This window comes from Trichoplax adhaerens, genomic scaffold (genome assembly GCF_000150275.1).
Source record: "Trichoplax adhaerens TRIADscaffold_17 genomic scaffold, whole genome shotgun sequence".
Lineage (NCBI taxonomy): Eukaryota > Metazoa > Placozoa > Uniplacotomia > Trichoplacea > Trichoplacidae > Trichoplax > Trichoplax adhaerens.
Window position 1 is genome coordinate 727081 of NW_002060959.1, and position 72089 is coordinate 799169.

General features: G+C 32.1%; 8 protein-coding genes across 8 annotated transcripts; 2 read left to right on the forward strand and 6 right to left on the reverse strand.

Annotated features, from left to right (window-relative positions):
* Positions 1-1976: 1976 nt before the first annotated feature.
* TRIADDRAFT_64296 (expressed hypothetical protein) lies at positions 1977-4858 on the reverse strand (the record flags this gene model as incomplete). The annotated part of the gene is made up of 5 exons (XM_002116733.1): positions 1977-2335; positions 2467-2598; positions 2975-3162; positions 3255-3306; positions 4715-4858. The coding sequence occupies 5 exons, from the start codon at positions 4856-4858 to the stop codon at positions 2111-2113; spliced, it is 741 nt and encodes a 246-aa protein (XP_002116769.1). The 3' UTR covers positions 1977-2110.
* A 1130-nt stretch (positions 4859-5988) lies between these two features.
* Positions 5989-8519, reverse strand: TRIADDRAFT_31297 (uncharacterized protein; the record flags this gene model as incomplete). Its single annotated transcript, XM_002116734.1, has 5 exons — positions 5989-6213; positions 6343-6474; positions 6606-6793; positions 6905-6956; positions 8376-8519. 5 exons carry the CDS (start codon positions 8517-8519, stop codon positions 5989-5991), a joined length of 741 nt encoding a protein of 246 aa, XP_002116770.1.
* A 2176-nt stretch (positions 8520-10695) lies between these two features.
* Positions 10696-19446, reverse strand: TRIADDRAFT_50927 (uncharacterized protein; the record flags this gene model as incomplete). Its single annotated transcript, XM_002116735.1, has 5 exons — positions 10696-10920; positions 10988-11155; positions 17959-18146; positions 18287-18338; positions 19303-19446. 5 exons carry the CDS (start codon positions 19444-19446, stop codon positions 10696-10698), a joined length of 777 nt encoding a protein of 258 aa, XP_002116771.1.
* A 704-nt stretch (positions 19447-20150) lies between these two features.
* Positions 20151-22222, forward strand: TRIADDRAFT_60745 (uncharacterized protein; the record flags this gene model as incomplete). Its single annotated transcript, XM_002116667.1, has 6 exons — positions 20151-20327; positions 20620-20671; positions 20804-20991; positions 21384-21440; positions 21723-21866; positions 22001-22222. The coding sequence occupies 6 exons, from the start codon at positions 20151-20153 to the stop codon at positions 22220-22222; spliced, it is 840 nt and encodes a 279-aa protein (XP_002116703.1).
* A 1327-nt stretch (positions 22223-23549) lies between these two features.
* TRIADDRAFT_60746 (uncharacterized protein) lies at positions 23550-26869 on the reverse strand (the record flags this gene model as incomplete). Its single annotated transcript, XM_002116736.1, has 6 exons — positions 23550-23784; positions 24169-24258; positions 24465-24533; positions 24815-24883; positions 25088-25480; positions 26844-26869. The coding sequence occupies 6 exons, from the start codon at positions 26867-26869 to the stop codon at positions 23550-23552; spliced, it is 882 nt and encodes a 293-aa protein (XP_002116772.1).
* Positions 26870-29166: 2297 nt separating this feature from the next.
* TRIADDRAFT_60747 (uncharacterized protein) lies at positions 29167-30345 on the forward strand (the record flags this gene model as incomplete). Its single annotated transcript, XM_002116668.1, has 2 exons — positions 29167-29257; positions 30080-30345. 2 exons carry the CDS (start codon positions 29167-29169, stop codon positions 30343-30345), a joined length of 357 nt encoding a protein of 118 aa, XP_002116704.1.
* A 1791-nt stretch (positions 30346-32136) lies between these two features.
* On the reverse strand, positions 32137-32325 carry TRIADDRAFT_31334 (uncharacterized protein; the record flags this gene model as incomplete). Its single annotated transcript, XM_002116737.1, has 1 exon — positions 32137-32325. A coding segment is annotated over one exon (189 nt), but the record flags the coding sequence as incomplete, so codon positions are not given.
* A 9765-nt stretch (positions 32326-42090) lies between these two features.
* TRIADDRAFT_60748 (uncharacterized protein) lies at positions 42091-44546 on the reverse strand (the record flags this gene model as incomplete). The annotated part of the gene is made up of 3 exons (XM_002116738.1): positions 42091-42275; positions 42852-43040; positions 44543-44546. The coding sequence occupies 3 exons, from the start codon at positions 44544-44546 to the stop codon at positions 42091-42093; spliced, it is 378 nt and encodes a 125-aa protein (XP_002116774.1).
* Positions 44547-72089: the final 27543 nt, after the last annotated feature.

The window sequence follows — 72089 nt, forward strand, 5'->3', positions numbered from 1 at the left end:
GAGATTACAGTTAAAGTAACCACTAGTCTATGAAATAGACTCATCCTGTTCATTTCTATAGTAGTTTCCAAAGCATTGATTTAGCTGTTGTAGACTTGTTAAGCTCGAGTACAATTAAAATGGCCACTGATCAGTAAAACAGACTCATCCTGTTTATTTCTAGTTTCCAGAGTGTTGCTTTGGCTATAATATGCTCGTGTAAGCTAGAAAACGATTAAAATGACCGCTGATCAGCAAAACAGACCTATCCCGTTCTTTTCTAGTTTCAAAAATCATAGTTGAGAAGTAATGTCCCTAAGTTCGTGTAAGGTTGCAGAGTACAATTGAAATGATAAATGATCAGTAATATAGACTCATCCTGTTCATTTCTAGTTTTTAAAGTATTGCCTTAGCTGGAGTATATTCGTTTAAGGTAAAGTATAAATAAAAATGACCAGCTGTAATAAAATTCAAACCCAAAGAAGACGTCAGTGGATAGTAATAGCTGTATTACAATTTATTGAGGGTCTAATGTTAACTGAGGATAAGAGCTAACCATTTACAGGAAGAACTTGCTTTATATACAACAGGCAAACATCATCTGCCATCTTACAAGTTACTATAGCTTCTTAATTAATATAGTAGGAGCTTCTACTAACACCATGGTTTCTTATGTTATCACCTATCTTTCCAAATACCACATAGTTAATCACTGATTATATTATTCATACATTTTTAGTCAACAACACTCTTATAATCATCATACCAGATAAGATATCTCAGCTAATATAGGATCTCCTATATTAACGTCAACAGCTATTTAAGTTAGTTAATCTTGCTAATGTTACATCAACAAAACAGAGTCAGACTATTTATTTCTACAGTAGTTTCTAAACTACTGCTTTCTTGAATACGCGTGTATGGGGTATTATTAGCGTGAGCTACATGAACTTCTATTCTTATATATTGCACTCGTCCGCAATTCTTAAGCGCTGTCTACTTCTAGAAGATAGCCCTATCCATGTAATATATAGAAATAATTAATCAGTATAATTTATATGGTATTCTATCATTATAGGTTTGCTGGTGAACAATCTAAGACTCAATACTACACGTGTTGAAGGTGTATATTGACTTGCCTATACAGTCGTGAAAGCCCTAATGCCTGCATACTTTATACATTTCAAATGCATTCGTAGGGGCGATTATAAAATTTGGACTACCACTATTCGACATGGTTGACATCATATGCTCAGATTACAGCGTATAGAGTATAGCTAAAATCCCACTATTTCCGCTAGTAATGTTACTAATGACCGACTCATAAGATTATAATGTTCAATACAGTTTCATACTTTTAATCTATCTAACATCAGATAATACCTTATCCTTATTCATGGGCTACTAGAAAATGATCGACTATAGTAGCCCGTGCTTTATGATATAATGTTCATTCCTGGTAGTCATTTATAAACTTCAGTGTTTCATCAAATACTTAGCGATAGCTTTCGCTAAATGATCCGCTGAATAAAATATCTTGAATTCTACTCTATGCATTTTATAATTACCGTATAACTGTTAATACTAGTTATAAAAACATTTCTGGTATTATAAATAGAAATAAATCGTTAGTTTAAGTGGCACAGTTTTAATTCTAGGTTTAAGTACTACCTACTTCGATCTATCATTGCATCGTAATATTTCAGTGCGTGAGTAATTTATTTAAAACCTGTAGGTATATGCAACTGATTACAAAACAAGTCAATATTACAAACAGTAGAGAGAATTAAATCCATTGAGTATGTATATTTCGTAATAAAACGAAAGCTTGACGATATGACGAACCAAAAGTAGAACTGCCTTACAATTAACGTCTATAGGATGTAAAATTGTTTAAATTTTTCACAAGAATGTCAAAGAGTTTGCGCGTATTGTTAGTTTGAGTCACCTAAGAAAAGTAAAATTAGGTCATAAGCCTTGATGTAACCATTTTCCACCTATCTTCATAATATATTGTAAGAGGTATGCTATGAACGATTATTAAAGTCAGCATAAGAAGTTAACGGACTTTCTGCCCCAATACGAAGAACATCTTGTGATAATTCTTGTTCGATTGCAAGCCAGACTCAAATTACCACGGTATCGCATCTCCATAAATATCAAAATACTCTCCACTTTTATCCATTGTCAGCTGACTTATCAAGTCAATAATAGCTCTGGCTGATTCTTCTGGAGAGAGTGGAGCATTCGGTCCTCCCATATCTGTTACCATCCAACCAGGGTCTATTGCCAAAGCGGCAATTTTTTTATCTTTCAAGTCAATACTTAAAGTTTTCGTAATCATATTTAGTGCCACCTATAAATAACGTAGGAATATAATTACGCATGTTCGAATAAATTTAATTCTACAACGATACCAATTAAAATTAGGATACGTATTTATGTATATACAATGACATAGGGTGTCTGCAGTTTAATAATACGAACTTTGCTACATTTATATGGATATCTATCCGGTAACGATGACGATTCCATTAAGGATCCGGCTATAGAGCTAATATTGACAACAACACCGTTTACAGTATTGTCTTTGGGCTTTTCCAGTAGAGGAAGGAAAGCCTGTAACACGAAAACAATTTATAAAAGAGATTGATAGTACGATAATTGCAGTCTCAGCTATAGTAGCTAACGAGTTAGCATGTGAGCTGTTTCATCATACTAGCCTAATCGATACTTACAGCACTTTGTTAAGACATACAGTTCTACATTATATGTTATCACTGTATTTCTCTAACACATAACGACAGCAATTAGCTGAAATCATTACATTCATTATAACTTCTAATAACAGATAGGTGTCTTGCGTATATGATCGCCTGATAAAAATCATATTAAAGACTTGTAATTACATTCTCAAGCTTACACGTTAAGTTGGTGATTAAATTGACTGTAGAATGAATGTTTTGTAAACGGGCCGAATAGTCATTTTTATTACCTTTACAATCATTAGCGGAGCTACTGTATTGATTCGAAATGAATTTTCCATTAATTCGGAAGTAACATCACATAGATTTGATTTATCGAGAATTGCAGCATTGTTGACCAGAACATCAAGTCCATCGTTCGGTATCATCGATTCTACAGTACTGAATGCACTTTGAATTCCTGTATCACTTGCAACATCTATAATGAGCGATTAATCCAAAATTTTTATCGAGTAAAATAAATGCAAAATTGTAAAGGTACTACTCCTAGCTTTTAATTAACGTACTTACTCATCTCGATCAACTTCAAATTGGAATGCTTTGATGCTAATCTTTGTAAATCCTACTTGTATGTACATTGTACAATGATTAACAATATATGAACTTATATTATTAAGAGTATAGGTTATAATCATTAATAATTAATCTATCATTAATCATGATTTGTAAATTGTAATACGGTAACTAGAATATCTCCTAGTGGATTAAAATAAAGTGCTACTCAACTGAAGATACATTAAGCAGCAATAATTGATTAATATTAAAATATCAGACATATCTAGCCTTACTATGTTTTATCAGTTTTGCAGAAAACGATTTCTACCTTTATGTTTTAGTGAAACTACCTTGAAAAATAGTGAAATTTTAAATGTTTGCTGATGAATGCAAGCCGTTCCAGATACAAAAATAACATGTAAGCGCGTATGCATTGTCCCTTTAATCATTACACTTGTATAAAGCATCCATTATATCAAAATAGTTATCTAATAAAACTAGACACTATTCAACCAGCACACCGACGTTGTTAAGCCTGATGATATTGCTTAAATGTAAAATATCCGTATTTTTCTTCTACCTAGCAAAATTACCCCATAGCTTGTTATTGTGTAGAACTACCTCCGCAATTCTACTTTGTCTATTGAAACTCTAGGTACTACTCTATCTAGTTTGCCTTACAGACACCTTTATCCATGTACAACTTTGCTTTAGCCATGCACTGTAGAGCTGTGGCTACAATTACTTTTCATATCTAATTAATGATCGTTGAGCTATTCATCATATAAAGTTTCGAGGATAGACCATAATATTAATATTCAACATGTTACAGTAGTTAAAATAAAAGGAGTCTTCCTGAATTTATTACTATTAATGTACTACACTTACCATAAAACATATTCAAATTATTTGGTTAATGTAAAGATGAGCTGTTAACAAATTTGTCATCACTTTACATTAGTAATGGACCTAATGGCTGTAAATTTAAATACGGACATGCTGCATTGTGATGGAATGAAATTTAAAGTACCCCCATCGTAAGCATTTCTTCATCGCCTAAGAGAGACGCTATCTAATACTATTACCATTCGTCAGAGGATACAACAAGTGTAATTTCTTAATACTCTCACCTAGCATCTTTATGAGATCACTTTATATATCATAGCAGGGTCATGGCAACAGGAGATAAAGTTCGACTTGTAATGGTACGTTCACATGAGCATCGAAAGCCCTGATACACTAATCTACTACGTTGTTCATTCAACTTTATTATAGTCTACTGCTGCCGAGAACTGGAATACACTACGACTATCCCGTCAACAACAAGGTTAGTCAAGATTGTATCATTTCTATATCCAGTAGTTCGCTGTCAATGATGGCCTTAAAACTATAGTATTCAATCGTAGCTCATGTTGATTGCCTAAAACAATTCGACTTATACATCAATGATATTCATTGCAAAGCTAACAAATTACCGTTGTTCTGCCAGCATCTCGGTAGCAAGCGAAAACATGTTTGGGAGGGTTAACGGATGCGAGTAACACCTCGATCAGTTTCAATCCCAAGCCACGATTTGCTCCTGTTACCAATATCGAATTGATATGGACTAATTGCGCCATAAGAGTAGTGATTGTGTAACACGACACGTTAAGCAACTTCTGATTACGATTAAAGCAAAGAAATAATACTTGATGAAGAGATGGATCACTGATCGCCGAATTTGTCAACAGCAATGATCAAAGTTCTAGACATAATTTAATATGGGTTAAACCATGCACTACTGGAAAGTAACTACGCTACAGTTACTGTGCTCACGGATGCGAACTATTGCTTAATCTTGCTCAATCATTCAGATTTTAAATAGTACTCTGCCTACTGTAATTTGGACTGACTGATTCCTGGACATATTCTAATTAAGCGCTGTCTACCTCCAAGATAGGAATGATTAACTAATGCAATCATTATGGCAATCTAAATTTGGACTGGCACTATTCATTAACGTTGACTTCATAAGCTCAGATTACAGCAGAGGGAGTACGGCTAAACTCCGGTTATTCCCGTAGTAATGTTACTAATGACCGACTTACAAGATTACAATATCCAATACTTAACTTCAGATAATTCCTTTCTATCCTTATCCATGGAGTCCATAGACTACTAGATAAAGATCTACTTTAGTAGTTCATGTCTTATCATATAATGTTCATTCCTGATAGACATTTATAAAGTTGAGCGTTCCATGAAACATATAGTGATAGCCTGTGCTAAATGGTTGGCAGAAAAAATCATTTGAATTGTGCTCTACTCATTTTATAATTACAGTATAATTAGTAATATTAGCTTGTCACGAAGCAGCCTTTGTGATCAGACCAAAACTTTACTATCTACTCTAAGGTGATCTCCGTTGAACTCTCCGAGATCTGCAGTAGAGAAAACGACCTTATTCAAGCATTTACTGTTAGGAAGAGATAAATGACAGCATTTACAGTGAAGGCTTTTATTAAACCAGATAACGAATTAGAACCGTGTACCTTACTACAGTATAATTGAACTTCTATTTAAAAGAACGATAATCAGCTTTTTACTGATATAACTACTTTTCAAAATTTTTCAACCTAGCTTCATGACATATTGTAATATATATGCTATGAATGGTTATTAAAATCAACATAAGAAGTCAACGGGCTTCCTGCCTCAATGCGAAAAACATCTTGTAACAATTCCAATTTGATTGCAACCTAACCTAAAATTACCACGGTATTGCATCTCCATGAATATTAACAAACTCTCCACTTTTATCCATTGTCAGCTGACTTATCAAGTCAATAATAGCTCTGGCGGATCGTTCCGGAGAGTGTGGAGCATTCGATCCTCCCATATCAGTTGCCATCCAACCAGGATGTATTGCTAAAGCGGCAATTTTTTTATCTTTCAAGTCAATACTTAAAGTTTTCGTAATCATATTTAGTGCGGCCTGTAAATAAGGTAGAAATATAATTACGTATGTTCGAATAAATTTAATTCTACAACGATAGCAACTAAAAATAGGATATTTATTCATGTATATAGTAATATAGGCTGTCTATGACTTAATAATACGAACTTTGCTACATTTATATGGATATCTATCCGGTAACGATGACGATTTAATTAAGGATCCGGCTATAGAGCTAATATTTAAAATAGCACCGTTTACAGTATTGTCTTTGGGCTTTTCCAGTAGAGGAAGGAAAGCCTGTAACATGAAAGCAATCGATATAAGAAATTGATAGTACGATAATTGCAGTCTCAGCTAAAGCAGTTAACGAGTTCAATTGGCTGTAGAATCTATATTTTGTAAACGGGTCGAATAGTCATTTTTATTACCTTTACAATCATTAACGGAGCTACTGTATTGATTCGAAATGAATTTTCCATTATTTCAGGAGTAATATCGCGTAGATTTGATTTATCAAGAATTGCAGCATTGTTGACCAGAACATCAAGTCCATCGTTCGATATCATCGATTCTACAGTGCTAAATGCACTTTGAATTTCTGTATCACTTGTAACGTCTATTTCCATTGATTTAATAGTAATATTGAGCGATTAATTCAAATCGATTTCACGTCAATAAATGCAAAATTGTAAAGGCACTAGCCCTAGCTTTTAGGTAGCGTACTTACTCATCTCGATCAACTTCAAATTGGAATGCTTTGATGCTAATTTCTGTAAATCCTATATTATCGTTTATAATTAAACATTATTTGTAAATTGTAATAAGGTAACTAGAATATCTACTAATGAATTGAAATCCAATGCTACTCAACTGAAGACACATTAAGCAGCAATAATTAATTGATTAATATTATAACAGATATCTAGTCTTACTATGTTCTATCAGTTTTACAGAAAACGATTTCCATCTTTATCTTTTAGTAAAACTGCCTTGAAAAAGTAATGCGATTTTACATGTTTGCTGAAGAGTACAAACCATTTCCAGATGCAAAAATAACATGAAAGCACGTATGCGTTGTCCCTTTATTTACTATATTTATATGAAGCATCCATTCTGCCAAAATAGATATCTAATGAAACTGAAAACTATTCAACTGGCACACTGAGGTTATAAACCATGATGATATTGCTTAAATGTAAAATATCCGTATTTTTCTTCAACCTAGCAAACCTACCTCATAGCTTGTTATGATGTAGAACTACACCTCCGCAATACTACTTTCTCAATTGCACAGATATCTTTGATCAACGCGTACAACTTTAATTTAGCCATGCACTGTAGAGCTATAGCTACAATTACTTTCATATGTGTTGAATGGTCATTGAGCTATATATCATATTAAGTTAGGAGGATTAACCATAACATTTAATACTCTACGTGTTTACAGTGATCAAAAATAAAAGGAATGATCGTGAATTGATTACTATTGTATTATACTTATCATAAAACAGATACAAAATATTTAATTCAATTAAAAGTGGCTGCTAATGAATTTGTCATGGAAAATCCAATATGGGTATGCTCTACTGTGATGGATTGAAGTTTCAAGTACCGATGATGAGCATTTCTTCGTCGCCTAATAGGGACATTATCGAATAAGGTTACTGTAGTGATTTCAGCTAATTACAGTAGTTTTATGTTGGCAATACAGTGATAGTATGTCGTGTAGAACTGTACATCTTAATAAAGTAAGTGTTGATACAGCTACCATTCATCAGAGGATGCAGCAAGTGTAATTTCTGAAAGAAATCCCTTTAATGCTAGGTGACAGCCATTGCCGACGGCAGGATTATCTTATGGTGATAGATATTTTTTTTTATTACTCTAACCCAGTATCTTTATGAGAACACTTTATATATCATAGCTGGGTCATGGCAACAGGAGATAAAGTTCGACTTGTAACTGATCCACTACGTTGTTCATTTAACTTGGCCGTAGTCTACTGCTATCGAGAACTGGAATACACTACGACTATCTCGTCAACAACAAGGTTAGTCAAGATTGTATCCTTTCTCTATCCAGTCGTTCGCTGTCAATGATGGCCTTCCAACTGTAGTATTCAATCGTAGCTCAAGTGGATTGCCTAAAACAATTCGACCTATACATCAATGATATCCATTGCAATGCTCACAAATTACCGTTGTTCTGCCAGCATCTCGGTAGCAAGCGAAAACATGTTTGGGAGGATTACTGGATGCGAGTAACACCTCGATCAGTTTCAATCCCAAGCCACGATTTGCTCCTGTTACCAATATCGAATTGATATGGACTAATTGCGCCATAAGAGTAGTGATTGTCTAGCACGACACTTTAACCAATTTCTGATTACGATTAAAGCAAAGAAATAATATTGGATGAAGAAATGGATCACCGAATTTGTCAACAGCAACGATCAAAGTCGTCAACGCCATTCACTGGAACCTGGCGAGTTTCTACCATACCCTAGAGACCTTCAACCCACAAACTGATTCAGTATGCAATCAGCGACTACGCTCTCGGTAAGCCCTGAGCAGTCCCTGATGCTACCTGCAGACTCAGTATCAACTAGACCAGAACGTTGATTCCCATTTCAAACAGTACCCTGCTTTCAGTATCAGCTCGATATCCCAATTGGTTGCCCGGTTGGACAGACAGAACGATGGATGTATTCTTCTTCATTCCTATCTGACCAGCCTACCGATTGTTCGGTCATGCATAGGGATTGACCGAGTTAATGGCTAGTTATTCGGCCAGTTATAACTTCGATAATTGCCTCTAAATAAGTCAATGTAGCCAAAATTGCACTAATTGTATGACATACATTCATAAATGGTTATGTTAAAAATTATCCACGGATGTTCACTACTAGGATACAGTCTATAATTATGGCCTACTAAATATAGCATAGGATAAATATCGAAAGATACTACCGTACATCATACTAAATATGGCTGATAGTCTACAATCAAAATACTAAGTTACTTTACAATAACGTACGAGGTTAAATAAGGCGAACCAGAAGTAGTATTGGTGGTTCTAAAAAAATAACATTTAACTAAATTAAATTAAACTACCAACAATTGAAGTCCAAATCAATAAATTAGGGAAAAAACACCACTTTATTATAACTTTAACAACAATCTTAGCAACACATTTTAAATAAATAGCAAAGTACGGGAAGAACGACAGCCCAACCAACCAAACTATCAATTAGTGAGATAACGTACGATTATCCTAGATTTTTCTTGTCTTCTCTAACTTTAACTGCACTAAATTACCGAATTACTCCACATTTCATATACTACGTCGAGCAGTTGATGGCATTAGACTATCCAACTATCGTTCTAAACTACTCCAAATTAAACTAGCAATCAAAGACACATGACAAGATAAATTATACCCTAGACTCCCCAAAATTACTAATACTAGGTATAGATGAGCTTGAACCTGTACCTTTTTGCAATATACACGAAGACAAAATAACAATCCCACATCAAATATTTAGGTTCATACTGCATGAAATTACAAAGTAGCATTAATTTCTACTGTAATTAATGATCACAATTAGCACACATATATTCTATTAACTAAATATATCGCTTAAGTTACAAAATCATAATATCTAATTCTTAAAAAAATTATGCTACGGATTATCGTAACATCTAACCCCAATAAAACAGTCGGGTTTACAATATACTAAGATACTTAGTAAAATCTACTATTATAATCAACCAAATGAGTCATACTTTTAAAGCTAACATTTTTATCACGATAAAAAAAACTAAGCTTGAATAATTTCAATGCAAGAACTTGAAGGAAAATTCTAAAAATTAACCTTCATTACTAGTAGCTCAACATCTTACTGTATATAGTCATCTGTACTCTAGCATACTGTAGAGTCTATCCTTACTGTCTATAATTATGGGCTACTAAATACTGTATATCATAAGATAAATATAGAAGAGACACTACCGTACATCATACTAAACATGACTAATAGTCTACAATCACAATATTAAGTTACTTTACAATAACGTACGAGTTCAAATAAAGCGAACCAGAGACCTTCTTTACTACAGTATATTGAGGTATTAGTAATCAAGCAAGCACGGGGTAGGAATATTAACAAATCAACAGAATAGATAGACCGGCACCGCTAAATAAAAAATACTAAGCCAATGGCCAAGGCACTCTAATAGACTCCTTTAAAAATTCAGAGTAACGAACATTGCGCCAATATTATGCCATACATAAATGATTACGTTTAAAATTGGCCAGTGAGAACAACTGCAAGAATAAGCTACCTTCTTGCATTAAATAGAATAGATAAAATATGTAGGATAAGTAACTCGTAACTTGAGTTAAATTTTTATAAGAATTCTATTTCTAAAATTGACGTAACGAATCAAATCCAACTTCCTTATATTAGTAGCATTCCTAAATTTCGATTGCATCGCATCTCTGGAAGCCGATATAAATCTACCACGGTATGGTCTTGCCATGGATATCAAAAAACCCTCCGTTTCTATCTATTGTTAGACTCTTTATCAGGTCAGTAATAGCTCTGGCTGATTCATCTGGGGTGCGTGGGGCATTCGGCCTACCCATATCCGTTGCCATCCAACCAGGATTTATTGCCATGGTAGCAACTTTGTATCTTTCTAAGTCAATACTTAAATTTTTCGTTACCATATTTAATGCAACCTGTAGATAGAGTAACAATGCCGCATATTTAAATAATTTTTTTCAATAGCAATTACACCTAGAAAACGAGAAGCATAAGATCATGATAAGAAATCATACAAACTTTGCTACATTTATACGGATATTTATCTGGTAACGTCGGTGGGTTTGTTAAAGATCCATTGCCACTGCTAACATTCACAATAACTCCATTGATAGAATTAACTGAAGATTTTTTCAGCAGAGGAAGAAATGACTATAATAAAAAAGGCGTCTTTTAAGGTCTTTAATTTAATCCTAGACTAAAATATTAGTTAATTTCTTATCGCAATAAAAGTATTGTGGTAAACTTAACAAAATACTTTTACATTACCTTCACTATCATTAACGGAGCTACTGCATTTACTCGAAATAAATCTTCCATCATTTTAGAAGTAACATCGCTTAGATTTGATTTTTCGAAAATTGCGGCATTGTTTATTAGGACGTCTAGTCCATTACAATCATCTAGCATTATCGATTGCACCAAACTAAATGCATTTATTATATCCACGTCACTTGTAACATCTGTACGATATGGTTTCACAGTAATATTTAAAGATCCATGTTAATTTAATCATTTTTAAGTCCAAACCTAATGAATATACTGTATAAAATTATAATATCATTATCCTTAACTATTGGCAATGATACTTACCCATCTTGATCAACTTCAAGTTCTGATGCTCTAAAGCTAATTTTCGTAGATTCTGCATGTGTTCATAAGAAAAAATAATGAGTAATAGTTATTAATATTATCGGCCTTGGTACTATTAACTAAATGTAAAATCTGTAACTGTTAATCTGTGAGTGATTAACCATTCCTTAAGTTGATAGAAAGTCCATAAAATAAAGTTAAATTTATTATCGTTAAAATATAGACACCGTAATCTTATTGGCATCTCTGTAGCAGGCGAAAATGTATCGTGGAGGCTTAGCCGCTGTCAGTAACACTTCAACCAACTTCAATCCTAAGCCACGGTTTGTTCCAGTTACTAATATCGAATTGATTTGAAATGATTCAGCCATGAGATAAACGATAAGTTATCCTGATATAGCCAAAGCTGTAAGCGGCTACTGACAGAGCATAAGCAAAGATATGGAACTTTGGGCTATTAGAAATCGATTGATGTATGATCGAATAAAGTCGCGTACGAGTATCTGGCATATAGACGTATGTATCCAGTATATTTTGTTCTTTTGGATGATCAATACTATAGCCGATATAACAAAGGCTATTCCTGAAAAGTCAGGGATCTCCAGGGAATTGCAAAAAATAGTAGAGAACGTTTTTCCTTCTAGAATCCCCTGACTGTTGCTATATGTCTACCTTTGGTCATCGTATAGAGCAAAATTGTAGACGGTTAGTAATATGGCGAAGATTATTCTACAAGAGTTCAGATTGAGTACAATTACTGCTGCATTGCCTACCTTCGACTATAGCATTCGCAATTGTTTTTGGCAGCCCAGTAAGACCTTGCAGAAAATATAGCAGTAACTTAGTTACCTTGTAGTCGTTAGATCCAAGTAAACAACAAATCGACAGACAGTAATCGTCAGTATTATTCCAAAAGGAATCCCCAGAGACGCTGCCCGCGGCTATTGTACCCGTAGTCATTTTAGATAATCCATTATAGCTACATATCTTATATCTAAGGCAGTAACGCTTGTATCTAGTAGAGAATAAAACGGTAGACATTAACAAAAGTACTACGGCGAAGATAATCCGAACTCTTTAATAGCGGTTTAATTCATTATACCAACAGTATGCTAAATGTTATACAGTTACTGTGCTCAATGTCATATACTGTAGTTGTGCGCTATTTGTCAGATTTCAAACAGTACATCATTTTGGGTCCAAATCGAACTAACTGAACGATAGATTCATTCTTCATATTAAAGGTTAAATTAAACACTGTTCCTTTAATTTAATTTAACTTATACCTAGAAATAACTCATTATTACAATTTTTATGGCATTCTGCCATTATAGGTTTACTAGTACACAACCTAAGACTCTTAAAATACTATATATATTGTGGATGTAGATTAACATGTCCATGCCGTCGTAAAAGTCCTAACACCTGCATGCGTTAAACATTTCAAATGCATTAATAGGAGGGAGGAGGGATTATAAAATTGGTAGTAGCACTATTTTAGTGCAGCCCAAAATACAGCTTGGATTATAATTATTATTTTTTAAAAGCTTATGTTAAGATTTCATGATATAAATAGATTGCGCTAAGTACGTCAATAGTGTAACCATTATATTGTTAAGACGCTTATAATAAACGCGTGAATAATGAATAGCTCGCGCGATGATAAACTCTTATCTTGCGACTGAATAAGCACAATATGATCGTAATGTGTAAAATTTATTATGTAACAAAGGGTAAACAAACCGCGAGCTTTTACTGTAAAGATAGTCCAGAGATAGTTCTTGGTAATTGTAAGACGAACCTAATCTATGTAATAGAGTGAATTTACTGGAAACCTAAGTTTGTTTTATTAATAAGAAGATCACTTTATCACAACTATTCATCGAGATTAACTTCATATGCTTAAATTACAGTATAGAGAGTACAGCTAAACTCCGGCTATTTCCGTTAGTAATGTTATTAATGACTAACTCACAAGATTACAATGTATTATGCAGCAATAACTGATTAATATTACTGTATCAAAGATACCTACCCTTAATACAGTATGTCCTATCATTCCTGAAAAACAGTTTGCTGTAGATCATAGTCTTGATATTATTGATTGCTGTATCATCATTATCGAGTTTTAAAGATAGTAAATTAAAGCTAAGGCTGTATAAAGATGCAAGAACAGTTATAATAACTACAGTAGTTACCAAGATTGTAGGAGTTTTTGAACTCCCCCACCCGCCCCCGCCCCCCCCCCCCCAAAGCACTTGTATACATATTTCGTAGTTCTATTGAATAATCATATTTAACTACACAAGAATATATTGATCGGAATGATATGAGATAATAACAAATTGCTTCATTACCTGTAAGTATATTTCTGGTCTATTAATATTTTGTTAATCCGAATGAAATATTATAAAATATTTGACTGAGCGATTGAATCTCCGACTAGAGCTCGAAAGAATAGCAACAAAATAAAATAGAATAGTCAGTATTGATGACGCAGTCAACCATTTTAATAAATAACCTACTTACACCTGCAATATAAACAGCATACCGAACAGACCGAGTATATAATACGTGAATTTAAATATAGCGGATCAGAGACTTTGCTTACTATGTTGAAGTATTAGCAATCAAGCGAGCAAAGAACTTCAACATATCAATAGAATTGATAGACAGGTACTGCTAAATAAACAAATTACTTAGCAATGGCTAATGCACGCCAATAGCCTCCTTTAATATATCAGTATAACGAAAATTTCGTCAATTTTATAACCTGAATGGTTATGCATAACAATTCTCCAATGATGTTTACTGCAAGAATGCATTATTTTCTGGCATTAAATAGAGCAAATAAAATGTGCTGGATAAATTATGATACACCACGTAATTTTAATTAAGGTCTATAAAGATCTTAATACTAAAGATAGTAGGACTAATTAAAGCTCAACTTTATTAATCATATTGATAGTACCCCTAAATTCGTTGTATCCCATCCTGTAAGCCGACTACCACGGTATGACTTCACCATCGATATCTAAATAACCTCCATTTCTATCCATTGTTAAACGCTTTACCAGGTCAATAATAGCTCTAGCTGATTTGTCTGGATTGCGTAAAGCATTTGGTCCTCCCATATTTGTTGCAATTAGGCATTCACAAAAAAATTCTGCTAAGCTGAGAGCGTTATAATTCCAGCTGCTGTCCGAACAGCACTGTCCTTATGATATGGTGAGCAGTTATCATGGAAGTTGGTAGTGTAGCATACGAAATAGACAGTACAATGATTTATGCTGTAAATAAGTACTTGATACACTATACTGGTTAGAATTAAAGAAAATTGATCATAACTTCTCTACTTGGCTATTGAAATATTGGCCTGATATTTTCTATTTGAAAATTCCATATAGCTCTTCCACACTGTAATGTGCAATATACGGATAGTAACAGATGCAGTAAAGTATCCAATGGTTAGCTGTTGGTCTATTCTATATACCGAGCAATATGAATAGAATAGAATACTATGAAAATGTTCCAAATAAATGGCTTGTTCTCTCTCTTTTATTTCTCCTTACCGAAGTAATCATAAAACGATATCATAGCAAGTCAAATTTGACCTCTTCTTAGGCAATGCAATTATTTCATTTACAATTTGTAATGCTGCCACTCAAAATTGAACAGCAAAGTTGATAAGTTGTGAACCAGTTTTAATTCACTTTCAATTCTGGCCAGTAATAGATAGTGCAGTGTATTTATTAAACCAGCTTCCATCCAAACTGCTCACCATACCATGTATGCTGTTAATCAGCAGCCGGTGCTTGCAACTATGATGCTCTCAGTGACATAACTGTAGAAGTTAATACTGACCTGGCATCAAAGTTTTATTTCCAATTCGAGCATATTGCCGCTCTTTCTTATAGACAAGTATATTATCATTTTTTATTTTTGTCTCTGCTATCACGTAATGTATGAAATGATCATCAACCGATAAACATTACTGTGTAAACTTATCTCGAAACCGATCAGACCTCTGCAAAATGCAGACTTATACATTACCGATGTATAATGAATTAATGTTGATGTGCATTTACTATAAATTGACTGGCTTCTCAATAAAGTTTGGATCTAGTGTTGCGGGTACTGCTCCTCCTGACGATAGGAGATTGTCAGTATTTAGAGTCGTTCAGTAGGTAGGTGCTAGGGAGAACAAAGCTGACAGTAGGCGCGTGGTGCTGTGGTTTTCTGTAGTTGTTTAACTTTTCCTCGATAATAATTTCCATTTGTTATCGATAAAAACAAGTGTACTATTTACACTGAACTTCCACATTTACAGTTACACACATAAAAGTAGTTTGTTCGTTGTTATTTCCTTTCTACTTTGATTCTACAGCTGGTATATACAAAAGCTTCATTTATTTTATGGTATATTATTTGCAATCAAGCAAGCAAAAAATTCCAACCTATCAACAGAATGCATAGATTCCCACAACGAATTGAATAATACTTAACTTAACAATGGTTAAAGTACTTCCATGGGCTCCTTTCAAAAGATCCGTTGTAACGAAAATTACGTCAATTTGATGCCATACATAAATGATTATGTTCAAATTATCCAGTGATACTACAAACATGCGTCAGCAAGTTATCAACCAATTAAGGTGCAATAAATTAATAGTTTATTACTCAAGTATATCATTCAGCCATCCACTTTTCATTCCAAAATAAGGGACATGAATGTTAATTCAAATTGGATGTTACTAAATATACTGGTACAATAATAAAAATATTTCGCAATAGTTACTATATTTAGTCTCTAACAGCCTCTACTATGTACTTGCTGTAATATTCTCTGCTATTAAAAAGAGTAAAACATACAGATTAAGTTGCCCAATTTTGGTAACATTAAATAAGCTACAGAACACTGCACTTCAATAACGTGCGAACATGAATTTTTTATGACTATCTATTTAGAGTATAATGTAACATTTACGAGAAAATACAATCACTGTATCGAAATTGCCAATACTAGCAACTACTCAAAAATATCTATTTTTTGAGTAGTTCCTGCCAATGCTTGAGTATTAATCAAAATTTCTACATCAAGCTGATTGCATGACTGAGTCATTGCGACAAAACCAAATCTATTGCGTATGCACATTTCTCGACATAGCTTTAGTCATACAATATGATGAGGCAAAGAAGAAGTAACCAGTAGCGAAAGATATCGGATACGAAATAATGATTACATACATTTTAGAAATACCAACAACTTTATGAGAGGATAAAAGAATGAACCCAAATGTACTTGGTTAATGGACCACATCCATTGCTATCGTTACCTATCAATATTCTCAAGACCTCAACCCTAATATAAATACGATAGGAATGTTTAGAATATGTTTGTTAAAATTAATATGAGTAGTAAACAGGCTGCCAATCAAGCATGAACAGCATCAAGTCAGTAGATTGCTAATTCATCCACATACCATTTTGTAAGCCAAGATTAAAAACTACCATGGTATTATATCACCATTGATTTCGTAAAATCCTCCACTTTTATCTATTGTTAACTGCTTTACTAAGTCAATAATAGCTCTAGCTGATTCTTCTGGAAGGCCTGGAGCATCTGATCCACCCATATCGGTTGCCATCCAACCAGGATTCACAGCCATGGTGGCAATGTTTTTACTTTTTAAGTCAATACTTAAAGTTTTTGTAATCATATTTAGTGCAATCTGTAAATAGAGCAAGAACATCACATGTGGAAGTAACTTCAAACTCTGCAACAATAATATCTAGAAAAGATGAGTATTCATTGTACAAAGAATAGTATCTACCCTATCTTATAGTTTACAGGGTATAATCATACGAACTTTGCTGCATTTACACGGATATCTATCAGGCAACGGTGACGAATTAGATAAAGATCCGTTTATACTGCTAATGTTCAAAATAGCAGCATTGATAGGATTGGCTTTGGGCTTTTCTAGTAGTGGAAGAAAAGCCTATAACATAAGAAACACATTGCAATACAATGTAATTATGGGCACAACCATAATAGACCAGTTAACAAGTTATAACCAACATGACGCTGTAGATTTATAAAGGATGATATTATGAGTTTATATCATAAAACTGCATCGATAGCTTGAAGTTCACGACCAAAGATGGGAAAGAAATAATCATAATACAGCACTATTTATTAAAGCAGAGTTCAAGATAGTAGTATGTAGGATGCAGTATCTACAAGTCTTTTATCCTATATTTGCAAACAAGCTCTTGATGCCTAGATGTAGGTATCAGTTCGACAATCCACGCTAAAAAAAGCGAAATGAAAAAAAACCTAATGAGTTCTTTACTGTTACCTTCACCATCATCAATGGGGCTACTGCATTTACTCGATAGGAATATTCCATCTTTTCAAATGTAACTTCATACAGATTTGATTTATCAAACATTGCAGCATTGTTGATCAAAACATCTAGTCCATCATTTGATATATTCGATTCTACAGCGTTAAAGGCCTTCTGAATTCCTACGTCGCTTGTAGTATCTGCACGGATAGATATTGTGAAGATAAATATCATCAAAAGTCGATAAAACTTTATTTATTTTCAAGTACGTAAGACATGAATGTAAAAGCTGTAAAGTCATTATCCTTAGCATTTAGCTTTGATGCTTAGTATTACTTACCCAGCTCAATCAGCTTCAAATTAGAATGCTCAGATGCCAATCTTTGTAAATTCTAAGTAGGTGTCAAGCAATAGAACCAATATCGTCAAAAATATACGCGTATATTATGCAGTAATAAGTCATAAGCAATTAAAAGTAGTGTTACAGGTTACAAAATATAATGCTGTATTTAGGGTAGCAATGATTTCATCTAATATTACTATTGGTGTTCTAAAATTATTGTACTCATTTCAGCTTATTAGATAACTACAATTACTAATTCCTTTTTATCAGTAACACATTGATGATACTGTATTCGTTTGGCAGCACATATCATGGATAAGCTTTCTCAACTGTAGATGCAGCGATGAAGTAAAGAAATAAAATGAGATGTAGCCTTGTTTTCAATAATATTAATCACACAACGTTAAAATATTCGGTTATCGAACTGGAATGCTTACAGTTTGTCGTCCTAATGTACTATACCTAATGTTCAGAATCAATTCGTCGTGTAAGAGCTCGATAGAATGAAACTTGTAGCACTAAATCACTTCTTACTGTATAGAGGTAAAGGAAAAGACTTTCTACACGTAATGCTGTACTGTCCATCTATGCTTCGGTTTTATACTCCATAGATTGACAATCTAGTCGTAGCTGCAGTACCTGAAATTGATTGATCATTGCAGTCGACAAACAACGTTCTTCTTTTTGCCACTACTACACTATGTCGTACTCATGTACGAGTTTTATACAACAAAATGCAGTTCGAGTATGCTTCAAACAAGTAAACTGCGTATTTTGTTCTATAAACAGTATACTGTACTGTACTACTAAAATAATATCAATTTTATTATCCCAGCATAGATGATAGGCCCTTGAGAACTATAGGCACTGCGAATTCATTATTACTGTAGACCGTATGATGAATTCAAGCTAGGGGTTATCAATACATCTGGCAAGGATAGAAGCCATGCCTCAAGATCGATAAAAATTAATTAAAATCGATACGTAATAGTTTGAACGCGATGAAACAGTACCATCGTCTTGGCAACATCTCGGTAGGAAGCGAAGACATGTTTTGGAGGATTCTTCGTCGACAGTAAGGTCTCAACCAGCTTTAACCCTAAGCCACGATTAGCTCCAGTCACTAATACCGAATTGATGTGAAATAACCGCGCCATCAAAGATTAGATATAGACTGTAGAGTAAACAGTCACTACTGATTGTGAATATGTTCAATTGTAAAATTTTCTCTTCGTGTCCCAACAGAAGCAACGAAAACAAGGTCGGAAAATAATTCAGGAAATGAGCCTAATGACCAATTGTAAATATTAGACGATATAATACATACGAATAATAACATACGGTTGATCACAGAGCAGTAGTTCCATAGTTCCAACTACCAACAGGAAATTGCATTAATGAATTAATTATACAAGATAAAATCTGTCCGTCTGCATTTTTTTATTAGCAAATCAATTAATTAATTAATGGCACTTTTTACTTTTTACTTTTTACAATGGTAAAACTCTAGTTGAATCGCTATGTACAGTATAATGCATATAGAATATCAACTGCAATAATACAGAATAATATAATTGTATTTGCATAGCCGAGTTAAAGTACTATAAGCAAAAGAAAATGGCCTGCTGGTAAACAGTACTCGAAACTACTTTTTCGAGTATTAGGAACCAATACATAATTAAGAACGGTATCTTAGTACAGTGTATACTGTACGCGTTGTCTGTGTAAGAGAATTACTTTGCGGTCTTGTCTAATATCTCCATTTTAGGAGTATATAGGATGTTGATATGATGGTTGGTAAGTTGTAAAAGAGGCATCGTCATTTTCGGTCGGCCAGGTTTTAAAAATTGTGCCCAAATCAATGGCAAGCATAAAAAGCAGCAGTCACGATGAGGCAATATTACGCGCCCGCTCGGTCTTCATTACTGGAGCTGCAAGCGGTATTGGTTTCGCATTAGTGCAAGAGATGCTAGTGATGCCAAGTACGATAGAACACATCTTTGCAAGCTATCGATCTTTGGATTCTGAATCCGGCAAGGTAACAGCATCTCTATGATGCAGATAGGATTTGAACTAGCTAATCTTGCATTACTAGCTGCTCTACGTTGTTAGTAACAAGCTTTCAGCGTGTCTTTTACCTGCAACTTTAGTTCGGATTCACCTGGATTTGGAGTTATAATCAAACTTCAAACTTGTAAATAAATCTTCATTTAGTGCCATAGCTTAATTCTCAAGTACTGTACTGCATACCATCCAATCGTGAACACTGTCGTTTGGCATCAAGGACTATTTTACTGACGCATTGTAATTATCCATCTGTTATATATTAGCGCCTCTTAGACCTATCCAAAACTCATACACGATTAACTTTAGTAGAAATGGGTAAGTAGTAATAATACATGTATCTGGCAGAAAAGAATAGCCGTATAGTATCCATGAAATACGTAGGCCATCAATGAATTATAATAATCTATTCTAGTACGGGTAGAAATGATGACGACTTGTTCAATACAGATATTACATGCGAAAATTCCATAAAGAGAGCCTTCGAAACTGTTCAAGCATGTCTTAGTAATCTTGGATTACATTTACTCATCAATAATGCTGGCATTGGAGATCATGACACGTTTCTAACCGCAACAACTAAATCCATGGAACTATTTTATAAAACCAATGCTATCGGACCTATGCTGGTTGCTCAGGTATGAATTGCTATTGATCACTGGATAATCGAAACATCTGCGTACCTATAACTATTAGAAGATACAGCATAGAAGTATGTGGTGCTAATGGCCTTTAATGTAAAGTTTTACAGCGTCTAGTTGTAAGATTATAATAAATGAGTTTCTAGTTACTACCATACACGTCTATTCCATAATTTCATTTTGCATGTCCGTAACACTGAAGCGATAATAATCTACACTTTATGATCTACAGTACTTGCTGCATGCCATAGTGTGCCTAAAGTACAAATTATACATAGTGTTATAGTTCGTTACAGGATAACAATCTACGCTTTATGATCTGCAGTACTTGCTGCATGCAATAGTGTGCCTAAGGTACAAATTATACATAGTGTTCTAATTCGTTACAGGATAATAACCTACTTTTCATATCTGCAGTACTTGCTGCATGGAATAGTTTGCCTAAGGTACAAATTATACATAGTGTTACAATTCATTACAGGATAATAATTTACGCTTTATGATCTACAGTACTTGCTGCATGGAATAGTGTGCCTAAGGTACAAAATAATTATCCATAGTCTTATAATTCATTACAGGTTAATAATACAACCCTAGAATATTACAAACTTATCAGATTGTATAGCCTAATGTCTTGTATTTAAGATGCTGCAATTACTAATCATCGCTTGTTTAATGCCCCTACACAGCACGGTAATATAAAATAAATTTGTCCTTTCATAATGTAGACATTCTTGCCGCTATTGAAAATTGGAAAGGAAACTAACTATACCAAGGGTAGATCTTTCAAGGCAGCAGTAGTTAATGTATCTTCTCAAGTTGCATCTTTATCTTCACCTAGGACTAACTACTTTTCTTACGGTTGTAGCAAGGTAAAAGCAGATTACAATTACAGTAATTCTATTTGATTCCAACAATACCATCATGACATTATAAATAGTATAGTATACGTAAAAGCTGACTTGACTAATGTGTTCAAAATAAACCGTTTAATAAATAATTATAGGTAGCTTTAAATATGATTACAAGATGTATGAGCCTAGAACTAAAACGGGAGGAAATTGTGGTAATTCCAATACATCCAGGTAGCGTCAAGACTAAATCTAACGAAGGCGGTCGTATGAATCCTGGTGATGCTTCCCTGCAAATTCTGAATGTAATATGTAACCTTCAATTAAATAAAACTGGAAAGTTCCTAAGTTATAATGGATCCCAGCTGCCTTGGTAACTCTTTTACATTTTAAACGCTGGTTAGGGTATTTTTGGCAATAGAAGTTCTGTATTAGTAGACACTTTATTTTTACGAATATTAATAAAAAATACGTAGTACTTGGTTATTTTGATCACTGCAGTTAGTACAAAATCAACGACGATCGATTTTATCTTGGAATCGACGTAAATATTCGATCAATACTATAGCGCATTCTACAGTCGTTTATTGCAATACTTCATTGCAAATATTTCGTTGAGGCTTCTTGTAAAAATTAGTAATTTTCTAAGTATTTTTAGGTAGCACAACATAAACGATTAATCATAGTTTTACTTAGTTAAAATTGTGCGTTAATACCGCGGTACAGCTCTAATTATTCCAAACTGTAAACGAATACTAACAGTCTCTGCTAAATGCTACTGTTCCGTACACTGTGCTGCAGCAGACTATTATTATCTACTAACTGAAACCTTGTGAACGCAAAACTATGTCCATGAATATCAAGCTTAGCTTAGCCGCAAGGACTGTTGTTGTTATAATAGTAATTTTCGTAAAATGTTCAATACCGAGGGTATCCCTGTATTTATTAATTTTTAGTCAAGACATTTACAGCCCAATCTCTTGTGACGCTATCAATAATCGTAATTCAATAAATTCTAAAGACGATGCATGGAATTTATCCAGCATGATTTAAAATGGTTTAAAATTATATCTTACGTATGTTATTATTATATTCTATCAGAATAAGAGCTTTAACCATGACTGTTCTTAAACTATCTTTAATAAAACGCTCACTTTCCAGAGATAAAACTCAAATAAAACCATGGTCCTTCAAGACGAAAGCTGTGCATCAATAAAGAGGGTAGACTGCATATACCGAATGATATATAACTATATACATAAGAAACAATCCATTTTAACGTAAACAGAAGTATAACCATACTATACTGCTATCTCCTAATGAAACCATGTAATCTACAGTACCAATATATCTATGGCTAATTTATGTCAAACTATAAAATAATCAGTGATGCAATACTTCGCTCTCATTTTTCAATCATTGCATTTTGCTGACAAACCCTCTGAATCCTCCGATAATGTACATAGTATAATAATATTAATAAAGCAAAACTATCAGATTACAAACAATATTAGATATTTCATGGACTAAGGTGGCGTTCTTTTATGCCTACGGCAAATCGCTAAACAGATCATCCGGGTCGCCAATTTCAGCAGAAGCTTCAACTTTTTCTCCAGTACTACCATCGTGATTACTAGAGATTGATAGACACAAGAGTTATATTAATAAATTACAGTTGCTCCCTTATGCTTTTATTTGGCTATATCAAACTTGCCTATCAGTTTCGTTAGCATCACTCATCATTATATCGCCATTACAGTCCAGTGGCAAACTTAAAAACTCTTCATTACTTCGTTGCGTTTCCCAAACTTGCTTGATTTCTGGTGGATCAAATTCATGTAATTTCTTCCTCCAGAGTTTAATTTGCATGTCAAAGGAGCGTCTGCTAACTTTAATATTTTTATCTGGTGTCCTAGGATGATCCTTCGTCCTCTCCTGTCTATTAATTACAGAGATTGTACAGGTAAGTACAGCGCAACATTAGGATAAAGTTTTCACTTAATAATGGCACTATAATATATGATTATACTTATACAAGTTGCAGTACATGCAACAATTAAACATAAGGTAAATGATTTTAGAAATACACTAAAAGCTTTCAACGAAGTTGGTTAAAGCCCCTACTTTGCAACAGTCTTGCAATATCGATCATATCCCAAGGTATTCTTCCCGTAATCTATTTGTTTCTGCCTCCTTGACAAAATTTTGTCGTCATATTCACGCTCTCTGGGCGTACCACTAAAACTTCTACAGTTTAATAAAGTTGTTATAATATTATTGATAACAATATGAATTACTGGAAGTATTCTTAGGAGAATTGAACCTCTTCAACCCTTTTGGAGGAGGAGAAACACTGGCTTTTGAATCATCTTCAAATGATCCGAATTCCGATAAATGTAAACGGCGTCGTGTTCTAAAATCAATATTGATCAATTTATGAACTACCTTTGCGTAAAATTGTCGATCAAAATCAAACTAAAAGTGCTCCAATAAGTTACATACAGACTAAGAAATAGAAAAATGCATGAGTGCGGAATGTAAATGTACAGTGTCTGCTAATATAATTTCAATAAATTGAAAATATGCATAATTTTTAATTTTTATAATCAAACAACGAACCCATTCAATTTGCTCTTTTTATTAGCGATTTTTCGCGCTAACAAACTTTCACGTCCTTCCGGAGTAGCCCTAAGATACATGGTGATTATACAGGTGACAAAGTTAACGTTACAGCCATAAAAAGGAATTGTGCAATAACAGTATTCCTTGCAACGATTAACTAATCTTACATAGAATTGAAAACATTAAAATTATATGGTCGATGCAGTACTAGTCATCTACCGTATGTCAAAGAGTAGTTTTAATTGCACCAATCAGTTATGCAAGAAATACAAGTTTCTTTCAACGGAGGTAACAACACAAGCTACCAAATAAAGCTAGACACTGAAATAGAATAGAATATGACATACTTCTTATGTAGATCCTCCTCGTCCATAAGATCTGCCCAGCTTTTGCTTACTTCAGCGGTTTTATTATTCCTGCAAGTAGTGAAGAAACTGTCATGAACAATTTTTGCGTACTGCGAAATACTTTTAACAACTGTTCCCATATACGTAAATGATCTTAACTAACAGTAAGGTAAAATTTGAATTCAAAGTGATGTCAAACAAAGAGTGCACCCTGCATAACAGGTCACTTTTCATTCCTTTATCCATACTTCAAACTTTATAAATTTCTCTTACCACGAAAAGTCCAATGAAGATGTACTATCATCAAGTGTCGGAAAGTCCTCTTCATTGAAAAGTGGCTGTTCAAGAGGGCTGGTAGCCATAACGATATCATCAGGATCACATTGTTCGTCTCCATTAGCGTTATTGCTAGACATCATCCTGTTTGTCGGCTGAAAGTAAAGCTGACGCTTTCGTTGGCAACTCCTTTTCGGTTTACATGGTGTACTGCTACTTAATGGACTACTCTTGACAGGAGCATAGTCGGCATGTTTTGTATGATAGTGTTTCCGAGCGAATTTCTTTCGTTGGTGATCTTCTTTTGGTGAATCATCTTCGTCTTGATGTTTGGGTGTGGTATAATTTTCTAGATTGTTTGAATTCTGAGAGGTAGCATATTCGGTACAACTAGGAAATGGAAATATATATGAAATTTAAATAACAGGCCAATTTAACTCCTGATGACATAAAGCATCAGAATTGATATTGTACAATCTGATAAATGAAGGCATAATCATACACTACAAATTGGTGAATACTCAATTTAGGATCACCTATCGTGACTCCATTACCATACCGATCGATATACGAGAATAGTCAATGCCACAGCAAAGTACAAAAAGTGATGCACATAAGGTCTACTGCACAAAGTCGAATAAGAAAAGAGCTTAATCTTTCCAAATCGTAGTTAATCCAATGGCATATGTATCTACCGACTACGTCGAGCGTTCGTATAGTATTGCAACAAAAACGCATTGTGCTAGTATCTCATCTTGAAAGAAAGCTAAAAAGCAGTTTAAGAGTATAATTTGAAAGACTGTACGTTTTCATTAATGTTCTTCCATATCGCGCTATCGATGGGAAAAAGTACTTTGAAAGCGTTCCTCTCAACTAAGAGTCAGTGTCGAGAATGGTTCTATTCCTACTTCATTTTAGGGTATCTTTCAGCAAGTTTCAACATTTTCCACGAAATAGATACTATTCAAGCAGGATACTCATGCAAGTTGATATTGTCCATTTCCAAAGGGCAATTGTAACATTAATTTGAGCTGTTTTGAATACTTGTCGATTGCATTTAGATCTACAGTAGCAAGTAAATGTTTCATTGTGCACAATTTCAATAGTCTAATCACGTCGATGGCGTGGATGAGATTGGTTACTACTAGACATACTGTATAATCGTACTCTACGCAAGCTTCTAATCGCGGCATTGAACATGAAAGTAGTCTAAAAGGTGTATTCCATCTCTTGCAATGACATTGATCGAAACATGCAGTATTACGTTCAATACGGCGAATTAAGTAGATGATAAGTTACGTATACAGTATGTTGCATCTGTTCCTAGTAGAATCTCTTGTTGGTTACAAGTATAGTCTAGCAAAACGGTGTCAAAAGCGCGGAATCAATTTTAGCCTCTCTTGGACGATTTTTTTTTATTGCACGGCCGTCTCCATAGCAGCAGCAGACGTAGCAGCCTAAGTGAACATTGGATCGTCATCGCTTACCTACCGCTAGGACTACTGCAAGAAAAGAGAGAACGTCCAACCAGTTTTGCTAATCCTCTCTCTTGCTATTAGTAGTTTTTGCAGTAGAAATTAGAATCAACTTAGTCAATGTCAGCATCATGGTGAATCAATGATTACTGACCACTAGTCTTAGCGCTGGAGTTGTGGCAATATTGTACACAGTTATGTAATCGATTGGACTCTACTACCTGTACTGTATCGTTACCGTTGCATATTAATATTGATATTACGCCAGTCTACAGTACCGTCTATGGATGGCGCAAAGCGCCATTTTGACAATGCTGTTTTTGTTTCAGTATTGTGTACATTAGTGGGGCACTGTCAATAAAATGTTCCAGTTATATCCTACAAAATAAGTTATTGTTTGCGTACAGCATGTTGCAAGAAGTGAATTGAAATGGACAAGACTATAATTTGGCGGTTAAGTATCAAGAATGAAAAATGATGGGGGGGAGAGATTTGCAACTATTGGCATGGATTTAGTCGGATACTATCAAAATGGATCATCATGTCATCGTGCTGTAGGCTATGACGATGCAAGATGATTTAGACGTAGCTGATCGGATACAGCTCTATCGCTAAATGGTTGATGATGCCTTTTATCCATTTCAATATTATGTATACGCAACTGTGCCGCTGTGGTACTAGGGCTAATCATGACAAAGTGCATTGAGGTAAAAGCAAGCACCGATATCGTTTGGTCTTTTCTGCTTTTTTCTTTATAGCTAGTCAATCACAAACACTCACTTTCTGGAGCGATTGGCTACCAAACTGACCGACCGTATCAGCTCCATGGATTAGCATTTCCTACTACTAGACGAGGTCTAATCCAAGTTTAATCTACCACAGCTAGGCATCCAATTCGTAACAAGTCGGTTACAGCCTTATACGGTAGTATGCTATCAAAAGTAGATTGGGAAACCTTGGCTCGCTTGAGCACCAACTCGATGGATAGACCCTTGTATAGTCGTGCATTGAGCTAGTCAAGAAAGGATCAAGGAATAAGCTCATTTCTTACGCTAAGAGCAACTTTCCAAATAAAGTATGAATTGAACAATTCTGCCTGCATGAACATCAGACAGTAGGCACCCATGGGAAATCATCTCCCCATTTTTTTCTCTTCTTTGATGAGGGAAAAAGAGTCTGATTACACCATTACAACAAATCGAAGATGAAGTCATTGCACTGCCTACCTGATGCCGACCCCTAGTTGATCGTTGACCTTGTTAATCCCTATGGTGGACATAACCAATCTTGTAGTGCAAGTCAATTTTTCGTGCTTCAACCTGCAACGACAACGACGAATCACTTCAAGGAGAATCCACTTCAATCGCTCGCTTCAAATGCAACCAAGAGTGAATGCAACGCTATTCAATATAGCTTAGGTGAAACGTTGAAATGCTTGATGCTGGTGAACTGCAAAGGATTTGGATCCACCACGTTGAAGCAGTGGAGCGTTTGAAGGTTGAATAAAGCAACGCTAAACGTTAAGCTTAATATAAACGAGGCGTAAGTGGGTACCCGTAACAAGATTTGTTGGCGCCAAATTTTAAAGTGCGCCTTTTGTGGCATTGCATGATCAGGCTCCTTTACTCATGCTCAAATGGGTTGGCAGATTCTGTCAGTCCAGTGCCGTGATTGTCCACTGTAAACAGTATCCGAGATTTCGAGCGCGATACTGTACAGTGTACTGTACTGTACACTGTACACTGTACAGTACGGTCAGTTCAAAATTGTACACAGTACAGTACTGTAGGGTTTCAGACGGACGTACAGTACAGTACTGCACAATGTACTGTAGTGATTTCGTGCGCGATACTGTACAGTACTGTACAGTACAGTACAGTGTACAGTACAGTACTGCACAATGTTCTGTACTGTACTGTACAGTACTATAGTGATTTCGTGCGCGATACTGTACAGTACAGTGTACAGTACGGTCAGTTCAAAATTGTACACCGTACTGTAGGGTTTCAGACTGACGGACTATACATCATGATCATCTCTCTTCGGAGATATTCTTCTATGGGTATATATGTACTGTACTATACTATACAGTACTGTACAGCAATTTCAACGGAATGCAACTTTGATTGATTTTGGAACGAAGGGGAGACATGGAAAATAATCAGATTGTACACTGTTCAGTGTACAGTATTGCACAATGTACTGTAGTGTAGTCTACAGACACACTAGCTGAAAAAGCCAACAAACGACCGCTGAAAATAGTTCAAACACCCGCGGTGGGTAAAATGGCAAATTCAAGCATTTTGTTTGTCATACTAAAGCCTATTAACTCCTTTACAATGAAGTTCATTCCTATGATACAGTATGTACTGTACGCAGCCTAGACACAATACAGTACAGTACAGTACTGTAGTGTACAGTACAGTATACAGTACAGTACAATCCACTACAGTACAGAACTGTGCTGTGTACTGTACAGCACTGTACTGTACTGTAGCGTATGGACGTTGACTTTGATACCGACCGTCAATCAAGTACTGTACGGTGCAGTACGTTAGTGTACAGTACTTAGCCAACTACTGGAATCCAAAAAAGTCCAAAATGGCGGAAAAAAGTCTTGCAAGCGATGGCGGTTTCCCCCGTCAAACAACCAGCAATGTCAATGTCAATGCAGCAGTAGAGACATTAGATAGTAAGTTGAAATTTCATAGTCATATCAAGTGCCACTTTTTCTACTGTACCAGATTATCTCTCTATCTAGCACCCTGAAGAATAAACCCGGATCATATTGCGCCACATAATCATCCATCCCTTTGTCGATACAGTATATATATATACAGTAGATAGCCATTTTCAATCTCCAGTCCAGTGATGGCATAACAAAATTACAATTTGCCTGGTACATAGCCAGCTTGAGTCAATTTTGAATCATAATCTTACTATCAGGCAAGACAGTGAGTCAAAAGACGTAGAGTTCGCTTTGATGGACGGTCAGAGTATTTTCCACATTTTCTATTAGCGACCATTTGGATTAGCGGACGAGCAATGATCGTCAAAGCTGATCATTGTCATTACGTCATCGACGTGCAAAGAGTTCTTGCTGATCAGCATCAACAAAACTAAAATACACCAATGGCGTTACTTATCGTCAATCAGAGCACGAGTAATGCTCGTGGCTGTTGGTAATCAATTTACTTTTGCTGATGAAAGGGGATTACAATAGTTGCAATACAGTAAGTGACCGTCCATATCACGATCAAGTAGAGGAGATACGACACTTGATCAACTTCAGGAAGTTGATTAATTTGTAATGATGTCTTATTGGAAACTCTTTAAATTATTCTAATGGATTGTTGACGCTATTAAAGTTGGGCATTTTCTTCATAAGGCTTTTGATCACTGTGGTATTTCTGCCATTGTTAGCTCTTAATCAGCTGGATGTTTTCACGCCTTAATGCTGCAGCCGTCATGTTACTGATTCATTCGTGATAATGTTCATCTTTTATTATTCTAGTTGTTCAAGAAATATCCGATCTACTTAATACTGGATTAGACCGTAAGACATTATCGATATGTGTGCAATTGTGCGAAGCTGGCATCAATCCTGAAGCGTTAGCTTTTGTTATCCAAGAGTTGAGACGCGAAACGCAGAAATTTAAGGTGATCATGATATGTGCCGATGTAATTGTCAGTTGCAAGTTGATCTTGCCTAATCGTTGTATGATTCAAAATTGCTTGCGCATAAATTATTTAATCATGTCTCATGTTAGCAATGAGTAATATAAAAAAATAATAATTGTAACAGAAAGATAGTTGTATTCTTATCGGCTTATCCTTCATCATCTTAGCAATCAACTTTGCAGTAGTAAACGAACATCGCTTCTGATGGTGACACATATCGACCGATGCCAGCGGTAGAAATAGCTCAAACTGTAAATAAAAGACAACCAATCTCCTCTTCTTACAAATTTCGCTATGGCTATAGTAATCAAGCAATTTCCTAGGGATAAGATCATTGGCGACGAAGATAGCATTTCTACTAATTCCAGCAGTAGTCAATGTCAACTGTTGGTGGCTTTATGTTCATCTTCTATAGATGATTGATTTGCAGCTGGCATCGACTTCAAATTCATAATGGAACTATTTGAATGTCATCATTAATTCATATTCTATTGACTCTCAATTATACGATTAAAGTGTCCGTATGGGACTGCGTTGATAGCCGCGATCGAATAGGCCTCATGACGAGTATGCTTGCTAAGATATGCACCATGATGTTTCACACTACAATCAATAATATCATTGGAATGATCATTTTGATACTTTCTGTCTCTATAGACATCTTCTATGAATCGGTCTCTACTTTAATTTTTGCTTGCTAACAGTTATAACCTTTTCTAACTATTCTGAGGTAATCTATTCCAGTTCTAGGCAATTCATAATATTACTGTAAAGTATGCAACAATGAAATGTTTTATAGTTTATCAATTTGAAGTTGGTAATTGCACACCACCCACAGTTTGGTTTGTGAAAATCAATGTTAATTATTCACGAATTATTGAAAAATTCCCTGCCACCATGACGATGTTTGTATTTATTTATTCGACCTTGTTGGATTAATTAAAAGTTTTAGACGGATAGTTTGGCTTAAAACCTTTGTTAAATTTTGATCTGGCCAAAGTGTAAACGATGAACTATAGTCTATTTCTGCTGCTTATAAACCTCATGATAATTGTCCTTGTCTGATAATATGGCTTATGCAATGGCTGTTATTTAACATAGGAAAAAACAAATCCGTTAATTACTATTAATGAGACCAATGCATCATTTTTAAATTTATTCGTCTCTTAGATTAGACAAGCAAAGAAATAATACTGATGCTTACATGCTCAGTCTTGGTATTACAGTATAACATTGCATACTCGAACGCTAAGTTATAGCATCAAATTTAACGTCGCCCGAAGCGAAGCGTATTAACAAAGTTTGCAGAAAGACAGATTGATAGACTACAATCAAATCTTAAATTAGCCACAGATTATTAGAATAGATTACGGTATTTCATTCCTCTGTCGCAATTATCAAATAATGACTGCAGGACGAGTAACTTTAAATCGACCAACATAGAGAACTCGCTATATCTCACACTTGATGAACAATACACAGTATAAGAAGAAAAATGTAGGAAGAATAAATTCAATTCCTGTAGAAACATGGGCTGTACTAGCCACAAGTGACTGAGTAACCACCTTAAGTGTTAATATATAAGGATTAAAATGGTAAAAATATAAGAAATGAATGCAATACAACAGCAAGGATAACTTAGTACAGGCTACGCTTTCGCATACGTATTAGATAATTGAATACTGTTTGTAAAATAATATTTTATGGCAACCAGGAAGACTAGCCGTGATACAGCGGACCGGACAGTAGTCAAAATGTTTATCGATGCTTGATTCTACACTAGCCCATCAATCCTGTAGTTGAACGTTTAAAGATACCGTAGGCCGCATCTTATAGCCTTCCTATATGAATCCTATGATGTAAAGTACCCGTTCGCAATATCAGTAATTCTTAATGATGTGGTTGACTTTTTCGCCATTTTGTACGTCGGTTCTGGAACCAAACCTTAACTTGATTTTCAGTCATCCCCAGCACGAAAGCTAAGCGTGATCGTTCTGGTCCCACCACGTACCTAGTTTTTTGAAAAACGTTTTCCAAGGCCAGTATTTGCCTACCCGAAAATGTAGGTCGGGAATGTTTATCTGACGAATCAGGAGAGGAGTTGCTACGTATTTCATTTCCGGTACCTACTAAAAATGCAATATTATATTAGTATACTCAGCAAGCCAAGAACCTTCACATTACGCGTAAAAGAGAAGAACTGTAGAATTATTCATTATCGTATACTCCAAATGGATTATGACTGATTCATCACCGTTTGCATTGTCTATTTTTAGCTAAGTGCATATAATTTTTAAGTGACCTGTCTTAATCAATCATGTTATGCCGTTGATGGCCTCTCGATACTGCTAATCATGGCATAAAATGACCAATGATACCGACCGATATTATAGCGAGGCACGGTAAAAAAGACATCATTTTCTTAAAATGTTGGGAAAGTTGATGTATGTCTGTGGCGCACCTGCCGGCATGGGGACGATTTTTATCGCAGACACTTCTTTACTGGTTTATGGTTTACTTGACCGACCGTAGAAATACGAATATGTTTCATTATGTACTGAATGACTGAGTACCATAAAAGTTTGAATCCTTAAGGCGACCAATTCTAAGCTTTCAATACGATGTTTGTGTGGCTACCGCTACTAAAACTATTCTATCTAATTACTGACCATAAAAGTGCCCATCAGTATTTTAATGTAGGTCTTTATACTAGTAAATCTATTACAGGCAACAATCCTAATTTTTTATAACAAATTTCGCGTAATAGGGACTAAGGATACTCTCTTTTTAGTTAATCAAGATACTAATAGCTTAAGCAAGTTCATATAGCAGTTGTGGATAACTTGACCATGACACTAGGTTCGAAATTTATATCTTATCGTTTTACTTCTAATTTAGGTCAACAACATCAATAGATACACCCAATATTCCTACCATATTGTATGTAGGTAAGGTATCTACTAGTTTATATGGGTTCAATTTCAATCTGAGAATAACCAGGAAATTTTACTGTTGCTAAAGCAACTACCTTCTATTAGGCTTTGATCGAACGTCAAACTAAAGTTGATTCACTTAATTGAATTGTCAATTTTTTAATATGTTTAATGAAAATAAAGTTGTACCAATAGGGTGCGAATCGATTTCGTATAGTTACCAGAGGACATAGAAACTATTTTTATAAAGGCGTCATGATCGGATGATCTATGGATTTATCCATTAATTATTGTATTAGAAATAAAAGCTATCAATTTATTGAAGCGAAAGAAAAATGATTTCTTATTTATTACAGCTTAACGAATTTCAGGTATACGTACTACTATTCTGGTAGTATCAACTGAATACTTTCAATCATGATTCTTGATTTATGCACGAGACCGTAGATCAGCTTATCACTTCTCAAGACCTTAATTAATTTTTTAAGTTAAGTTTTTCGATCATAGAAGATGGCTTCGTAGCCAACCAATTTTACTCTGTAATTGGTGCTATATTTCACCTTCATTATAGTTTCCAAAATGGAATAATGGCATCAAACAAAACAAGAAAAATGACGGTGCAGTTTTGAAAGTCATTTTCTAGGTTTACTATTCTATCTGATATTTCATTCAATGGAACAAAAATTAGCTGATTGAATTAACAAAATATTCAAAAAAATGTCTACCTACCTAAAGTAGACTGTTGAGATGGCAGCCAGTAATTAACATTTCGATGTTTACTTGTCGTGTAGATATCGTTTAATGCCACTGGATCACAGTTGGAATCGATAGAATTAGGAGAAATTTCATCGCGATCATAGTGATGACACAGATTAGAGTTACTATTATATAAGTAGTTATTATTGCAGCTGTTCGATTTACTACCACTGTTGCTACTAGTACAAGTAGTATTTATGTTCTGATTCAAGAAAGATTTATCATATCGGGTAAAATGCGATGATGGTAGAGCTAAGTCATAGGGTGGGATTAAGAAATGATTACTGACATCATTGCTGTATGAGTATGGAACGATGGAATTGGATGCAGCTGCCATAATTAAATTATTATTATAACGCGAATAAGATGATGGAGTAGTAAGCATTTTTTTAATAGTGAAACGGTAAAGCTTCGGAAAAACCCTTCTAAACAAAGAAAAATACGAAATAGATGATACCACAAGTTAACTTTGCGCCGTTGGCTTTCTCACTGCCAATGTTATCAAAATCGTTCTGAAAAGTTCGAGAAGATGACTATTTATAACGTCGCCAGGGCCAAAACGTTAACTTATTACTGTAATAGTACGATTATGTTAAGAGCATTTATAGAAGATTGAAAGGAAAACGATGACTTAATCAATAAATTCATCATTTCCTGAATACCTAATGATATGAGTCCCTTTTGATTGTCAATTTTGGATTAATAATTCAATAATCGAGTTTACGTTGATAAATATTTGAACACTTTTTCCCGGCAACATTGGACTAAGAGGAGGAGACAATCATTTGTTCAACTTTTGCTTCATTAGTTTACACATAGAGAGAAATAATGCAATTTACAACATACAATTTGAACTATTATGTAATATTAGTAATTTATGGATAAGATCAACATAATCCATAAGATAATGGATCAATATCAAAATGATAATCATCATCATTATCATTACGCAACAACTACAACCAGTGCTAAATTAAGAAGAAGAGAAAATAATGGAAATAGTACAATAGCTAAAAGTCTGAAATCAAAGAGGAGGAAACTGCTCTTAGGTTTCCAATTGCAAAACAATTGTACGCCTGAATTAGTTATAACGAGAACTAGAGTACGCTAATGTTGACATCATGATCATTAGATTCGAGATAAGCTACATTAGAAGACTGATAATGTCATGATTGATGTCGACAAGTAATTTATCAGTTAGAATTCAATAATATTATATCATATCATGGGTGAAAACGACAAGTAGGCAAATTTAGGGATTAGGTTTACATAGCCATTAGGGCAAACGGTACCAATGATGAATGATTTTAGCCCAGTACTGTACAATGTGAAATAAGTATTTGTTATCAAAATATCATTATGGATAATTGGATACATTTGATCAAGTAGTATTTCTCTAAGTTTAAATGTATACGCTAGTTTGTTTTTTTTAATAATAAACATTCTTAAAGACAACTAAAGCCAGTTGATTAAAATTTAGATCATGACAGCCTTCATTCACAAGTCAAGTTATTATCGGGTAGTATTAATAGAAAAAAATGAATCATTTTACTTTAATTTATGCTTATTGTTATATTCATGATCATCAATAAATATATCATTCTATTATATACTATTAGTTTAATGAATAGTTTATCAATTGTTATGTGTTCTCATAACTCCCATGTACATTTTATAAATGAATATAATGGATCTAATGTTGCACTACCCTGATGTGATGCAGTAGACTAAAGTAGTAAATAATATCTTAGCAGCCGCTTATAGACCTTTTTCGCCTTTGCAGTACTGAAGAGTCTAATTACTGGCAATCATTTGATTAACAAAGTTGAGAAAACACTTAATTTTAGATAGATTTTTCTCTTCGATTGTATCTCTATTAGTTATTTTCAACCGTAAGAAACAATAAGAAATTCAACACGGTAGTAATTAACGACTAAGTCAACACGGTCCCCTAAATATCTTCCAGAAAAGATTAGATTGAGATATAACTTATTTAAAGATGCATGACAAACTATGTCTATATGGTATATTATATATATTGGCATATATGCAACTGTTAGAAATAGATTTCGTTGAACTACTGTAACTGGGAATCTTCCCAATAGAATACAAATTATGAAAATATTCCTATTTCTTCAGCATTGTTCAATTGCCACGTATTATAATATCTTCAGTAGTAAAATTTTTAGTCGCTGACTGATAAGCTATCGAAAGCCTTTGGTATTCTTAAATATCAAAAATGCTAAAAAATATATAAAATTAAAATAGCGGTGTTACTGTTAGGTATTATATGCAATTACTCGAAATTATTAATAATAGATGATGATATCTATTTAATATTGTTATCTCTGATGCTGTCAAATTCGTGTACACAGTACAGGTGGGGCAATTGAAGTCATTCCAATAATTATATTATTGGTATTACAATTCATTTGCTGAAGACAACCGCTCACAGTATCTCATCTTAAGGAGATTCAGCAATTCTCTGTAATCAATAGCAATTATAATATAACACCAAATACATCTACAGCCATTATCGTACCAACTGTTTTAATTTGTTTAATTGCGATAATATAAGAATAGGCAAATTGAATGACTTTTTTTCATTACTCGCTACAAGAAATAAAAGATGAATCATTTTAAGCATAATACGTTTATACTTTAATTGCAAAGAAAATCCTAAATTCTAAACCATAAATCACTTATATTACCGTACCAAATTCTGAAAATCGATAGCCATATAATGCCGTAAACCTTATCAGTTCACACCATTAATCTAGAATTCTAATCTAAAAGAAGGGCTTTGGGAGCTTATAAGTTGATATAGTAAGAGGTAGAAAATCAAGCGTTAATTTCGCACGCAATGACCGTTAGTTTCGGTCTACAATTTGCGAACACACTAGAAATAAGTTTAAAAGCTAAATCTTGCCAATTACTTCATCATGTTTATCCATTCTGGCCACCTTATGGCAATCTGTATACTCTGTTTAGAAAGCAATATTCTCTACCGATTGATTAAGGCATAATTTTCCATAGGATAATTTAAATTTGGTAACGGCACACAAAAACTAAATGCTGCTACAATTCTAGTAATTAATTCCTGACCTATGAAACATCTAGAGTGAAGAATAATTCGATTGTTACATGTTGTAATCTCATTATGCTTTATGCTAGCATTATTTTCAAAATTTGATATATCATAGCATAACATAAGCGCTTTAAGCTAATCTATGATCAGAGATCTTCAGTACTAATGAAAATACATTCCTAGTATCCTTTTAAGCGGTTTTTTCAACTTAGATGACCATCATACGTTCGGTATATCATGGCAGATCATGATGCTCCTGCTATTGAATTAATGTAATTACAACCCATTTTTTTAAATTAAGTTTCATTCTATAATTTAACTTTACATCATAAAATCCTTGATAAGTACGTAAATTTTCTCAGTTACTGCTGAATAGAATATTTAATAATGTTAATTTTAAAATTAATGCATCCGTTTAATCCTGTCTTAATTTATAATAATTACAAGATCGACTACCACAAGCCAAACTGGCGGAATATGTATTATTATATTGTTGAAAGCCAACTAATGGAACCATTTGAACGAATCTTAATGCTCACCAGCCGTCTATTATAATACATTTCCCCACTTTAAATTAAATAGAATAAACAACTAGGACAATTAAGTTTATTGTAAAATGGCTTTATTGCGCAATGTCAATTAATTTCAATCGTTTAATAATCTATTTCTTGAAGGACTTCATTAGAATAGTTAATGTATACGACATTTTAAAGTGGCTCGTAAACATTTTTATTGGTGCACTGAATATAAGTAGTTGTTAGAATACTTATCAATTATTTTCAAAAGCCGATATCAGATCATTGTAATCTTAGTAGATATTGCAAATTACAACAGACATCAAAATACGCGAAAAGTTTAAATTAACAAAAATATTGGCTTATTTTGATAAAGTAGCTGACACTGGCGATAATTTTTTTAGGCTAGTTATTCAAATTTTAATACTGCTAAATCTTAAGTTATGATTTCATCTAAAGTAGCTTTTTATTTATCTGCAAAAAAGATTTAGTGTAAAAATGTAGTCTACCTGCTACCTGAAAAGAATAACTTAAACTTGCTTGAATTAAAGATAGGACCGATTAAATATTTTAATAGTCATGCAAAAAATAATTTCATCTCCAAATTAACACTATTTCAAAGGAAAAATTGTATTAATTCTGTCATATGAATCTTATATTATCACTATAATTTAGGTAATAACAAAACTATCTTACAAACATTCTGCTCACAAATATCTAAATTATGATATTAAATACAGAATGCATATTAATTGAGAATATCGGTTACAGATTGAGTTGCAACCTGAATTTAAATTTAATAAAAGATATGAAAAAACGCATAAGTACACTTATGAGGTTTCATAGGTTTGAAAGTGTTACACGAAGATTATCCTGTCTCTTAATTTTGACTACATGAAAGTTAATAGAATTAACTACCGGAAAATTTCGTTTAAAGAATCACAAATATGACCGTCTGTCAATCATTATGTACTTTATTGGAATATAAAGAATCGAAAAGGTTAACCATTCCATTATTATTTATTGCCATATTGAAATGGGTATAGTAGAATACACTTACATAATGATAATGATGTACTATACCTGAAAATACTATAAGTTTCGAGAAAAAAGCTCTGCAAGCAAAATTCCCATTAACAATTTAACGTTAGCTGCTCTTGAATATTTAAGGTATAAAGTCATTTACTGCAATTTCTGGGCTCCTTACTCTTAGCTTGTGAGATGCAGTAGCTTGCTTGCTTAGAATATTGATATAAGTTAGAATATTAATGTTTCCACAAGTCCGTTGAAAACATCGTAAACTGGTAAGAAAATTCTAAGTAAATCGATTAGAAATCATTTTTACGATACAGAGACTATTCTGTCTACCAGAACTCCAACATGACTGAATATTTTAAGACATATACTAATTTTTATCTATTATGTACTAAAATCTCGACAAAAACATATATTAGAGGCGTAAAATTTCGTAAAAGTGAATCATTACGGCCATGAAAGAGATCTATCTCATCTATGTATCGTTGACAGTCGAATCAATTTTCAATATATATTTAGATATATTGCATAACGTACTGGTATACAAAGTCCGAATTATATTTTTATATTCTGATACTGTAAAAGACCTGCTTAAAGTTTCACAGCACGAAATATGAACCTTGAAAAACATTTATTTATATATTATACCATTTATAATTATCAGTTCTATAGCAATCGTTTTTGGGAAAGAAAACTTTAACGTGTCATCAGATGTGTTACAAGCGCACTAAAGGGAAGCATTGCCGTAATTAACCGGATTTTACCGTAACAATGTTATTTTCTATCGGTAACAATGCGGTAGTCGTAGTAAATTTCAGTCTAATATATATCTACGCTTGTGCTATATGATGAAAATTTATCATAATGTGGGCTACAGCTGCTAATTATAATCTTTATTTCTCATAGTAAAATGTAACGTAATAACAGATTTGGTGAAATTTTCATTTTCTTTAATTGTATTCACAAATTTAATTTAATTAGCATAAGAAATATTCTTTATTAATTAGTTTAGTATTAACTGTAATTTACTAGTGACAAAATATAAGATCGTAAGTGTTACGATTATTCAATTCGTTAGGCTACTAGTATTCCTGCGGTTATTAAATGCTTTATTATGTGAGGAAGTAAACTTGTGATAAAACTTAATATAAATGTTTAAACGAAATCAATTCTTAAGGCGTAGTTATAACAATATTATAATAAACTGATAAAAATATTTTCAAAGTATAGAGTTGTCACAAAACAGTTTTGCAACAAGATAACGCAATATACGATCAATAAGTCAATTCCTTGAACCACGTATCAAGGAACGATATCTGCACTATCACAAACACTTTTGCTCTACTAGCAGACTACACAAAGACTTAAACGCCTCGTATTTTACGTTAAACACTAAGTTAGACAATTCTTCTTTATTTCACGATATACTGCATTTATATACTATTCCTCAATAGTTCACGAGTCATAGTTAATACAATTAACATTAGAATCATTTACTGAATTAGATATTAATTTTAGCTACTGCTCCCTTAATGCAGACAACAGTATTTACGAACATAGACATGTAATGAAAGTAAATTACAATCACAATGATTCGAACTGTAAGCAGATGATTTGCATTCCCTAACTATTATAATTTCAGTATGTGTATAAGTGTCACTGTCATAAAAAGTCAGTGCTATATTAAAATACAGTATATCCAAATTAGAAGTTAACTAAATAAGGATAGTCTAACAGAATTATCCTAACATAGTTATTTCTACTGTAATACAGTATTTAACACTGTAACAAGAGTACTAATAACTCCATATTGCTTGTTATGTTTTGATTGAGTGATATAGCTTAAGGAATTTGGTCGATTGTTATCCCTTATCATTCGGTGCATGTCCATAGAATTCTTAACAAGCTAATAGTATTATTGGAAATTCAACAAAATTCCCAGTCGATGTATATGATATTCCCTTACAATTGTAAAATCCCTGCAAGTACTAATCCAAGATAAACTGCAAAGAAATAATAACATTATAATACTCCCAAGCATACGCATAACGTAGTCGTATGGATAACTACCAAGGTAAACATTTACTTAAAGTAATTCTGGGCAAGGTTAATCAATGCAAACATTCTCTTTCCTAATTAAAATGACTAGATTCAATTCCTATCACTGTTTGATTCTTACCTATGAAGATACAAGCTACTTTTAATTTGTACTTTATATCCTTCATCGAACGCTAGCTATGGCACCAACTGTACAAATTTTACAATTAATTTTATACATAATTTCTATAAAAACAAAAATTATTTAAATACGAGCTAATTTTCCATATTTTATCCACAATTTATGCAATAATTTTCCAAAATCACCAGCGTTAGCACTATAAATAAGGAAGTCAGTCGAAACGATATACAATGAATTAATCGAAAGCGCGTAGAATCAAATTCCAATTTATTAACTTATTCTAGCTAAATTTTGAATATTTCATGGGAAATTGCTCAGTCTTCTTAGATAACGAAGTGAGAATATTAAGAATTAGAGGCAAAGAAAGTAAACAGCTATATAGTATCATTTAATATTACCTTATTGTATAGGAAAATTACATTAATGTACTAGCGACGAATAAATCCTACGGCAAATCGTGCCATTACTAGGTATTAAGCATCCTGGGTTTGATATTAGGATCAAGTAGGCTGGTTACGGAATGACTATTTCAAAAACACACGAAGTTGGTTTCCGAGTAATACAATCTATAACTTCAATATTATCATTTTAATTCTTGATAACTGCGTGCTTATAAAGTTTGTGTGGATAACATAACTTATGGTAAGATTTAAGTTTAATAAACGATCCACGATAATAATTTAGACATAATCTTAACAGTGAAGTTTAATTTCACAGCGATTTCTTTCAAATCCACATCGTTGTTAATATTATGTTACATGTTTGACAATTTCAACTTTTAGCCTCAACATTTACTAAATTTATCCTAAGAACAAGTATGTTACGGTATTACTTCATCCTAGAATTATAGGATTTTAGCAAGCATCACTCTAGCATAGTTAACGATCCATTTTATTCCGTAGATAAATTCATAGAAATGTCGTTTTCTATTTATAATAACAATAAATTTAACGTTCATAAAAGCTATTCGATAAGATATAATCCTAACTTATAACAGAATTTTAAACAAAAACGAGTCTATCGGCAGAAACGTAAATTATAGAATGCTTCAATATATATTCGTTGCTTCCATTTATTCTACTGTATCTCGTGGAATTTATAACCATTACTTTTTACAACGAAATCACATTTTAGATATAAGATTACTTTGTATAATTTAATAATATTCTATCCGCATTTGCAATATGAATATATTCATCTGGAAACGATAATAATTCTGTTCGTAGTATACTATACACAAACCACGGAAAATTCTTAAATCATTGACTACTCGGTTATAAATTTAAATGATACATTTGTCACATACAGTTAGATAAATCGAATAAGATACTGCTCTATTCAAATCTTGGTTACTGACGAGAATGGAGCTTGGCTAGTTTGCGTATTAAAAGTAGCATTGCTGCCTTCTTCTTCGCTAACAGTTATATTGGGATTATTTGAAGATGACGACGTGGACGAATCATAGTCGCCGAGAGCACTACTGCCGTTCAAATTATTTAAAGTTACCCTTTTCTCTTTGGCTCCTAAATAGAATGATAAATCGGTTGTATATGTGAGATAGACAAAATGTCTGATTATTCAGTACGTCTTTCATAAAAATCGATTGTTAATCTCTATTCTAAAGTAGTAAACCGTTCTCAACCGTCAGGATTAATAGTATTCTTCAACAGACATACAACACTAAGAAGCTGTGATTGCTTAAATAAAAGAAACTTTAAAGTGATAAAGATAATGATTTATTTGTATTAAACTGTATGTCATCGTTAGTAAAGTTCTTTCAATCTAACTGCTTATCATATAGACTAATATCTAAGTAATGCAAATAATTATCTCTTAAATAGCTCGAAACGATGATCTATTGTATATCTAGTCTAGATAAAAAGTACTTTACTACTTTGTAGCCCTTATTACTTAACCATTTAAGGCATGACAAGACGCTTTATGCTGCCAATGTAACAAACTACAATGCTCTGATAACTTACGGACTGCTAACAAATGGATCACTATCAAAAATTTTGATTAGCTATTCTTATAAGTCAGTATAGATTGCTATTATCATTAATATGTGGTTGAATATGTCAACCGGTAATTTTACTCACGTTTATTTTGAAACCATGTGCTAACTTGTTTGCTAGATACATTAATTTTACTAGCAATAGCGATACCCCTTTTGCCAGGACAATATGGATTGAGCGTGAATTCATGGCCTAAAGCATTCAGTTGATCAGGCGTAAAACTAATCCGACGCAGCTTGGAGCCATAACGGCGCCGACCTGACCTTCTTTTTCCTACATGAGAATGATGTAAAATAATGCCTAATATTAATATTGTCTTCTTTCTTAGTAAATGTTGCAATGTCTAGAGCCAAGGCTAGAAATCAACGCAATGTAGATCTTTCAAGAAAAAATGTAAAACACATTGCACACTGAAGAATTAAGAACGTTCTTTATCAAAATCGCCCTTACTAGTAACTCAACTGCCGGAGAAAATTCTAGTTTGTATTAACTGAATAAAGATTGGTTGGAGGTCAAGATCAATCAGCTAAACAAATTTTAAAAGTGTGTCAAATCTTCATCGATAATACTTCAAGTCTTTTCCTTGTCATTTATAATACTGAACTTAAAACACTTTAATTGCATTATTCTGAGATTTTGAAAACTAATGATCATTGTAATCAATTTAATCAAACTGCATACATGTAACTATGCAGCGATAACGCATACAATTTAACAAAAAATAAGAGTAAACTACTAGCGTTTTGCAATTCAAACTAGAAAGGTGTTTCACTCAGTAAGGGAAAAAATTTAAGCATTCGATAAAACTTAATAATGGTTAACGGGAAATAATGGAGTTAGATAATGAACCTGAACTGTTTGTCTGTTCATATATCAAGGCCCCAAATCTATATTCATAAGGCTTTTATCTCGTAAAATGCCAGTGCATTGAACCAAATTTGTAAAACTTTAGTATGAATTCGGTAAATTAGTATTAACAGTTCAGGATAAATCTAATTTGCATACGTCAGACATTTTTCAAGTCAAATCAGAGCGCTCTCTAACTTTTTACCATACTAAACGTGTCAATCTCAATGACTAAAAAGATCTTCATACTATATACGTAGACGAGCAATCTTTCAATAATTTGGCAATGCCTAATCAATATATTTGCAATAGTTCAATTTTGTCATTTGAAATAATTGCATGATAATAACATCTGTAAACGTCTACCATCAGATATTTCTACAATCCATTCTACTATCCATATCGAATTATATTGTAACTGTACTGTTTGCATCCTATTTAACAAAACAATATCTATATTTAGCCTAAAGTAATACCACTTACTAGGAAGAAATTCAAGTTAATTTACAGGCAATAATGTTAACTTCAATCGACTCTAATGGAAATATATCAAAAATTGCTGACGTATCCCTACAGCCTATAGTAGTACATTACAAGACGTAATTGGTGAAATTGTTATGGAAGTTGTTGGAATATATCTGATCTATTTTATTGCAGTAATCCGTCAATGTTTTGATGTAAATACCAATGATCTAAATTATTTTTTTCGTTAGTGAAAAAATAAAGGCGAAAATTTAACTCAACCAAAGATAAAATCATGATAAAATGTGGGTTTGATATCGTTTTTAATAAGTAGAAGGTAATCTTGATGGACAGAATTTTCAGCGATACGAACGAAAAGTATGCTTGCGAATACATCGCTAAGCGTAATGTTGATTAAGACATTTTGTACTCTACAGGAAATAATCGTCTTATTGCATTCATCAGACCCATGTTACCCATCGGAGTAAATAAGCACATTAAAGTACTCTTTAAGGTACTCCATAAACAGCCAATTTAATAGGGTATTAAAACGGATCTTTCCTGTTTCTCTGTTATTTAATGATTATATCATATTCGTAAATCAAAACTTTTCAATCAATACATAGTGAAATATTGAGTAAACAACCTTATGCCAATATAATTGGATAGCTGAATTATACCAATATTTATGTCCTTATAAATATTTTCGACTTTTAAAGAGTGTATATTTATTAATAAGATTGGTCAGTAAAATTCAATAGACGGCTGTCAATAAGAGATAATTTAAAATTACTAATATTCTACCAACTATCACTCTGTGCAAACTTGTCTTAGATTTCAAATTTAGAAATGTCCTAGAGCTTGGTAATACCGTATCCCTAATTAAGGTAGCTCTATCTATTTATATATGCTTATCAGAATAGGCTTTAGTAACACGTCAGCATCGCTCTCACACTAATGGATTCTACCTTATATTTATAGTTGATGATTGTTCAATCCAAATAGATGAATTTTTTTATCCATTAATACTTCTGGATAATTCAATATTTTGATATATTATAGTTTATTATTTCAAAATGGATGTATATCCAATGCTATCTATGGCACAGATTTATACTAATACAAATATAGTCAATTTTCAACTTTCGGATAAAATAAAAATTAATGGCAAGTTGTTTAAGCTTAAAATGACTTTTTCTCTGGATTATTTTTCTTTGACACATACAATGATTTAGTCAACCCAACTTGCCTCCACTACTAACAGAAGGAAGAGTAGAAGAGTAGAAATTAGATTTTTCGGATTATCAAAGGGAGAAAAATTTTTGCAAAATGAACTAAAAACATGCTAGGATGTGATTTGAAAATGACCAAGGTCTTAATTTAGGGTAGTACAGCTAATTTCTATATCATTGCTGTATCAAATAGCATGGTCATAAAAAGAAACGTAAATAGCATCAAAATGCTGGGAAACTAAAACTCTATAGTTTTAAAGTTAGTAACAGTCAATTTCATCAATTATATTGATATTGCCCGATAATATTAAATTCTACTAACTTGACAATTAAAACTATCATTGCCAAGTCAGCAGCAATTAATAGTAACATCACGAATAGTCACTAAATAAAATTACCCATCATTGAATCTTCCCAATTTAATACATTAATTGTCATGTCATAATTAGGATATACTGAACAGGCAGCATGATTCCTTCATACTGTTTTGTTCAGAATAAACTACCTAATTACCTTAAACTACGATACTTTATTACAAAGCAAAGCAGTGAACTAATTTTATCAATTAATTATCTATAGTTGTTATCGCAGTACCAATTTTAAGAGCACCATTATTACTTCTCATTTGTAAATTATGTCTCTTACCAATCAAAGATTCACTATCATCTTTTCAAAAACCCAGTAATTTAAATTTTTGGTGAAAGTTATAAGCACTGTTCGTAATCTAGCATTGATTTGAAACCGTCTCTATTTTAAAATGAAATATTTTTTCGGATTCCAGTGATTCTAGAAGCTGTTAAGCTCCCAAATTCTCAACAAATAAAAATAAGCATTCCCTTCAATTATTTCATCTGTTATTTGATTAAATGCAATTGATTTTAGCGTCATTAGGAATGCACTACTAACTAGTCGAAATATTAATTTGCTGATTGAGATACAGTATCTTCTTGCAGATTGAATTGATTGTCAATTTGCTGATAGCATGATTGCGGTGGTTGTGGCTGCAGTTGGCTTAATTCGTTATGATTTAGCATTAAATTAGCCGGCGTATTAGTTGAAGGCGTCGAAATAGGCAAATGTGGTCGATAATAATAATAATAGAATGGCGACGATGGATATGATGGATAGTATTGCGATGGAAAGACGGGAGGGGGTACAGTGTTGGGATAATATGAATTAGGTTGTGGACAATGAACAATCGGAAAAACTAAGCGTTGATGTTGCAATGAACTATCGTCATCCATTTCAATTTAAGATTCGTATTCGATGATAAAGTAGCAAGAAGTATTAATACAACCAAAGGAATGATGCTCTAACGGAAAAAATTGTAGTCAGGTAAATTTTGTACTCGAGGCGTACGATAGGACTAACAACTACCTGGAACTGAAATTAATTTAGTAGAAGTAGCGATTATAAAGTAGAGTCAATTTGTTTTTATTACAATTTGTACGATTGCATCAAAAGATGAATAGTATGAAAATAATAATCAACAAGAATGGATAAAAATTTCTTTCTCTAAATGCTTTAAATAACAACAGTATAATAATCAACAGCCTTAGTATCCAATTAAGGTTGAATATTGTCTACAACGGTGCTTATATAGCTATGTATAAACAATTAAAATTCTAATTTACCTTATAAGCAAATACACATCTAAGTGACCCCTGCTGCTATCACATACGACCACCTAATTAAGAATAATTGAAAAAATTAAATATTCAATCAATGGAATTAGATCGAATGTAATTAGTTATGAAACTATAGTCTGAAAATTATAATTAGAATATAAGCAATTATTGGATATCATAAAAGATCAATGCATTATTATATTATTCTCACCTATATTGGATGATAATTAATGATTGCGATATGCTACAATTTATCGTCCATACCGGTACTTGTTATTTTTTTCTCACTACCAAAGTAATTCCGAGTTGCATCTTCGATATCAATCACAACCAATATGTCTATATATTGAATTGGGTTAAATTAAGATAATGGTGAATGGAAACATGTCGATAATTGAGTCAAAATAATAAATAATTTAGAATCAGCTAGATTAATTAGGAGTGAATATATCAAAAACATAAAACTAATGATAATCAATAATAGACTTAAAAATGCGGATGGAAGATATTAGTTATGAAGCAATTTTTATTTTTTCTCAATTTTCTTGATATTGAGTGGTTATGCCAAGCTCTTTCCTCCTCTAATCTGTAAATTTGAAATGCTATCAATTTAAGCTAGAAGAAATTTTTGCAGTGATATATAGCCAAATGATAATATAAAAGATGACTCAGTTATAAACCATTGCTGTTGTCTAATTTAATGTAAGAAAATTCAAATAAAAATGATATAGAATATATTCCTTTATTGCAAATAGGCTTCATACATTAATCCTTTTAGTCTGAATCAGTATCTGGTCTGTTGCCGTTATTGTTGACAACCATAAATTCTCACATTTGTCCTTCTAAAATATGCTTGGTTTACATAACAAATGAGAATGGATAGAAAATACCGTAATAGGAGCAATTCTTTAGAATTCTATAGCATCTCCCAAAATAAATTAACTGTTAATTTAGGACTTGAATATTCAATTCAAACGATAAGTTGAATGATGTAATTGATGACACAAATCCTATTTCTATTATCCAATTATTTGCAATTACTTCTGATATAATACTAATTTAGATTAATGTCATTCTATGTTGTGTATTAATCTAGCCGTCAGTACACCTTATTTTAGCAGTGGTGACTTATTTTTATTTGGCGTAGTCATTGATGTCATCATGGATATGAACAACATGAGCGAGTTTTTTTATCGAAGGTTGCCACTATGCTAAATCAATTAGTAAAGTATATTGTTGAAGATAAAGGTTTGGTACTTTAATGGGGATAATTTTAGATTATCTCAATTTATCCTCGAAATAACAAATACATATTTAATTTCTCTATTATTTTTCAATGAGTCATACGATATTCGATAGCGCTTACAATCACCTAATTAATCCAATTTATGTAATCCTTCCAATATCTACAAATTAAATATATCAAATCACATTCTATTAGTTTTTAATTCGATTCTAATGTGAACGACGTTGACATTTCTCATTGACGTTTCAAATATTAAGGACAATATTTTAATGAACTCGTACTAAAGTAAAACACTTTTTAAAAAGATGATAGCAACTAAAAATGACATTTTAGGAAATCTTCACTGTTTTTATTCAGTTCTGCTTTCTATCGGCTTCCTAAAGATATAACATTTAGCTCCTTTAGTTATTATTTATCTGAAACGATGGACGATATTTGAACCTATTTTTCTATATCTTTTAACAGCTATATGAAGCAGCGATTTCCTCAGCGGTGAAATAAACATATTTATTGAATCGGGTACAGTTGATATGTATTTTCATATTATTGTCTTATACGGCTATAAAAAAACGCTTATCTTACTATCTTATCTTGTTTAATACTATCTTATCTACAATATTGGCATTCTCTTAAACAATAATAACAATGGCAATAATAGCAAATATCAATGACGTTAATAAGGGCAGGAGAAAATGACAGTCCGCTTTAACTGATGTAGATAAACAAAATCTTCATCGCATGCGCAGCCTAATTGGTAATTTCTTACGCAATCTCTGTTAAGAATGGAATTCTGGTTATATAATCATGCTGAACCCATCTGCTTAAATCCATTTGGTATGATCTATTTGTTAAAAATTACGTTCAAAAAGTAACTGAAGACAAAGATTAGTCATGTAGAATAGAATTGACGATGAATAACTTTGTGAATTGGCTGAGCGATTGGGCATTGTGATGACATCAATTCTAGCGTTGTTCACAGGCTCTCGCTGAGTGTGAGAGTAGTTAATGAAGGGCAGATGTTGACACCAAGGCCTTACTATTTGCGGTAGTGGATTGATAATGTATGGCATAGAAGGACCAGATCGGTGAATTTAATCTCAGTAGTCACGATCAAGAAACAATAGAAAGGTTATTAATTATTTCCATAGTCACATTAAACACATGAGTAACGTTTGAAAGGTAGATTCAGGTTGGGAAGGAATACTGGTGAAAAATAGTCTATCGTCTTACCAAAATGAAAACTTTTACTCTCTCAATTACATTAATCCTTACTCAAGCGCAAATACAACGTTATCAATGTATACGTATTGTTCTCTAATTGATTGAATTTGGTTAGTAAATAACAGCTGATTCCGTTTGTAATTTCAAAATAAATCACAATGTTTCCCTTGAAAAGATACTTGAGACAAGATTTTAGTTAGACAATGGATATCAGCTCATTAATCTATAACAATTAAAAGTCAATAGATAAGTAAAAATAGATTATGTGACCATTCTTTAATGCAGGACCCATTTAAAATAATGTTTTACTGTGTAAAATTATTGGCAAAGAAATCTGGCTGATTGAAGATCAATTAGATTATTTGGTTGCAAATTGGATTATTACTGATTCAATTGATGATAAACGCCTATGCTTTGATACAATGATTATTATTGGTAGTTAGCGCTCGAATGATAGTCTCTGCAATCAGATACTTATAAATGGTGTCAACTAGAATTGACAATTAATACCACGCGATTAAATGGGTATGGTGTACATTTATATGAATGATTTTTCAATTTAATGGATCTCAATACCCTTGCTTACTCATTAGTGTTATCTAGGCTTCGCTAAATTGGCAATCTACGTCAATCTTTATAAATTTGATTCATGTAATGAAATGCTAGCAGAGAATTCATAATTAAAATTCAATTTTCTTGCTCTATTGATGGAAATCAAAAGATAAAATATGAGCGATCTACGATAGTCGTAATCTCACCATTACCTTAATTCTTGATAATTTCAAAATAGAAATAAACATCATAGTCCAATCAATGACATAATTGCTTCATGATTACATAACATCAATAATTAATACTTTAAAATGGTTTACTTTGATCGTCAATATAGTTTGATTTTGTAAATCTTGCAAATTTGTAATAAAGAAATAACTCTGAAACATTCTCTAACCAATCCGTTTATATTTAAAAATATTCGATCAAATGAAATCTATTCGTCAAATTGTCAATGTAAGTCTAAACTTAAAAATTTTTTCAAGTTAAGACAACTTCCTATTCCAATATTTTCACTAATATCTATCATTTTAAACCTTTCATGGCCGATTTCTTTCTGGATCATAAAATTTCTAACAAATTTAGAGCTCATGCTGTAAAATATACTCGTAATGACATTTTGTCGATCTCTATCATAATCATGACAACCGTAGGACTACAATATTGTTTATTGAATTAATAAATACTTAAATTGCGTAGTGGCAATGATCGTATCTTAGTCAAATTAAATAAGTGATGTCAAATTAAGATGATTCAATCATTTCAAGATATTTATTGTGCTAATAATTATGATTCACAACTATATCGCCTTTACTATTAATGTTTTATCGAAAATTGCTATAGCAACTTCGAAATGCAATCGCTTTTCTATCACAACCAATAATAACTTCGAATCTTTATTTAAAGAATTTGATAGAACATAAACGTTAATCAGAGGTTATACAATTAAAGATGTAAGATTTAATTTAATCAATTCGTATATGGATAAAGTTTATATTATTACTGAGAATTTTCGCTATCAGTCTTATAAAAACTACATTAGATATAATAAATATTCGTAAATATTGGACTGGTAATTAGTTAGAAAGTAGACAATTTATCGTAATATTAAGCAGATGTGAGGTATCATCTTAATCTCTATATTAATGACAATTTGTCAAAGTGATCTTTGTTGATGATTGCAAAACAACTGCAAGGAATTGTTTAAATTAACTTACTGCAGTAACTGCATTGAATGACTTCTAAGCTGATATAAATTTAAATCGATACAGATTTATATTTATTATGCGACAATTTTAACTAAATTACTTCAACATCAGCATCATCTTGTTACGATGCGTAAGCTCGTCTTAAGTATTATTCCTTTTTAGTTAGTTAGTCGGTTGGATAGTCAACTAGTTTTCAATTGATATTTAATTGTAAAGACTATAATCTTGGGTGCCAAGATTCCTTCAGTAATAAATGATAGTAAATCTCTGACTATCTCGTCTACATCATCTGTGACGCTATAATTATACCATAATATTCGGTCGTTGGAACTGAATTATTTGATGATATAGCTAATCTCGCCTCTTTAAGTTAGTAAGTGGCGTTCTCCGCAAGGATTGGCGTGTGTAGACTACTTTGTCACTAGTGGTGTGTGACATATCTACACGCATTAAATGAAGGCTAAAGCTATCCAATTTCTGTATTAATAGGTCTATATTTTGCGTGCGTTTAGTTCGAAACAGTTTAGGCAATTTCCACTGATAAACGAATAACATATACAGCACGCATCGTACTGTATTTCTGCGATAGCTATAACCTAATTTTTGTTATTGAAAAGAAAAACTAACTAGGATAAATCAAGATTTTGAGTAAATTTTGAGATAGAAAACTCAATACCAATAAAATAAGTTATTACACATATCTGTGCAAGTTTCAGCGACGCAATTTGAATCGATAAGGATCCCATATCAAGCTGTGATAGAGTAAACAAATTCATGCGACCATGCGGTTAGTAAATTTAAGTGTGAGATCATGAAGTACCAGTATTGACGTAAATGCGAATTACGTACTATATCTGAAAAGCTATAAATATTTTCAAATTTGTCAAAATATCAGCATTATGAATAAACGGTGAGATAAAGCCAATCTATATTATCACTTAATTACTATTTTTTCGTGATAAAACTGATATTAAAATTTAGGATTTCTGACACTTGGTCAATAATGAATAAAATATAGGATCTAATGATGGAATATTCACTGAATTTATTTAATATCAAACCATGAATTAATATTGTGTTACTGTTACAGTGTTTTATACTGTATTACAGCAGAAATACCTATGTTAGGATAATTCTGTTAGCCTATCCTTATTTAGTTAACTTCTAATTTGGATATGCAGTGTTTTAATATAGTACTGACTTTTTATGACAGTGACACTTATACTGTACACATACTGAAACTGATAGACTATCAATGATAGTTATAATAGGGAATGCAAATCATCTACTTACAGTTCGAATCATTGTGGTTGTAATTTACTTATGGTAGATTGTAAATTATAATGGAAGTGTTCCGTGATAGGACATATCGTAATTTGGCTATTCTGTATTAGTCTTTACATGTCTATGTTCGTAAATACTGTTGTCTGCATTAACGGAGCAGTAGCTAAAATTAATATCTAATTCAGTAAATGATTCCGAGGTTAATTGTATTAACTATGACTCATGAACTATTAAGGAATAGTATATAAATGCAGTATATCGTGAAATAAAGAGAATTCTCAAACTTAGTGTTTTACGTAAAATACGAGGCGTCTAAGTCTTTGTGTAGTCTGCTAGTAGAGCAAAAGTGTTTGTGATAGTGCAGATATCGTTCCTTGATACCTGGTTTAAGGAATTGACTTATTGATCGTACATTACGTTATCTTGTTGCAAAGCTGTTTTGTGACAGTTACACTGTTTTATAATATCGCTAACGTAGTCCATAATTTTTATAGAAAAGTTATGCAAAAGGTTATAAGCATAGATATAAGTTAACAGTTTAAATTGCCAAAAACATTACTGCTACTAAATTACACATATTTTAGAAGGTTTCTAGTTTTGCCTCTGAAGAAAATTAGCAGTTTTGGGCTTCTCATCCATAAAATATCGGATTTTATAAATCCTTATCGAAATAGAAGCTACAAGCATATTTAATAATAGCGTATTACTAAGTCTGTTTCTGCATTGCATCCAAATGCAAGCCTATTCTCTAGGATATGCACTTGATTAGTTGAAAATAGTAAAACTAATGCTGAAGGTGTTCGGGAACGCTGTACACTTGTGTGACAGTGTTATATACTGTATTAGAGTAGAAATATCTATGTTAGGATAATTCTGTTAGCCTATCCTTATTTAGTTAACTTCTAATTTGGATATACTGTGTTTTAATATAGCACTGACTTTTTATGACAGAGACACATAAACACATACTGAAATTAATAGTTATAATAGGGAATGCAAATCATCTACTTACAGTTCGAATCATTGTGATTGTAACGTACTTATGGTAGATTGTAAATTATGGTGAAAGTGTTGCGTGATAGGACATATCGTAATCTGACTATTCTGTATTAGTCATCAGATGTCTATATTCGTAAATACTGTTGTCTGCATTAAGGGAGTAGTAGCTAAAATTGATATCTAATTCAGTGAATGATTCCAAAGTTAACCGTACTAACTATGACTCATGAACTATTAAGAAAGAGTATATAAATGCAGTATATCATATAATAAAGTCGATTCTTAAACTTAGTGTTTAACTTAAAGTACGAGGCATCTAAGTCTTTATGCAGTCTACTAGTGGAGCAAAAGTGTTTCTGATAGTGCAGATATCGTTCCTTGATACTTGGTTCAAGGAATTGACTTATTGATCGTACATTACGTTATCTTGTTGCAAAGCTGTTTTGTGACAACTTGATACATTTATGATAGCCTACATAAAGTTTCTCTTTAATTGTCCATGTTGTCGAACTATTTGTGAATTTGCAAAGTGTAAGCCAAGCAACTTGTGTTTTAGATATAATTCAGAAGTGAATTAGTTTAGATCTCAAACCTATTTGTGCAGCCCTTGCTGAACTTAGGCTGACAGCTAGGTGTCAGGGTAAAACTATCGTGAAGAATGAAAAGACGAAAATATAGCGAATTAAACGATTATAAATGGTGATTACAATTACTTACAGTAGGAATCGCTGTAGTTACAATTTATTAAAGTAAATTTTCAATTGTACCGTAATAAACATTTTTGTATTTTGACAATAATAAGACTATACGAAAGCAATATTGGAAATTTAATTTATCTTACACAACTAGAATCAGTCAACGGATGTCTAGTATTATAAGTATTTCTGTATTAATTGAGCTATTAGGTAAGACTTACTTATTAGAGTCTCAAGATGATCGTCAATGTTAGCTGCTGCTGACGGGTATATAAGCTTGGCAGATAGTTGAGTGAAATCAATTTTCTTATTGGGTATCATAGAAGCAGAGGCCTCCAGGTTCTTGGGTGTAGTTGAGGGATACTGAATCCCAGAGATTTTACAAATTTGGAGATTTGTTTTACATAGCTTGTTATAAAGCTGTTTTATGATACTAGGATACTGGATTGTGATCCCTTCAAATTTTTATATATTACCTCCAGCGATCTCTTATAAGCATGCTATTTTACACAGCACTTGGTTATTTCTTTCTCTTATCCTATACGAGGCATAGAATTGGTTGTGGTACCCTGATCAGTGCTAACATTCAGCCTTTAGCTATCGATATGATCTTGATGCAGGAAAGAAAGAAGTAGTTTACTCCATAATCCATTTTGCGAGGTAGAACTAACGTTTCTAAAAATTGTAAGTTACAAGGTACGTACATTGGTAGGACAATGTGTTAAGGCAACTATTTTTACCTGGGCTAGAGCAAAGCTCAAACTAATATTCCTGTTACCAACATACTATATCAACTACTTGAACTGAAACATGCATGCTGGTCTTAATTGGAGGTAGTGAACTTCAGCAGCATCTTAGCGGCGTACCTTATAAGATATTACCTGAATAACCTGATAATGACAACCTATCTATAGCATATTAGTATTTCTTACGCCAATCTACAGTAATCTCCATCTATTTATGACAAAGTTCCGTTTTAAGTTACAAAAAGCCTTATTCAAACACCTATTCTACAAAAATAACAACGATAGTATTTTCTAAAGAATAAAAATATAGAAGATTTTCTTAATCAAACTAAGCCAAATCCAAATCTTTTGAGAAAACACCTTTGTAGCTTAAAATCAAGCTTAAATAAAATTTATGATATCAGGTTATATTATATATCGTATAATGAAATTAAATAAATTCTACTATTATTTATGACAAAATCGATTATCATGTCTAGTTATATGAGGTTTAAGTAAAGATCAATTATCAAAATTTTGGCAAAAAATCTCGTATTACAGCATCAAGCTTACAGTAAACTGTTGCATTTTGCCTAAGTTTATAAATTGAAATATAAATCACTAATGCCTGTTTTACTATCGTAACGTGATACATAAAATATTCGTTTATCTGATGCTTTGGATTTACCTATAATCCACTCGTCGCAGTGCTAAATATGTTTGATTAATGCATATGTGGTATATGATCCCAGTACTTACCAAAAATATATAATACGGTTTGGATACTCGCCACAAATTTCTTACTTGCAGGGTTAAGGTATACAAGTATTTTACAAAATAACTATTAAATTTTAATGTTGCTTCCATTATAAAGTACGATTTCTGCCTGAGCTAAATAGATTGCCTTTAAAAATGCTCATTTACTTCATCAGTAACCTAATTGCCGATAAAGTCAATATTGCTCAAGTCTACCTTGAAGCTTTCGGCTGCAACTTTTTAATTATTTTATTGATTAGACTGCTACTGATCGAAAGTTAGACTTATAGCATTTTAGCTTCATTTCGCGCTACGTTAAGCTAATATCTGAAGCAAATTTCATACATTTAATGCATAAAGATAATGAAACTATTAAATTACAATCTATAAAAGATTTTTTTCCTCCTTAATTTTACATTTTCAAGTTATGATTTTTAATTGACGCTTAATTAAAGCTAAGCCATAGTTTAATCGCTTAGATAGCCATTATAGATCATAGCTAAATTTTTATTTTATATTATTCTTGCTTTTTAAATTCTTGCCTTTATGTTTTTAACGCTATAGATAGTTAGCCAACATATTTTTTGTCATTGGTATTGCATGAAATAAATAATTGGCTATGATTAGAGGTGTTCTATGTGATAAGTTTCCATTTGACTATTTAAACGTGTAATAGCAGAATGAGATTATGTGTATGATTTACTATATAGCAAATAGTTATCCAAATTACGGAAGGTGAGAATTATAAAAGCTTCTAATCGGTGGGGTCATTGGTAAACATATTGGCTTACGATCGTATTAGCTAGTAATTTGGTAACCTCAATACTATGATTCAAAGCTACCTTTCAAATATTAAATGTTGATATAACATGGTGAGACACGACGGTGTCAGTATATCAATATTAATTAAGATATTATACTAAAATCTAAAGGCAGAGCTCACAAAAATAACTGTATTGGTGATGCGCTAAACGCATTTTTTTTTTCTATAAAAGTCGTTACTGTCACGGATGGATACGTGCATAAATATGCTAAAGATATAATGGCATCTTTATTAGTAACAAAAAATGCTATTTTTCAGCCAAAAGCTTACGGCACCGTTAATTTCGAATATTTTAAAACAATTGATGCAACAGATTAACAGATTGCTGCGAGAACTTAACTTGAATAGAATGGTAGCATAAAATCCATCGCTATCACTTCTGATCCTTAATATAAAGGTATATGTAATAATGATACAATATTTATTTATGCTGTACCTATTTATCCACTGATGAAATGATGTAATAAATATGCATAATTGATATTCAACTATTACGTACATGATACCTAATATCGATATGTAAGTGCTAATGATAACATCTCATGATGTCTATTTTTATGAATCCCTTAAAGCAGTATAATATCGCGCACAAATACGATTTCGCCAATGAAGACAATACCAAGTTGCAAAGGTATCAATGAAATTCTTGTTAGGGTTATATTTTATAATTTTATGTAATATAAACCATTTGATATTCTAATTCAATAATCTTTTTCGGTTGTACTTCATGCTGTTAAAGGATTTGTTGATATCTTGAAAGGAATCATGAAAAGTGACAACAGCAAATATTTTGAGTACTAAGAATTGTCTTTCTGAGATGCAACTATCTCACATTAAAATGATAATAAAAATTTTACGGTAATATTTTTGTATAATGCAAGTATTTTTGGTTAAGAGAATCACATCCATAATTTTATAAAATGTATCAGAAACTCATACTGTATAAGACACGAAGAAGAATGCTCATACACATGATATCCTTACTTAGATACAAAAGCCTACAGCTGCATTATTTTGCTAGCTTAACTAAAGTTGGAGAATTAGAACATTACATCAGCTCTTTCATATTACCCTAATACAACCAATAATTCGCATTTATACCCGTAATCTAAACATCTCTATACAGATATACCGATATAAAGATTTAGGCTTTTATAATATCTCTTTTCATATTGTGGTTGTTGGTGCGGTTTGTGAACCCTTATCGTATAAGACATAAAGAAGAATTATTATCAATACGATACTCTTAAATAAATGTAAAGCCTATAGCTATATTTATTTGTTGGGTAAATTAGTTTTGGAGCTATGCAATATTATATCAGCTGCTTCATATTGGGGTAATACATGTATAACTAAAATTTGCATATTTACCTACTGTAGAATCTGTAAATCTCTCTATCGAATGCCTAGTAATTTTACAAAATGATGGATTCTTTAATAAACTCTGTAACATCGTGCCATCGTATGAACTACCGTGAAGAAATAGCTATCTAAATTTGGTGAATATAATATAGTGATAATTTATTACAACTACTACTACACAGTACACGGTATAAAGTTACTGAACCTCTGACAGGTCTACGACAAATGGTAATACTATCTGTTAAATGAGCACATTATCGTAAACCGTCAGCAAAGTGACGGGAGTTTGCACTAGTGTGCACTGAAATGATTCTGTGGATGAACATGTTGTAGTCCGACTGTGAAAAATTAGTTAGTAGATCTTCTCACCTAAATATTTTTATAAGATGACTCATGAATGTTAGCTGCTGTAGAAGGGTATATAAGCCCGTCAGATAGTTGAATAAAGTAGTTCTCAATTGTCTAGTTGAGTTTAACGTAGAATCAAAGGCGTCTAAATCCTTGTGAGTAGGGATACTGAATCCGCAGATTTTAAGAGATTTAGAGATTTATTTTACGTTATCCTTGTCACGAAGCTGGTTTGTAACACATCGATATACCGATGTTAAGATTTTGGATTTATAATATACCTTATCATATTGTGGTTTGATAATTTAACTTATATGCTGTAGAGACTTGATACTACATCATTTATGTTTATCACAAGTATTTTGTTAGTGCTTTGTGAATATTTATTTAAGTCGTCTTAAATGGGTTATTAATGGAGGCAGTACGTGCAAATGATAAAATTAGTATATTGAGTATTATAATTATTATTGCTGCTTTCAAGTGACTACGGTTAACACATTAGCTGTAAATAAGGATTCATTAGAATTCCTTAAATTGATTGGTTTTGTAATCTAACACTCTTAACTAACTCGTTTATCTATTTGACTTATACTAATTTTTGTTTTGAAGCCTCATAGTAAGCCTGTGAGGAAAGTAACGAATAGTTGCTTTCATTGATAGTGTGCACGAAGGTTGTAGTGCTACAACTATAAAAGGACATAGCAGATCGCTGCAATTTTAATCTTATTTTGTTTGATTTCATTAATCAACAACCGTAATAAACTATAGTATCTTTTTATCCCTTTGGAGTGATCTCGCTGTGAGACCGTCGAGCACCCTAATCCCAACCAACTGATTGTCGAAGAAGGCAATTGTTTACGGTAGAATTGGGCAAATTCTACATATGCATTGAAAAGATAATCTTTTAATGCATTCTTTAAAACTGTATCTTCAAAAATTATACGGTAGTATGTCAATTAGAATGGAATCAATTTATATATCTTCAATGAACGTTCACATTATTGTAGGTTTATTATGGTATAATTTAGAGCTTGGCTATTAAATAGCTTAGTAATATTCGCTAACTTCTACTTTTTATCAAATTTAAGATGTTATAGTACTTAATCAAATCTTAACAGTGATTGAGAACAAATTAGCTGTAGCTCTGAACGAATTCGCAAGCAGTTTCTAATGATTCTACTCGCTTTCACGCGCTAAGCGAAAGAAAATAATATACATCTTTATTTAGATTAATATTATTTTACATATTAGATTAGCGTTACCTGGAAACTCATCCGTATCTTACAATTTATCTTAGTCTGCTACTAAATTCTGAACATACTGTACGTATGCGTAGGCGAAGATTAATTTGAAAATTAGCTATAGAAATTTTACTAGTTATATAAAACAGAGAACAACTGTTACTTCCGTTAGAGATTATCAATGTTAAAAAGTTGGACAAATGAAATTTCAGACTAAATTATGCTAGTTCTAAAACGTTTGATTTGAAAATACTGACAGAAACTGATAATATATGATAAAACATGCCTCTGTGACTATACTCGTACAATAAACATTACTATATTTTTACATGTTCTAGTACCTACAGTTATTTTAGCTATTAATATAAGTAATTTGTAACTGAGTTAATATGCTTTCTTGTACTGTATATCACCTATAAAACTGTTAAACTCCATAAAAGTCAGTCTTTATCGTCTTTAGATCACCTGGAATTATTCAGGACCGGAATAAAGATTGTAACCAAGTTGTATTAAGTATACAATGATTAGGCGAATCTTCTTGCATTACTTTGCAATGTTGATAGTTGCATAAATTTACTCAATTGTAAATATAACACAGCAGTATAACATTAATTTCGTCTCTGTAGTCTCTTCGTCTTTACCTAGAGAATCAAATATTTTAAAACCTTGTCTATAAATTTTAGTCAGTATTTGAAGTTTAAAATGCACCAAAATACCGCGTCTTTGTGTCTAAGAAATAAAATCATGAAACAAACTCGTCTAGCCGTCTATGCGTAATATCGGGATAATTTTAAGTTATGAGTAAAGTTAATTATAACGTACCCGTAATTAATTACCGATAGGCAAGTAATTTCTTTGGTAATTCATTGTGTCATTGAAGAAGTACACTTAATTTCATGTGATTTCGTTCACATACTATAGCTGATCAAACTAATACGCTTGATAAAAAAGCCAATGATTAAAATCATTGCTTGAATATTTTGTAGATAGAAGTATCTCAGTTTATTTTATAAACTACCGTACTTAATACTCTATCTAGTCTATCAAATGAATATCTGCAAAATGTAATCGAAAAAAACTTACTTGTGGCACCATATAAGTTTACCTCTTTAATCAATGATTTTTTGAAATTCATTTCTCATGTAGCAAGGGTGCGGAATGGACTACTTTTTGTATGAAAAATGATCTTGATACATTTGCATTATAAACATCCGGTGATTGATATTAACATAATAAAAGATCTGCTGAATTTTATTGTATCGGTAAAAGCATTTATAAATAAGGTTTTCTAATCTGATGTTTTTCTCACAGTTACAGAAAATGGCATTATTCTGATAATAATTTTTTGTTATAGTATTCTAGTGGTACTCGCCAACAATACTTTACAAAAATAAAGCCAAAGAGAAAATTCCGGATGCCATTGTATTGGAAGCCAAAGATTGTATATTACGGATGATTCACGGTACTTTGTACAGTTTTAATAATGTTTAATGATTCTTACTGTCATGCTTGTTTACGGACGTGACTGTTACTAATCCCAATTTCATACTATCATCATAAGTGGTATACAGTACATTACTTTTCGTAAAAGCAAGTAGGACATCTAGTTAGCGAAAACAGCGAATCTAGGGGTAATCAAAGTATATACTGAGTCGTTACATATTGATATATAAAAACAATGTAGACCAAGCAGATACATCAATTTTGGGCAAAATTGTCAATCTTTTGCCTATTAATTATAGGGCATAGCTAACTTCCATATCACTAGTATGCAATCTTTTCAATTAATAATGCTATCCCTTAATTTGCTTTTGGACAACTATAAGTTAATCTATGCTACAAAGAGTTCTATGTTTCAATCATGAATACAATGCCATCAAAGATGGTATGAATAATAAGATAGGTGAAAATGAGATTCTTAATTGAATTTTCAACCTTTAATAATAAGACGTGGGTTATTTATCACCTTGACTAATATGTTATCTTTTCCATTATTGATTTTCCAATATTAATCTATCATCAAGGTTGAAGGCCTGTTAACGATCATCTATGCATTTGCATACAGCAATTAATCCTTAAATTTTCAACAAAAAGCTTGCAAGACAATACAAACAAATAATTGTCTTAAACTAACATTTATGCTAAACCTTTGCTCTGTTGTTATTTTTACTATTGTTTTATTGCTTTAATTCTTGCCTTTCAAAGATCAGCGTCATTATTATTTCTTTTGAGTCATATTATATTACACTATAATGGATTACTGATTATAAGAATTAGAGGAAATATTTTTTCCGATATATTAAAAAGGCATTTTGTTTGCAGCTAAATATATTTAATTTCCTTAAAGACACAAATGTACTATGGAACCGATAAAATTGTCTGTTTTCGCATCAAGTAATGGCGGTGGATGCTGTGCCATAGTTAATTTGAGATTTTAAAAATCTGGGAAAGTAAATTGCTTACAGAAATTTTTCTATCTTTATTGAAATAGATCGCATTATTAGGCATGATCGATAGATAATGTTTTAGCCTCTATTATTGAAAATTTAAATTTTTCGATTTGATGCCAAAATTGTATACCGGTTATCTTAATTAGTTGTAGACCTTCACCATATTACATCACCTTCTTTCTTTTATTTTATATCATTAGCTTAGCTAATCTTTCAAATGTTGACTCAAGAAAATAATCAAATAGTTTTGTCGATATTTTATTTATTTTAAATATCAATATTAACAACTTTTTACTTACATTGACTCAAGAAATGTAGTTAGTTCTGTTAATTTTATTATATTCTACCAAATCTACATAGATAATATTCCCAATTATAAAAGATACAATTGTTTTTAAGTAAAGATTCTTATTAATTTTGCGGATTTTTCTGTTCTTACCAAATCTATTGCGTAATAGCTACTAATCTACCATATCTTAGCAACATCGTATTTTATGCATTGAATAGCTATCCGGAATGCCTTATACGTTTTCCATCAATTTTGATAAATAACTTTAGTGAGCAGATAATATCCATTGTAACTGTAATTAAAATCTCTTTAGTCAGATTGAACTCAATAAATATAATAAAATGTGAGAAATAAAAATATTATGGGTAAAGCTTAACCTGTCAATAGTAAACTTAATATAGTACTGTACACTATATTAAGTTTACTATGGAAAGGTTAAGCAGGTGATGCTAATTAATATACATCAATGGTAGAATTGATGTCTATTTTCGTCTTTTCGTTAATTTTTACTAGCATAGTACTACTTATTTTTAAATTAAAAATAAAAGCCATTGCCATATATTATAATGAGGATCAAGCATTATATATATATGGCAGTAGCAGATAATACGATAAGCAAAACAAGAATCAAAATACAAAAATTATCTGTATCACGTTGTTTTGCTTACGTAACATTTAGAAAATTAGAAGATCCTGCCGTAGTTGTATTTGTTGATATTTCAATTGACAGATTTATTATGTAGCTAAATAAAAGAATATTTATATTTCATTAAATAATTTAGCATCTAAAAGTTATAATCTTTTCTGGTAATTAACGCTGGGAATATGATCATCTTACTGCAGTGTCAATACATAATTAAAATTCCTTTCATACCTTACCAGAATTATTAATTTCATTAATACTAGCATGTAATCTTGTATTGTTTGCTTTTAGTGGACGATCTGCTCTTTAGTGTTATTTTTAACAGAATCAAAAATTGAATCACTTGTGCAAGAAACATTTTACAGTTATAAATGATACTCAGGCATTGAAATGATAGGATATTTCGCAACTGTGCATTTAGCTTAGACATAACTCAGCCACAATAAATAATACTAGTATCGTTAAAATTTTATTTATGATATTTGGACTAAATGGATTGCAACGTTAAAATTGATTACGTTTATATATGGCTTATACATATTGTGCAACAATTTTTCCATTTGTCTCACATAAGTAGGTATTGCTCCTCACTATACTGTAAATTACCATGTTTATCAGCAGGATAAACCAATACCAATAAAATTCTTTTTTAATTTTATAACTTTTTATAATACTTGGCCGCTAATTCTTAACATCTAGAAAAAAATATTTTGAGCCTATTATATATAATAAATAATTGCTGATAGAATACAAAGTATATTATAGCAAGTAAATGTTGAATCTCTCCAATACATTGCCATACTATAGCTTGCAATATAAAGCACAACAGAAATTCGGCCACAATTGCGCAATAATCGAATAAAGAAAATTGCTTGATTAAGCAAATTTCAAATAATCACAGTTAAAATAGGGCTTAGTGATATAATTAAGTTATCAGCAACAATTATGAACCATGATGTAACTTAAAGTAGTACGAGTTTGCCTTAACTAATATTAATGTCCAAGTTATGTAAAATTAAAAGGTTCCTGTATATTGTAACTATGAAGCAAAAACGTTAACAGGCATCATTATAAACTCATAGATGTTTTCACTAAATTATTAAGGAGTATTGTTAGATGCTAAACGTGTCATGAATGTTTTTATAAAATTGAATTAAATTGTTAAAGACTGATTGAGCTGTTATTTTTCTCCAATAACAATGTCTGAGTGATAAAATATTTGTTGAATAAATATATCTGGTCAAGGTAAAGACTACTATAATTTACAGGTTTTCTTTTAGTCTAGCCATGACGCCAGAGAATAAAGCTGATTTAATATTTTAATTAAATATTTATTATGTTATTCAAAAATTAAAATGGATATCGAATTGTCGTAGCTAATCAAAAATTGCTAAGTAGGTCAAGATTTGATATTAGATGTTAATGGCATCTGCATAAGACATATTGACAGTAAGAATATCGATAATTCTTCGTAGGAAAATTTGCATTTACACTATAATGTCCGCTATATTGTGCATGTGCATTTTACTGATCTTATTTTATAAAAGGTTATAAAATTACGGCATCATAAAATGCTTAAAATGATTAGTCAGTGAAAGCGACTATTGAAGCTGTTAGAATGCATATGTGCATATATTTGTCCAAGTTATTAACCCGAATTATTATATTTCTACATCAGTAAGCAATAATACTAAAAATTTATCTACACTTTCGATGTTTACAAACAGTTGCAGGCAAATTTTTTTTAATGCTAAAATTTCTAGGCCTGTTAAGGCTTGATTATACAGCCTTCTAAAAAAGAGAATAACATTAGAAATGAATGTTTAAATACTGATAAGTCACATTTTTATTTCCGGATAGTTAAACATTTCATGTACATCAAGTCAACAACGATTGAACACCTTAGACTGGTGGATGATGATTAAATTAAAATTAAAATAGACAACTGAAAAGTTGTCTCAGACCAGTCATGTCTAACGGAAATTTGATTAGCTTTCGGCTATAAGTTAAATATATTGTGTTCGCTACTCTTTCATTATTGTCTATCTGTGGTGTAGAACATAGAATTTGAAATAATTAAAAAAATGGAAATTTTATTAAAAGAGCAATGGCTACATCTATCAAATGCAGTAAATCGTTTATGCGATGGCTTTTGTGACCGTGTCACGGTCAGAACTGCCGTGAAGAAATAGCTATCTAAATTTGGTGAATATAATATAGTGATAATATATTACAACTAGTTCCTTACAATAGGAATTACTCTAATTATAAATGTGTTACAGTAAATTTAATGCTGTGCTGTAATGTGTACTGAAATCATTCTGTGAATGGACATATTGTAGTCCGACTGTGAAAAACTAGTTAGTAGATGTTCTCACCCAAGTATTTTTATAAGATGACTTATGAATGTTAGCTGCTGTAGAAGGGTATATAAGCCCGTCAGATAGTTGAATAAAGCAGTTCTCAATTGTCTAGTTGAGTTTAACGTAGAATCAAAGATGCCTAAATTCTTGTGAGGTAGTTAAGGGATACTGAATCCCGGAGACTATAGTAATTTAGAGATTTGTTTTACGTTACCCTTGTCACGAAGCTGGTTTGTGACAGACCGCTATTGCTGTTTCAGCACAATATATCTACACAGAACTAAGTTTAATAGTTATTAGGTTAAAATGATGAAGATACTTAACTAAAGTCAGAAATAATATAAATTTGCTAATGGTAAATATTCTAGACCACTTTTGTATGTCTGTAAGTACTGTATTAGATTATTGGCTAGCTTAAATAGTGTTTTAAGTAAATTACAGTAATAATAAGTGTAAAAAATGCAGTATTAATATGAAATAAATACAATATCATATTGAAAAATCACTATACATAATAAAGGAAATTGTAGATGATTATTCATATAGCATATATAATAGGCCATAACCGACGGATTTATAAAGATCAATTTTTAAGCATTACAATAATATGATTCTTCATTCCTGAGTAGAATATTGTAATGAAGTATTTTATCGTGTTTTAAATTAATCTAAAATTACTGTCGTAGAGTTTAGTCGATTATCTTATTATCTTAACTTCTTTTAACTGTTCTTATAAGGGCTAGAACAGCGGATTTTTTCCCCTCAGGCGGACTCAATATAAATGTTACCTTCTCAGTTAAAAGCATTTGTTGCTCTTCATACTTTTATTTCTTTTGCTTAACAGCATAAATTCTTTTTGTCCGTCACAATTGAAACTATGCAATAAGGAAGCGTACACTACAAGTCTATAAGCAACTACTGACTTAAACGCTCTTCTACTAAACGTACAACACTCAGCGAAGTGCAGCAAAGATAGAACTTTTATTGGCTTAGACACATCCACAACTTTTCACTACACTATTCAACTCATATGTTAACGTTTGTATAGGAACCGTCTAATCTGTAAAGAACAATAGTATTATTATTATACCATTACTAGAAGAGATATCTCGAATTGAGATGTTCCTTATATAGCTATCTATCAGTGAATATTTTAATCTCATACTTATACTAAGATTAGCTGGAACTTGAATCATTTTACATCTACACATAATAACAATCAATATCAAATATGCAATAAACTATCACAAATAATATCCACGTTAAGGCATTACTTACCTTACCTAGCACTACAAATACGGATATTTCCATATTAGCTAATAATGTACTAATTAAACAATCCTAAAGGCAAGGTAACACCTTAAAAGTGTCACATTAGAAATCTTTTTTCTCCATCTTAACTCAAATTTTGAGTTAATAGATTGCGAACCTAAGTGATTAGGACTACTTTCTTCTTCATAACAATTACTTTTACCTAAATATTAATAGTTGTATGTAAGAGCGAAAGTCTTTCTATTAAATAGAATATACCATGCTTTGCAGGTATCGATATGAGTGTAATAATCCATTACCTACAAAAAACTATTTTATATAAGCTTAGAAAGCGCTAGTGCTACCGTTAGAGTTCAAAATCTTAAAACTCGTGAATATTTCCTAGGTATGGTCTAAATTGGCGATTACTACTTGTCAAGCCTTGGCAATAGCCATATCCCGTAGAGCCATCAACGAAATACTGAAATTTGTATGCGTTAATTGCAATCAAATGCTACATAGACAATAGCAGAAAACATTAAATAAAATTTTAATTTCTTTGGAATCAACAAAAAATGATTTTTAGCCATTTTTCATATAAATTGTCATTTACAGATAAAAACATTATCGTTCAATTATATATATTTATGTCATTTCGAATACAAATGATGTGTTTTAGCCTTATTTAATAACTTAGTCTGATGACCTCTTCACATCCGTTGTACAGTACTATTAGCTGTTATAATTAAATTTGAAATATTGGAATATTTTAATAGCCTGCAAGACCTTAAATCATTACAATTCAACTGTATAAAAGGTCCGAGTGCATGTAAGTAAGGTTTTTTTATAACATATCGTAGTGAAGATTAATTTTCAGAATTCTCTTTCGAATTTCTGTATTGCAATAAGGTTAGTATTGCAGCTTGAAAAATTACTAATTTGGTTTGCTTACACTAGATTCTATATAGTACCTTAGTATATTATGAACTGAGCTACTCTATTTACGTTAGAATTTAACAATATTCGGCAAAATAATTTACTTAAAAATTATACAATTTAAGATAGTAATTTTAGCGATATATTTAGTTAATACAATACTCATATTTCAATTATAATGTAAGCTTGCAGCTAATTTTGATCACAGATGCAGTAGAAGTTATGTTACTTGCAATAGAAAGCAGTGTAAATCCGAGCGTTTTGATCTACATTCTAATTTGAGATTGCTGATCTGCCTGACAATATTTATATAATTATACTCTGTATATCGTAGAAAAAGACACAATTTATAGTTGAATTATGATTATTATCAATTTAATAATTTTTAAAATCTAGGGTAATATTTATCTTATCATATGTGAATAAGTTCTAGTTTGGTTTGAAATATTTTAGGACGATAAGTTGGTAGTCTGGTTCTACTAACCACTCTACATAGGATATAAAAGTTGATATAATCCAGTAGTTTATGAGTAGCGTAGTGCAGTAAGGTAAATGATTAGGATATTTCTAAAATCGTGACTAATCTCATTTAAGTTACAGTAGTTGATTAAGGCAGTAGTTCTGCCTTTTTTAATTCTTTTAAGTAATTTTTAAAGTTGTTGCTAATAGTTAAAGTGAATTGAGGCTTTCTCTTACATTGAAAGCTGTTCATTTTAATGATTTTAACGTCATTGTAAGTATCACTTTATCTTTGATTCACAATTAATAAGCAAAATATTTTTATTATTTCAACTTCTCGATTGTATTATATGCCGCTATATAGTAAAACAGTTTATTATTAACTACGTAGCAACCGTATCAGACCATATGTTTAACACTTTCTGAACGTTTCCGATTGTAAAATGGAATGGACTATTGTATTCTAGATTCTTAGAATGGTTTGGCTAAAGTAAATGGCTTGATTTGTATTCCTATTCTGCAATGATCACATTTTCAAGGTTTTAATTTTAATTTCATATACCAGGATCCGCTTAATTACTTATTTTAATCTTATATATCTAACGCTAAATCATCAACTTTTATAAGATACAGCTATTCAAAATCGGTTATTCGAAACCGTTTAAGTAATATAACAGATAGTAAGTCTAGGCTAAATTATTTACTGCTTTAGCATATAATATACTGTCGGGAAACTTATCCTGTATAATATATCGCTAAGATCCGAACGGTAATAATTGCGAAATACAATTAATTACATTTATTTATTTATGGGCAGGCAGAATGCTAATTGTTAGTTTATGACTCATCATACAATTTTTGACAAATTTAATTCTGGAATATAAGATTAATTGATTTTGCTTCCTAGAATGCCGTCTCGAACTGTTACAATATTTATATATCTAATTACAAATAATCAGATCTTTTATTTTAGCGTTCTAACTTATTTTTTCTAGTGGAATTTAAGACAGGAATAAATCATGCATTTATTTCCATCGATTTGCTGGAAATTACATTTTACAGTTGTATTTTTTGAAGTATCACGGTGGCAATAAGAAATTATGTAAAGACGTCGTGAAGTACAAGAAGTGGTGTGATTTTTATTGTTGCTTTATGACATCATATCGTCAACAGATTTTAAGTTTTCCTCATCTTGAAATATCATGAATGGCTGCATCAAATGCCTGCAAAATAATGTATCCATCTGAAGTACAGCAGTTGAGAAAGATAGTTTTAATTTTTGTTCCCTATTTATCGAAAAACTAGGATAAAATAAAGTCATAGCATTTTTAATTAATTATATTATAGTTTGAGTGATGGCAAGATAGAGAAATCTCATATAACAGAAATTATAGTAACAACCTCATTTATTTCAATGATCTACAAAAGCAGGATTTTTCTTAAAACTTTCATCGATTTACCCGGGCCTGGTTATTTCATTGATGAGCAATATGAATTTTCGAATGAATATTGATTTTTAGAGAAATTATCAAGACATTCTTATCTTGTGTTATGGCCTATATCAAGTGCTAATTTAGTGAGCAAAATTTTTGTCTAGCATTAATTTTATTAATTTGAGTTTATAGTACAAATTACGTGATCATATTACTTGATTATCAATTTCTTCTGCCCACGAAAAAATTTTGGTTCATACTACAATTCATTGCTAATATCCAAAATATTTCTAGCGATATGTATTCGTTCGAATAGAAATCGAAAAAACCAATCAATTAATCAATGTTTTGGTATTTGTTAACAAAGATATGTAGCATGTTTTCTGCAGCATAAAATTTGTGTTTTGGATTGAAATATAGACATAGTGATAATTTCTAGTACATATTGCAACTCCAGAAATCATATATATATGTTACGGCCATTCCTAAGAATGATTTTGTCCTTAAGATTGATCACGGCCAATGCTAAGACTCCGGCCATTCCTAGGAATGGCCGGCCATGAATGCGGCCATTCTTAATATACGTAGCTTTAATGTAATACTAGAATACGAATGTAAATTCTGTCCCGGTATATTTCCGCTTTATTAGATAAAATATTTCTCCAGTATAACATTTGAAGTGCTATACCAATAATTATGCCAAAAGACTGTCAAAAGTACTTCAAGTAAGTCTCTCTATAGTTTATTAGTAGCCATAATATAATATTCGACTTTCTTCTGTAAATCATATGTTGCCCAGAAGATGACTAAGATGTAATAAAGCAAAGTGCATTCTATGTGGTGACTAACTTTTCGATTTTTATAGCAAATCTACTTAGATCACTCAAATATTGGTGTTGAAAAGAAATGTGAAAATTATTCGTGAAAGAAATCTGAAATCCGATTGTTAATTCGATCTAGTTATAGCAACATCGGCAGTACTTGATAGACTAGATTAGTAATATTGGACTGTATTAAAATATTTGAACCCCAACCATGGAATTTAAGAGTAGATTGTAATGACAGAAAATAAGACATTAAATTTCGACCTATAAATATCAATAATATATCATAAGTTAGCACCAAACGGCTTGTATAGTGCTAAATTATGCCTATTTAGTCGAGAATATCTGGTAATATTTCTTTAAAAGCTATAAAACTAGAAGTAATACTTTTAAATATCGCCGTGACAATATGCATATCGCGTCTTATCTTTATGTTCTTGCTTTAAGAGATGAATCAATTTAGCAATCATTGACTTAATATTTAAACCACATTCACAAATTTTATGATTTTATCTTACTTTTTAATTGGATAAAATTCAAACTACAAATTTAGTATATTGAATGGAATTGAACATTTGATAGGAGTCTAAGTGCAGTCAGGGATTGCTAGACCCATATTTACTCACTAGCACAGCTAGTTAAGTTATATCAGAATTATTGACGTCTTGAAATTAATTTATCTTAATGAGTGATTGATATTAATGTAGAGAAAATGTATGTCATGCATCAGCAATGTTCCTTTTCAGTATAATTTTGCATGAAATATTTAGCATCTTGGACTGTTACTGGTTGTAACACCCTGTCATTTCCATTTCTTATTAGTAAGCGTTAATTACTTCTAGTGCTGTGTTAACAGAATTTTAAACTAGACGACGTTAGTTGAAAGTTTTCGAGAACGATATCAGAGGGAAATGATGCAACAAAATTCGAACAATATCAACAATAGAAGTACAGAAATAGTGTCAGCTGATTATAGAAAAATAAGCCTTGATAATTAAATCATGATTAAGCTAAATCAATTAGTAAAGCAATGTGGTCAATAGGGATAAAGAAGTTAGACCGGATGGTCTATTGATGATTGTTAGTGTATGATTGATAATCATCGCAGTAACCAAGTGGCATTAGTAAAGTATAGAGATGCTATTGATGTCTCACCATGTGGGAATTCTATTTTCCCACCGAGTATTAATTTCAATTAAAACTATCGAATGAGACGACTGGAATAAACTAATTAGGATACATACAATGCCGATAATAATGATTGAATGGAGTTGATCCATCCGCAGAATGTAATTACATCATGTATGCTTTCTATCCAGCATGGTTATCACTATCTTTACAGCTAATTTTGCTGTAACTGACATCGGATAGAAAAGATCACAAAGAGATAAAAACTAGTAAATACTAAGATAAGCTTTGCCTCTGCTTTTGAGCCGCGTATGTGCTAAAGACTGGTCGAAATTACTTAATATTAAATATTATTTTGAGAACCAAAATCTAAACCGTACTAATTGATACCTGTCTTATTAGACGATTAAAGTATATTTGAAAGAAATTCTCATCCCGATCGCCATCAATACTCATTTCAATCGTGATATTTTCATTTTTTATTTATCGAATAAACCTTTTAAAGATTTTATATCATGCAAAAGATGTGATGGTTGGCATTTTAAAATAATATTAAATTAATCACGTATTAAATTGAGACATGTATGGATAAAGAAAATAGTAGACATAAAGTTTTAGTATCTTACTCCGCCTATTATACTCTTTGATCAATCTCCACCCATCACAGAAAGATAATATAATGCTATTCTCATCAAAACCATCATTATCTCGTTGATAACAAGTGGAAAGAAATAATAGATTTAATTAAAGCTGGGAATTGTTACATTTGCCTCCGTTTCTACAAAAAAAACTATTAAATATCAGATTCCTTTTTACGTGAGATGATCATATTTGATTATCTAATTACTCTATATTAAACATAGAGAAAAATAAGAATGCTACCTTTAATATAGTAAAATTAGGCCCTAAAATATAACA